The following is a 72,089-nucleotide window of genomic DNA, read 5'->3' as shown; positions in this document are numbered from 1 at the left end:
GAACTATTTAAATAAGCATTGAATTCCCAGCACCTCTTAAAAGTGTTTTTCTGGAATGGAGTCAGGCGCTGGGACAATGCAAATCCAGCATTATCATCATCGAGGCTGCCCAATGACAGAGGGTGGCTAGGATCACATACACAGAGAACACATGTTCTAGAACATTATAATTCTAGAACATGAAGCCCGATAATAGCATAATAATAATAATTAGAACATTAGAAATGTTCTAGAACATTAGAACTGGAAGCCTGATAATAGAAAAAAAGCCTGCATTTCAGAGATGAAACAAAGGAAGAGAGAATGAAGGTACATTCTTCTCAGACTTAAACATATTACTTTTCATTTATTATGTGAAAAAATTTGAGTTACGCTTACCGGTAACGTCTTTTCCAGTAGTCTTTCAGGACAGCCACTATGAGAGATAGACTCCTCCTCTTCCTCTGGAAACACTGCGCCAGCCCATAAATTCTTACTTCCCCTGCCGGACCTCAGTTTATATCGAGAATACCTCCGGCCAGCTGGGGAGACACAAGAACACATTAATAACATATTTATCAAATACCATTATCTTGCTGCGCTCTGGTCTTTTGTAAGACTCCCCCCAATTTTCGGGTGGGAACTAGGGCTGTCCTGAAAGACTACTGGAAAAGACGTTACCGGTAAGCGTAACTCTAATTTTCCCTAATCGTCTTTCAGGACAGCCACTATGAGAGGATAAGCGAGCACTTACCAGTTAGGGTGGGACTACAGCTTGCAAGACCTTTCGCCCAAAGGTCTGCTCACCTGCCGACACCAGATCCACTCTGTAGTGTTTTACAAAAGTGGAATAGCTGGACCATGTTGCTGCTCTGCAAATCTGCTCTGGCGTTGCTCCCGCTCTTTCTGCCTGGGAGGCTGCCATAGCTCTAGTGGAGTGTGCTTTAATACCCACTGGGATTTCTTTCCCTGCAACGAAATAAGCCTGCTCGATGGCTACTCTGAGCCACCTAGCAATAGTGCGCCGGGACGCCTTACAACCTTTCCTGGCCCCGGAAAACAAAACAAATAAGGAATCTGACCTTCTAAATGACTTGGTCAGTTCCAGATAGTGTAGGATACATCTCCTAACATCCAAATAATGGAATTTTAGTTCCTTCTCACCGGAGGGATTGGGACAAAAAGAGGGCAAAACAATTTCCTGGCTTCTATGAAAGCTGGATGCCACTTTCGGCAAAAAGGCTGGATCGGTCTTCAAAACTATCCGATCCGGAAAAATAACGCAAAAGGGAGCCCTGACTGATAAGGCCTCCATCTCACTGACCCTCCTAGCAGTTGTCACTGCTACCAGAAACACTGTCTTCAGAGTAAGCTCTCTCAGAAGACACTCCTTTAAAGGCTCAAAGGGGGGTCCAGTTAAGCTCTGCAAAACTAAAGATAAATCCCATCTGGGAAAGGACAGACCCTGGACCGGTCTCTGTCTGGACAGGGCTCTAAAGAACCTGACTACCCATGGGTTGGCAGCCAAATGATCCTCTAAATAAACACTGAGGGCTGATACCTGACCCCTAAGGGTACTAATGGATAAGCCCTTATCTGCCCCACATTGTAAAAATTCCAACACTGCGGAGGAGCTCCGTACTGGGAAAGAGTTCTCTGCGCACCACTTGTTGAAACGCAACCAGACCTTTTCATAGATCTGGCGAGTTTCCTTTTTCCTACTGTCCAGGAGGGTAGAAACTAGTCTCTGTGAAAATCCCTTAGATTTTAATAAACCCTCCTCAGTAGCCAGGCCGCTAACTTCCACTGGCGTACCTGTGGGCATAGGACTGGCCCCTGAGAGAGGAGATCCTCCCGAGGGGGCAAGAGCAGGGGAGGTTCTACCGCCAACTGCTTTAGCACTGAGAACCATGCTCTCTTTGGCCAATGTGGAGCCACCAGAATCAGAGATGTGCTTTCCATCTGAAACTTTCTCAGAACTGCTGGCAACAACACTGGAGGTGGGAAGGCATAGCAAGTTCTGAAATGCCAATTCTGGCTCAAAGCGTCCACCCCTAGAGCTCCCTCTCCCCTTTTTAGGGAGAAAAAACAGGGGGTTTTTGCATTGTTTTTGGACGCGAACAGGTCCACCTCTGGAGACCCCCATCTCTTTACTATGAGATTGAAGACCTCCTGGTTGAGAACCCAATCGCCCTCCCTCAGCCTCTTTCGGCTGAGAAAATCTGCTACTACGTTTTCCTCTCCCCTCAGGAAAACGGCTGAGAGCGAAAGGGTGTAGGTTTCGGCCCAGGACAGAATCTCTGTCGCTAAAGACAACAGGGCTCCGCTTCTGGTACCACCCTGTTTGTTCACATAGGCCACTACGGAAGAGTTGTCCGACCGCACCTGAATGTGGTGACCCCGGAGCTCTTCTTTGAAGAATCTGAGGGCTAGTCCCACTGCCCTTAGCTCTTTCCAATTGGACGATCGAGTCAACTCGCCGTCCTCCCAAGTGCCCTGGGCTAGAAGGGAACCCAAATGTGCCCCCCAACCTTTTCCACTTGCATCTGTGGTTACTACCCGAGAAACCGGGATGAGCCACAGACGACCTTGCGACAGATTTGTCACTTTCCTCCACCACCAGAGGGATCTCTTTACCTGGTGGGGAATATGTACTAGGGTGTCTAGGGCCTCCTGACTGTGGTCCCACACCCCTAGGATGAAGGTCTGTAGGGGACGAAAGTGTAACCCTGCCCACTGCACTGCTGGAAGGGTGGATGTAAGGAGACCCAGTACTGACATCAGAACCCTTATGGAAACCAGCTGGTTGCTCTGAAGAGAGGCCACCGCACTGTCCAGTTTTCGTACCTTTTCTCTTGGCAGAAAAACTCTCAACAGTGTTGAGTCCAACAGGAAACCTAGATAGGAGATCTGTTGTGAGGGGATCAGGCTGGACTTTTCCAAGTTCAGAAGCCACCCCAGGTCTGTAAGGACCCTTTTGGTTAGATCCAGATCCTTGACCAACTGTGTTGGGGATGCTGCAAACAGAAGCAGGTCGTCCAAGTAGGCAATTATACATACCCCCTGGAGCCGAAGAAAGGCCATGGCTTCTGCCAGGACTTTGGTAAAAATGCGGGGTGCAGAGGATAGCCCGAATGGCAGGGCCTGAAACTGAAAGTGTACTGTTTCTCCACCCAGATCTATGGCAAGGCGTAGAAACCTCTGCGAGGCCTCCGCTATAGGGATGTGTAAATACGCGTCCCTTAAGTCCAGAGATACCATGAAGCAGTTGTGGGGGAGAAGCGCTTTTACTGAAAAGATCGATTCCATGCGGAATCTTTTGTATGTCACAGAAGCGTTCAGGGGCTTTAAGTTCAGGATCAACCTGAACTTCCCTGAGGGTTTTTTCACTATGAAGATGTGAGAATAAAACCCCCTTCCCTCTTCTGCTTTTGGGACCCTGAGAATAACATCCTGATTCTCCAATTCCCTCAGAGCTTCTAGCAAGGCCTCGGCCTTTACCATGCACCTGGGAAGATGCGTGACAAGGAGCCTTTGAGGGGGTGGTCTTAGGAATTCCAAGAGGTACCCCCTTCTTATTACCCCTAAAATAAATTGATTGGGGGATATTGTCTCCCACTGTGGAAGAAAGGCCCCCAGTCTTCCTCCCACTGTAGCTGGAAAGTCACTGGGTTTTACGGGGCTGGATAGGAGGGCGAAAAATCGCCCCTCCTCTGCCCCTGCCTTTTTGGGGCCAGGTTTTCTTTTTCCCCTCTGGTTTAGAGGTTTCCCTACGCCCCTGCGGGCGAAACCCCTTTTTTGTTGGTACGGGGGTTTTCCGTTTGAGAGGAAAGGACTTTTTCCTGTCCGCTGTCCGGTCTAGAACCGTCTCTAGCCCTGGGCCAAACAGGAGGTCCCCCGTCAGGGGTATCCCACATAGCTTTATCTTGGAGGCATTATCCCCTGGCCATGTTTTTAACCAGAGGGCCCTTCTGGCCGAATTGGCTAGAGCCGCCGTTCTGCCCGACATGCGGACGGACTCAGCAGAGGCATCAGCTATGTAAGTGATCCCTCGCAGCATAGTAGGGAAGGATGACAGAATGGTTTCCTTATCTGTGCCTGCCTCAATATGTTGTTGGATCTGTGAGAGCCAGTGCTCTAAATTGCGAGCCACAACTGTAACTGCCATTTCAGGCTTTAAATTGCCGATAGCCGAGTCCCACGTCTTTTTAAGCAGGGAGTCAATCCTTTTGTCCATGACATCTGCCAAGGCCCCCATGTCTTCAAACGCCAAATCTGTGTGTCTGGAGACCTGGGAGAACGCGGCATCCAATTTGGGACTTTTATTCCAAAGGCATGCCGGGTCCTCTGAAAATGGGAACCTTCTTTTGAGGGATCTAGATAAAAAGGGTTTTCTCTCCGGATCCTGCCACTCTTTTTTAACTGTTTCCATTAAAACTTCGTGTACTGGAAACACCCTTCTTTTTGGCTCCCCTAAACCTGAATACATTTGGTCATGCAGGGTTAGGGGCTTTTTATCCGTCTGGATACCGAGGGTTGCATAAATTGCCTTTAAGAGGTCCTCTACCTCATCAAGGGATAACTTATATCTGGAGGCTTTCCTGGACCCGTCCTGGTCCTCCCCCTCGGAACCCTCCTGGGAATCGGAAGAGGAACTGTCTGGAAGTTCCCTACCTGTCCCTGAAGGGCCTGCAACCTCTGTCCCCCCTGTACTAACAGGTAGGACTGGAGCAGAACTCTGTGCTAGAGGTGGGGTTGTATCCTGGGGAGATGGACCCGTGGGAAGCTGAAATTTTTCAAAAAGGGACCTAAAAGAAGAGAAGGTGGACGAGAGCTCCTTGACTGAAGCTGCTAGTCCTGACTCCTGTTCAGATTCCCTTTCCCTAACGAGGGAGTCAATACAGCCTTTGCACAACACTTTGGTCCAAGATTCCCCTAAAATGTCCCTACAGGAGGCACACTTCTTTTTAGAGCTATGCGTAGACCTAGTTTTTTCCGTAGCTTTCTAAAAAAAAAAGGAAAAAAGAAAAAAACAGAAAAAGACAAAGTCAATCAAAAGCTCGGGATACAACCCTGGGAGTGCACTAGACCCTTTTTTTAAAACGAAGGGATCTGAGCCTCCCCTCCCCCCTGGCCACCCAGGGGGTCTGCCCCCCCCACCCATGATAGAACCATACATTGGGGTGGGGGGATCCTAGATAGAGAGAACCCCTCCCCAGGGCGCTCTTACCTTAGGAATGCTGGAGATAGAGTCTGTCGTTTGAGCCTCAGCTTCCGACATGACTGCAGGTGGCTGCTTGCTACAGAGTTCCACGTTGCCTGTGCACGTTCTGAACTCATCTCCAGCTTGTGCCCGGCCCTCCTATCAGCTCCACGACCCGGAACCGGAAGTCGATCGTATTTCGAGGTCAAGCCTTCGTTTCCGCCGGATACGACGTCGCCCGTCGTTCGGCCCGCTCGGTTCAAAGAAAAAAGGGGCGGACTGTACCCATGTACAGGGAAATCTTCCGAACGGCTTGCCAGCTGCGTCCCTGTAGACGCGATAGGAGTCCCCCACGACCTGAAGCCGCGCTCGACTCGGAAGGGGTGGCAGTACCTGGTGAGGTAAGTAAACCGTTCGACCCGTCCGACACGCGGACGTTGGTCTCGAACGGTTTGAACCCAGCTTTCTCCAAACGAAGCCCCTGCTTCTTTCAACCGGGTTCTTTTAACGAAAAAACGGCCAAAGCCTCCCCAGCTGATCGGCCTGGTTCCTTGCACAGTGTCTCCCCGCCGGAGGAAACACTAATAACTGAGGTCCGGCAGGGGAAGTAAGAATTTATGGGCTGGCGCAGTGTTTCCAGAGGAAGAGGAGGAGTCTATCTCTCATAGTGGCTGTCCTGAAAGACGATTAGGGAAATTTGAGTTTACCGTCACTTTAAATGCATTATACCTCTTCAGTTTAGAGGTAACTGTAAATGAAAGGCCTAAAATTATTGCATTCACTCCAACATATGCACCAATATAAATCAGGTGTGGTACTATTGTTCACATACACATGCGTAACAGGTTCACTTTATGGAGACATCAGGGGTCTATTAGACCCCAAACATCTCCCCTGCCCTCTGCTCCAGTTAAAAGTGCAGCCTTGTACTTGATCAGCTTTCTAGCTGGAATTTTGACAGCTTAGAACAGGAAGTGCTCAGAGCTTTTCCATGGGAGAGCTGAGGGAAGGCTGTTCCTTGATCTTCTCCTGTTTCCCACCTTAATTAGAGTGCAGTTTCAGCTAGAGATGAGTTTGGAGGATACCGGAGAACCAGCGAGCAGACCTAAACTTCGTGTGAACTTTAGAACCCTATTAAAGTCTGTTGGACGCGAACATTCAAAATCTAAAGTGCACATTTTAAAGGCTAATATGTAAGTTATTGTGCTAAAAAAAGTGTTTGGGGGCCTGGGTCCTGCCCCAGGGGACATGTATCAATGCTAATTTTTCTTTTAAAAACTGCCCTTTTTTCGGGAGCAGTGATTTTAATAATGATTAAAGTGAAACAATAAAAGTGTAATATTCCTTTAAATTTCGGACCTGGGGGGTGTCTATAGTATGCCTGTAAAGGGGCGTATCTTTCCTGTGCTTAGAACTGTCCCAGCACAAAGTGTGCTGGTGGGGAATGCCCTAGGCTACAGCTGATTGGCCCAGAAATGTGATGCTTTCCGGGCAGGCACCCTCAAACAGGTTGGGACTAGGATCTGAACACACGTAAGCTTATTCCCAGTGGCCATAAACTAGTTTTAACCACTTGAGATCCTAAACAAACTACACATGTCCAAAGAGTATACAAACATGGGCAAATTTGTTGGCACCCCTACAGCTCATTGAAACATGCTCCTGAAAAATAAACTAAAAGCAATTGTCTGATGTATATCTGCATGTCTTTTGTATGTCACGGAGTAAAGCAAAGAAAATGAGAAAATAGATCAATTATTACAAAGATATTTTAAAATGTCCCGGACAGATGTGTTTGCACCCTAAAGGTTCTATATAATTAGATTATGATATTTTTTTTTCTGCAATTATATCACATATATTCAATCTTGTAATCAGTCAGCCTATTTAAATAGGATTACTGCTGTTTGGTATCATTGTGTGCACCTCACTGATTATGCATTTTACTTGTACTACCTCATAGCTAAAATGCATTACAGACATCTTATACTGTAACACAGATATCTTAAATGTTTGACATTCTTGACAAAGGTTGATCACACAGAACAGCTTATAAAGAATGCAGTTTAATTGCTGTCCGCTGGTAAAACCCAGTTTTCATGAGAAGCCATAATATGTAGATATTGCAAACATCCATATTAGATGTACCAGGACAGTGACTCACTAGTTAGACATAACAGAACAAAGATAAAAGCCACCGAGCCTTAAAGGACAAGCTCACTTCTGTAAAAGGCTCACTAGTCCATTCTACCTGGCACTACTAAGCTTAAAGTAAAACTAAAGCACAGACATTGAATATTATCACCAGTGTTGGGATTTTCTAAACAGAGCAGCTATATATCAAAACCCTACTGGGTATTTTAACCATACACTTTATATTATACAGCGCTGATTTGTTTACCTCTCCGCATACAACACAAATAAATACCCCAAAAAAATGTTTGCATATATGCATCTATAATCACCACATATATAAAGTGTCAATGCATCAAAAAAAAGTCTTATTCTTTTAGCCCCCGTTCACACCTATGCGAATTAGATGTGCGTTTCCCCGCATCTAATTCGCATAGGAGGAGAATGTGACTGGCTCCCTATGGAGCCGGTTCACATATCTCCAGGGGGGTGGCTGCGGAGCGCACTGCAGAAAAAACGCACATGTCTTTGGCTCCGTTTCAGGGCCAAATTCAGGCATAGATTTGGCCCCGATTCGTCCCTGAAACGGGGAACAGAGACGCACAGCACTCCTGTGCGTTCCGCAGCGGGTTATAGTGTGAATCCAGGCTCAAAGTGTTACCTACTGTGCCATAAAGTGCTATGCACAAATCTTCAAATGTGCTGTTATGATCCACCACCACACCAGAGAACGCACCGACTTTATGGGGTTTATTTACAAAAGCTTGAGAGGGCAAAATTAATCCCAATTCTGTAGAGAAACCAATCAGCTTCCAGGTTTTAATGCTAAAGCTTAATTAAACAAGCAGATTGGTTTCTCTGCAGAATTGTGACTAATTTTGCCCTCTCTAGATTTAGTAAATAAACCCCAATATGACCACCCACTACAGGTAAGTCATACAACACCTGTTTTTAACAGAGAATCCACCATCCACAGCAAGCCTGGGACATCCACTTCTCTCATTAAAGTTTCAATACAATCACAGGTGATGAAGCAAATGGAAAACAAGGGAGCTCCACCATAGTGTAAAACTGAATGACTTTATTAAAAATATATTTAAAAACCTAGGTAATCCCTACACACATTTAAAAGTGCTATGCTTTGCACCAAGGGAATATCACATATTAACTAATCTCCTCCTTCATACATACAATGGCAAGTGTACACTTCCTGCTTCTTCCCGGGTGTACAATGGCATCGCTTCCAGGTATGCCCCGACTTGTTTCGTCATACTGACACTTTCAGGAGATGTGAGAAAACTGAAGGCAATATTTTTTTTAGGTTTGTATATAAAACAGCAGGGGATAAGAACCACTGCAGGTTTTTTTTTTTTTGCTGTGTCCCCATTAGGCAAATTCACTTTAACTTTCCTTGTTATCAATGTCACCAGTGGAGAAAGTGAGGGTAAGTTCTAAACTTTGAGCTACCACCGAAACAGAAAAGCAGGGTAAATCCAGGCCATAGATGGAACGAAATTATGCCAGTTCAACAGGATCTATGGGCAGGCTGGTTTTAAAGAAGTCAATTTCTTGATCGACTTCTGTACAACCAGCCAGTCTGCTTCTTTTTTTTTTTTTTTTCACTCAATCAGTGCCATTGGCTATAGCCGGGACTGATCATTGAACTCTCCCCGACATCAGAATATAATTACTCCAAAGATACCAGTTTTCATGTTTATCTTAAGACTACAACCACCAAAACATTTTCTTTGTTGATAGAATACAGCTTTCAGATATAGTTGTCCCTAAACAACTCCTCAACATTAAGATAATGAGAAGTTTAGGGGTGCGTGTTAAACTATGATGTGACACCTAAGCTTCTTTTTCATATGCCTTGGGACCTTTAAATACAATTGGTCTGCACATTTCAAGTCTAACATTGTTTGGCCTACTAATATGGCTGGGAACATTTGTGTTTTCTGTGGTATTTTTTTATATTAAGGGTTACTTCCACTTTAAGATTCTTGACAGACACCAATGGTGGTCACTGCCAGCTACTAATGCAAAAGATGCTTGCAACAAGTTGTTCATCCTCTTATCTGCCCAGATACTTCAAAACCTGAACATCCTCCACCAGAAAATTTGGATTCTTGTTCAAACAAGATACTGCACCATTTACAAAGAATGTACACCATCTCTTTGAAAACGTTTCCTCCATCAGATAAAGCTGCTTAAACCAGCACCAGTCTTGTCAGCAGCAGCCGTATGCCCTTCCCAGCCATGCTCCCACCTCCTCACTTTGTTAGACATGACAAGCCTGCTGCCCAATACTGAGACCTGTGCCCAAAAGAGCTCTCAATCAGCCTTGAGGAAAAAAAACGGAGAATACCTAGCTCAAGTGTACCAAGCCCCAGCTTTAACCCAGTTGCCAGCGTCCTTTTCCCCACAGGTATTACATCTCCCACAGGCTGAATCCATAAAACTCTGCCCTGTATAGTGAGCTCCCAGGCCGGCTTACCTGCAGCTGTTCAAACAGGCCCACATACAGTATATCACAAAAGTGATTACACCCCTCACATTTTTGTAAATATTTTATTAGATCTTTTCATGTGGCAACACTGAAGAAATGACACTTACTACAATGTACAGTAGTGTACAGCTTGTATAACTAAATTTACTGTCCCCTCAAAATAACTCAACACGCAGCCATTAACATCTAAGTCGCTGGCAGCAAAAGTACACCCCTAAGTGAAAATGTTCAAATTGGGCCCAAAAGTGTCAATATTTTGTGTGGCCACCATTATTTTCCAGCACTGCCTTAACCCTCTTGAGCATGGAGTTCACCAGAGCCCTCTTCCACTCCTCCGTGGCGACATCGCAGAGATGGTGGATTTTAGAGACCTTGCGCTCCGCCACCTTCGATTTGAGGATGCCCCACAGATGCTCAATAGGGTTTAGGTCTGGAGACATGCCTGGCCAGTCCATCACCTTTCCCCTCAGCTTCTTTAGCAAGGCAGTGGTTGTTTTGGAGGTGTCTTTGGCATTGTTATGTTGGAATACTGCCCTGCGGCCCAGTATACAAAAGGAGGGGATCATGCTCTGCTTCAGTATGTCACAGTACATGCTGGCATTCATGGTTCCCTCAATGAACTGTACCTCCCCATGTTCTGGCAGCACTCATGCAGCCCCAGACCATGACACTCCCACCACCATGCTTGACTGTAGGTAAGACACACTTGTCTTTGTACTCCAGCCACACACACTTGACACCATCTGAACCAAATAATTTTATCTTGGTCTCATCAGACCACAGGACATGGTTCCAGTAAGCCATGTCCTTAGTCTGCCCCCCCCCATTTCCCAAAGACAACCTCTGGATATGATGCGGAGCATGTGCACTCAACTTCTTTGGTCGACCATGGCAAGGTCAGTTTTTAGTGGGACCTGTCCTGTTAAACTGCTGTATGGTCTTGGTCACCGTACTGCAGCTCAGTTTCAGGGCCTTGGCAATCTTCTTATAGCCTAGGCCTTCTTTATGTAGAGCAACAATTCTTTTTTTCAGATCCTCAGAGAGTTCTTTGTCATGAGGTGCCATGTTGAACTTCCAGTGACCAGTATGAGAGAGTAAGAGCCAAATGTAACACACCTGCTTCACATTCACACCTAAGACCTTGTAACACTGAGTCACATGACACTGGGGAGGGAAGCTGGCTAATTGGGCCCAATTTGGACATCACATTTGTTGCCAGTGGTTTAGATATTAATGGCTGTGTGTTGAGTTATTTTGAGGGGACAGCAAATTTACACTGTTATACAAGCTGTACACTCACTACTTTACATTGTAGCAAAGTGTCATTTGTTTAGTGTTGCCACATGAAAAGATATAATAAAATATTTTCAAAAACATGAGCGGTGTACTCACGTTTGTGAGATACTGTTTGTCATCACACTGGTCCGCTTCCATTGTGGTGTTAAAAATCCAGCTTGGTGCATTCTGTCTCAGTTAAAAAAAAAAAAAAAAATGCACCTGCCAGGGATTGAATGTTTATTAGGATGTATTCCATCACACCCACCAATAGAGCTGTGAAGGAAGTTACATCATTTGCAGGGTCTTTCTATTTTTTTTTCCCCACCTGTAAGGCTTCATACAAACAGGTATGTAAATATGCACTGACAGCAAGTTCCTGCCTAAAAAGTGGTGCTTAGAGCTTTTCAACACCTACAGGCATACACACATATATGTCCGTACGAGTATTCAATCAGAATGATTAGAGGCTGAGGTTATTCTACACCTGCACCGCAACTGCCTGGTAAGTCACTCATTCTGACCCAGGGTGGAGATCTAAAACATCAGCAATGTGTAGGCAGTGGCCGAAGCACAGGCTATTCATGTTAAAGTGGTGCTAAAGGATAATTTTCCTAAAATAAAGAACATGTTATACTTACCTGCTCAGTGCAGTGGCATTATCTCCTTTTCTGGTGTCCCCCACTGACGCTGTCTACTCCTCCTCTTCTCTAAGTGCCCCCTTAGCAGGCTGTGTGCATCGTTGTCCATAGTGGGGGACCTCTGTGCTCTTTTGGATGGCAGCAGCATCTATTATTACTTTGGAGATCTGGTTGGGGCAGATGTGTCATACTTAGGGAGGGGTGATTTTTTCCTTGGTCATCTACTTATTTTCTTTTCATTTTTGGGGTTGTAGTGTTTTCCTCACAAACATTAGTATGAACCCTGTATTGTGTGGTGCCTTATATACCTTTGGCAATTTATTTCACAATACCTTTTACTCTGCATTCCTATAGACTACAGTATACTGTATGGTCCATATGTATGACCACCCTGTGATCACAAAGTATTGCTCATTTAAGAAATCAGTTAATTTAGTTTTAGAGGTCTTATGTTCTCACTTTCTATAGCCTACAATGTTAACTTGGCTGCCCAGGTTAAATCCTTATGAGCAGTCTAGAATTTTATTTTCAGTTTTCAACTGCTATGTCTGCACCAATGGGGCTCTTGGTACCTTTGTCTTTTTTCTTTCGCTCAATTTTTACTTTAGCATTGTGAAGGTTTACCCCCCTTTTTTGTTGATACTTGATTCATTAGATTTCCCCCATTTTGCTTAAAGCCTCTTTTGTGTGCATGATATGCACACATATTTCATATGCTGTTGGGTACTTGTCTCTGCTGACCCCCTCCACAGATCCTGGGACAGGCATCCCCCATGGCAGTTCAATTCTCCTTTATGGCATTTAGAAATGGTTGTGGATTACCATATGACTGTTTTTTGCAGCATTTTATGCAGTCAATTACTCTCCTGATGAAGTGAACAGAAATTGATGAAACACGCTGAGAAAGTTTGAATATGAACATGCCAATGATGTAGTTCAGACATTTATAGTCTGCTAACACTACAAGACTATATCTTACCATGAATATGCATACCATTTTTAGATGTATTTGTATTTTTACAAATGTTGATATTATTTAGCATTTTCCTTCCACTTCACAATTATGTGCCCGTTTGTGTTGGTCTATCACAGAAAATCCCAATAAAATACATTTACATTTTTGGTTATAACAGGACAAAATATGAAAAATTTCAAGGGGTGTGAATACTTTTTCAAGGCACTGTATCTCCCAAGAATTCTGGTGGGCAGCAACAGAGATAGGAACTACAAGAAGCAGAACTTACCACTGGGGTCTCTAAGAAAAAGAACTTGGGCCTTAGGGGGTTCACTCGGCCCAACAGACCAGTCCTTCTAGGGTGGCAGGGGTTATAAACAATTTGCGTCAATAAGTGCATTACTTGCAGTCGTTTTGTGCTCCAAAAGAAAACAGACAATGATGGGACCCATAGCAACTGCACTGAAAAAGGTTGATTGCAAACATTTTATTAGAGGAGGTAGAATTTCGTTCCAAACACAAAGATATAAAAAGTAACATAAAAGGTTTCCCTCCAGTTAAAAAACAGCCAGAGTAATTGTTTTATTTATTTAATAATCAAAAATACATTAAAAAGCTGCTAACACTGAGGCCAGAAAATCTAACTACAAAATGTACATTAAATAAATGTGCACATTAAACCAATGTTATTGGGAGCCCGAAGTCAATGAGAAGAGGCAATCACATCAAATCTGCAGTAATTAGGGCAGACTTCTAGAGCAGATGTACAATCATTTTCTAAATTATAACTTTCATTCCTATAAAAAAAAAAAAAAAAAAAAAAAAAAAAAAAAAAAGGGAGGCTCTCTTGTACCAAAAGCTTTAACATTTGATAAATATTGCATACCAGACTATTACTCAATATTTAAAAATGTAGTAGTGGTACAACCTGTATGAGCTTCCTGTCAGATACTAATTTAAGCAGCAAAGGCATTGATTCTTGGTTCATAAAAGTACTATTTTAGACTTCTATATCTATTCCCTCTACTTTACAGTTCGGGTCTTACTTAAAGTGAACTGATATTCCTTATTTATTTTTGAAAAGTCATGCCAAAGAGCAGACGCCACAGGATACCTGCCGTTAAGCGTTAATAACCATAAAGTCTCCCTTTGTGCCCTTCTTTTATTGTGGGCCCCATTTAAAATGGAGAGCAGGTACTACTGCTTGAAAGCACACACTGTGCTTCTAAATCAGATGCAGGCACTGTTTGGGTATTCTGGCAGCTGGCAGGGGAGATTTGTGCATCCAGCGCTGTTTAGCATGAATAAATTAATCTGCTCAAATCAAACTATGAGTGCAAGGCCAGCTTAAGCCCCATCATTTCACAGTTCAAAAATAAAAATAATAAAATAAACAGCCATTGAAGCAGTCTCATTGACAGTGAATAGCTGTTGACGGGGGTTGGCCATGCTGGGGAATCGGATACCCCATAATCAAAGTGAAATCAAAACAGAACGACAAATGTTTTCTAGCTAATAAAAGGTAAAGTAGCCAAATTGTAGTGTCTGCTGCAAAACAGGACATTTGCTTTGAAGGTTGACAATGAAGTACAGAAATACATGCTGGACACACAAATTTTGTATCACATTTAATGAGTCATATCATCATTTACCAAGAACGATGCATTGTGAGGACTTACACAAACAACCGTTTCATTTTATGTGTAATCTGTTGGATCCTCTACATAGTAGTTAGTAAGGGCCGGTTCACACTGCGGGCGATGCGAGGCGACACGACTTGCCTCGCCGCAATCCGACAAGTCGCCCCCGTTCTGTACAATGGAACCGTTCTGAGAGGAGCGACTCAGAAAAAAGGTTCCTGTACTACTTCTGGGCGACCTCGGGGCGACTTGCATTGACTTCTATACAGAAGTCATTTGCAAATCGCCGCTGAGGTTGCGGCAGGTCGCGGCGAGGCAAGTCGGTGTCGCCTCGCATTGCCCGCAGTGTGAACCGGCCCTAAAGCTATCTATAGACGGGTAAAATTGTGTTTAATAAAATTAAAATTTCAGAATGTGTGTTCATTCAATTTTCTAATAGTTAATGGGATGAAAGCAACAATCATTTTTGACCGTAGTGATAAAAAAATTAAGATAATAATAAAAATAAATAAAAAACTCATCTCAAGTGAATGAAATTCTAACAGCATAGTTTTAATTTGGGAAATTCCATTCATTCTAAAATCATGTTATGTTAAAGCAAAATATGAATTTGAATGACATTTGCCAAGAGACTGAACAGAATTTTCACACGAATAGTCATATGAAAATCTACCAGTATATAGCCAGCTTAAAACAAAAAAAAAAACGTACAAGAAAAAAGAAAAAAAGTGTCAGGTTTTTTTTTTTTGAGAGTGTAAATCTGCCATATCTTCTGTCAAACACTCCTCCCTGCCTGTCAGCCATCATGGAAGCTCAGAGTACATCGACAGCATCGCTCAGTGTCATGATGACGTGACTCCACTGCGTATGCACCAAAATAACATCATCGTGGCCAAGGCATAAAAGCAAACAGAGCAAATCCAGGAGGAAGGAGGAAGACCAAGAGAAGCTGGAGGACCAGCTGGAGCACTGACGGCACAGTGCTGCAGGACTGTGACAGGTAAGTCTGCCATAATGTGCTAAAATGCTATGCATACCTTATAGCATAAAGAGGGGTTTAATTTAGCTTTAAAGGCCAAGTTCACCTTTGAGGAAATAATAAAAGGCACATATTTTTGCAGCAAAAGGTGTGTGCATTTATTATTTTTTTTCCTCCCCAAGGAGCCTGCAAAGCATTGCACCTGCAAGCACAGCAATGTCAGGCTCCTGTAGTCAAGTACTACAGCTTTCTCCCTATACTTCTGTATGGGCTGTCAGTTTGAAAGCTGCAGGGCTTGAGAATGAACTACAAGGGTGCTGCTCTTCAGTGCCCTTACAGGCCACTTCAACTCATCTGTCAAGGTGACAGACGGGACTTTTAGTTCATTCATAGATCCCTTTGAATGAATGATGCGGCTGTGTGGTCAAAAGACCCTACACAGCGGCACAGATTTTGAAATGTGACAACGGGAGCGGGTAAGGAATCCCACTGTCACAGGGAGGGGTTGAAACTTGAAGCACCCTAAATATGGCTGTAACATGCACCAAAGATGAAACAATTTTTTAAGGTAGGTTAATGTGACTAATCAAATCTGAAGCAAAAGTCTGAATATATGACCAGTAATATTCTGACAGCACAGAGTAGTAGGTCTCCATATTCCCAAACTATTGGTTAAAAGGTGTATTATCACCATGGCAAATATAAAATGCCAGCAGAAACATCTACCACTAACCGTTTCCTTTTTGGGTTGACACAGGCCAACTGAATCACATATTGTTCCAATTATTCTCTCTGGGAACTCTGACAAAACCAACTACTAGAGTTCCCAACACTGCCACATGCCCGCAGCCTTTACAAAGCCAAGTGATGGTGTCATGCTCTCTTTTCTAGGTTCCCCATAATGCAGACTAACCTCGAGTCCAGATACAGGATGGTAACTGACCTCAAAGAATGGCAGTAACACAAACACAGTGGCGAGGAGATTATAACAATAGAGCTGAGATATATATGAACAAAGACAGCCACTGGCTCATGTTAATGACATTCATTTAAGGCTACATGCACATATTTGCCTGTGCCGTGTAAACACTTTGCGTATTTTTGGTGTCCAAGATCTCCTGGAGCTGCATACAGATGCCCCTCCCTCCAGACATGAATGGATGAAGGCGGCTAATAGTGAAAGGAAGGCTTGCACACAAGATGTAATGTCCTAAACGCAGATGGTGTGCGTTCGGGACATTATGCTTGTGCGCTACTTTACATGAATAGCTGCACATAGGTACAACTACCTTCACCCATTGTGTCTATGGATGGCTATAGGCAGCTCCAGGACATGCCGAGCACTAGACATACGCAGCTTCTTTACACTGCATGGGCAACTGCGCTCAAACTGAAATATTAGCTTTAGATGAACTTGGAATGACAATGTGTACTGTACTCCCTTTTGTGTTGGTGTGAAGTGTTGGAGCAGCTTACATTAGCCATAACGCAACAGTGAAAAGGAGATACATCAGTGCTGAGGCAGCTCTACTAAGTGAGCCAGTAGCCATTATGGGATTGCTGACATGAAAAAAACCATCATAGGATAGGTCCTTCATGTATTTGTGCTTGCAGCATTTAAAGCTTAACTCCAGATTTAGTTTTGAGAGTGGGAAATAGATAAAAGTTGAATCATGGACTTTATTTCTGTACACGATACCGGCACAAGAAATGGGGGTAGGGTCAACACCAGGACAGGAGGGCATAGACAGCAATGAAAAATATTGCAAGATTTCTTACCTTTTCCCACTCTACTAAAATGTGTTTATGTTTGTGGGCCCACTGGAGAGATTTCCTATCACTTTCCTGTCCTGAGAAAAGTGACACATAATAGAAATAAAAATCTGGCTCTATCTAAAGCCAAAAAAAGTTTTTTGCTGGAGTTGGGCTTTAAAGCAAAATTTGGAAGACTTTCACTAAATGGGGCCGTAGATCTCAAATGCTGGACCTCTAAAATCTAAACGATAGGAGACTAAGTCCAGCTGTTGCATACATGGAAATGTACTATAGCTTCGGGGAGGCAAAGTAAAAGGACAATTTTAATGCCATTTCTTTTTTTTAAATGATTTTAAATATATATATATATTTTTTTTTAAATACTTTCTCTAGTTTTGAGGATTATAGATACAACTCTGGAGTACATGAAATGACAGAACAGCAATTCATTCACAAAATAATAGGTCAACTATTTGATAACATTTTATTTATGCATTAGAATCGGTCTGCCTGTCAGATAATGAAGAATCACACATACATTAAAAAGTTTGAGGCTTTTGAGTTTGGCTAACTTTAACCAACTCCAAAAGATCAATACGCCAAAACCAACACCCCTAGTATTTCACAAAAGGATAACAGAATTTACTATGTTCTGTACCAATTAAACTCAAATGGTGAAGTAAAAAATAAAAATAAAACACGTACAAAAACAGCAAGTCACAATGCATAGAAAAGCTACCATATTGTGTGTCTTGGGCACACCGTTAATTACAATGTCAGTCAATATGTAAAAAATAAAATAAAAATAAAAGTTTGGCCAAAAATCCCATCTATATCTGGTTATGCCCACAGTAGACTAACCACATTTGAGCACTTGCAAAACGTAAAAGATACAGAACAGAATTAACCATTTTATGTTCTAAACAGACTATCATTTCAATGCAGCCAATTGTGATTCACGTGGCCCTGTTCATAAAGAATTCAAATTCATAAGTGTTAATACCTAAATGCAGCAATCCACAGCAACCAGTCAGAAACCACCCCAATACTAAACTGGAAAGTAAATTCTCATTGGCAGCAATGGGGTACTGCACTTCAGTATTGGTGCATTAAAAATAGGAATTTAACTGAAAAAGGCCCACAATGGCCTAGTTTGGTAAAGAAAAAGGACCAAGTGCACACTAAAAGGTGCCGGAAGACCTCAGTGAGGCTCAGACATGCTTGCACTCATTCTCACAACAGGATCAGGTGCTGCTGTTGTCTATAGATGTGGATTGTTTTTCAATCTGGCAAAAATGACCAGATAGGGCAACCGCCTTCCTATATTAATAGGCAGCGCAAATAATTTTGATAAATGTGTTTAGCATAGTCAACTAAGTGCAATACAGATTCTGACTGGTTGTTGTGGTCTACCTTTTTAAAAGGTATTTCCAGGAAATCTGCAAAATCCTGACAGACGTTTCTGTGTAATAACCAGTAAATTCCTCCCCATCCAACAGGTCCTGGGTCAACCAAACAAATCTGCAATGACAGATTTCACTAGGCAACAACTTATATCAAATTCACTTGGTCAGCGATTTCCAGTTTCCACTTCCAGAAAGCTAAAAAAGGATTTTTTTTAAAGCATAAAATAAAAATGTACCTTGACCCTCCCGAACGAATCTATACTCCCACCCAAGCTGTTTGATAAACACAGTAGTTCAGACCTGGGTGAATCTGCAGTTTACATGGTGGAAATTTCTACCCAATGCTGTCCTTACTTTGTGCTGTGAGCCCCTGCAAACTTGTATGAAACCCTCTCCCAAGAATAGATATGCCTCTATACAACCCTATGAGGTCTCACAGCACATATACAGCCAATATCATTAATATTAAAGAGGAAGTAAACCCTGATGGGTTTACTTCCTCTTTCATTCCCTGCAAAGGCAAAGCATAATGGACTACTATGCATCGCATAGTAGCCCATTATGTGTCACTTACCCGACACAGGAGCCAGCGATGTCACTGCTGTCCCCTGTAGTCTGGCGCATCCATCTTTTCGGTGGGGTCTCGCAGCTCCGCCACTGTCATTCGGCAGAGCCGCGATGACGTCACTCCCGCGCATGAGCACAGGAGCCGACACGCGCGGCAGCTCCGTTGTTGGAAATGCCGCGCTCAGTGCACCTGCGCGCCTCTATCTACGGCGCATGCGCCGTAGACAGCGGTGCCTGTCTTCTGGCAAATATCTCCTAAACCGTATAGGTTTAAGAGATATTTCTTGGACCTACAGGTAAGCCTTAATCTAGGCTTACCTGTAGGTCAAAGTGGTTTGTAAGGGTTTACAACCACTTTAATGAATTTTGCACGTTTGATTTCTATAAATCAAAAAAGCAATGTGCTTGCAATGTCTCTAAATTGTCAATAAAATTCCACCTAAAATTTGTGTGCATACAAATCCAACCACTGTGTTTACAAGAGCATTTTTGGCCAGAGAGGCTGTAACCAAGTAGGTCACAGCTTCTACAGTAAGAAGCTAGGGTAGGAGAGGGTTTGGTGTGAATTAGTCCAGGAGGGTGGGTTAGAGCAGATTTTAAAAAAAATAAATAAAAAAAATGTATTCCTATGGTCACTCAATTAAAATGGCTTCTTCACTGGCACACCTTTTTCCATAGGGACTAACCATAGTATAGCTTAATACATAAAGCTGCAAGTTATTCACTACTGAGAGACTGCAAATATTAAGGGGAACTGGCCTTGGCGCTGACAGATGTGATGAAAACGTTGCTAGGAGACTAATTTTACTCTGCATGGAGAATAAATGTTGTAGGCACGAGCACGATGAACAATTTGGTATCCTCTTCTTTAATCCTCGGTATCACATAAAATCACTGTGTAAGCAGCAAAGAGAGGGACATACAATTCTTTCACTTGTCTTCCATGTGCAGCCTGGATATCAACAACTCCTGCAGAGAGAATCCAGCTTTCTGAAACACTGTTTCCATTATAAAACAAAATCTCTTCAAAACGGTTAACCATTTGGAAATTTTTTCTTTCCAAATATGACGTCTGTGTTATCTAAAAGTAATTGCCTGAGTAGTCAATTCATTTTTTTTTTACAACCGTTTCCTTTGATGATGTCCATAAAGCATACACTTTATATTAGAAACAAAGTTCAATGGCAAAAAAAAGAAAAAAGAAAAGGGGATAGGATATCATCAAAAATTGTCCAACGAAGGATGCCTTAGTTAAAGCAAAAGTTTATCATGGCTGACAGAGGTCTTTGGATATGGTACCTGAAGCAGTGATAGGCTGTGGTAAACATGCAGACAAAATGGAAAATGGGCAAACAGAAAGCCATCCAAGTCCACTGTCTGAATAGAGTGCAAGGAGCAATAGGTGTTGCATTGTTTTGTTGATCGTCATCTTTCTCGTCTTCAGCAACCAGAAAATAAATACAGAAGATCTTTAAGTACAGTAGTGAGTGGTGTAATCCAAAGTACCGAGAACAGTTGGCCGGTTAGGTGCTTCCAATGGGCATTATGCTTTTTGTTCATCTCATAAGTGAATCAAGAAAGCAGCAGCACACACACTAGCTCACTGCTCTTTACAGCTCAAATTAATCATAGCGCCCATTTATCATTGTGTTTAACAAAGGTCCAACCTGCAAACACAACAGAAATGGAAGAATAAAAGTCTGGAATTCTAAACAAAATCAATAAAAAACAATCACAATATGTATAAATTTGTTCATATTCAGTTGAGTGGGGCGTGGGTTGGTCCCCAATAAAGGTTTTTACTACTGTGTAGGGGTCTTTGGTGATGATGAAAAATATATTGATAAGATAGGCGTCCAACAAAAATGGTAAAAGGTGTGAGGAATAGGACATATTGGAATAGACTGTGGAAACTGTATACATAGTCTCAAGGAAAAAAAGAAATCGAGTGGGAGACACAAATTAAACCTTTAAAAATAATAATAATTAAAAGCATATCTAAACCCAAAACCAAAAATGTAGGTCTTTGTTTGCACCTTGTGATTTTGCCAGGAACACATTTCTGGTCTTAGGGCAACTATGGAAAATAACTGTTGTCCCCCTAGGATAGGACTACAGGAACCCCCTCTTCATCTCCATAACATAAGAGGGTTCTGTAGTCCACAGAGATAGCTGGGGATATTCTGTAGTTCACAGAAAGGAACTGAGAAAGCAGATGAAATTATTTGAGATTTTGGCTCAGTACACAGGAAGTTTTAAGACTGGACCTCTGATAGAACAAACCGGCATTTTTCTGTGCTTACCGATAACATATTTAGCCTGAAAAGGGAAAAAACTGCAGCCACCACATGTAAGGACGTGTAAGCTGCAAAATATGAAATTTTGCTTCTGGGTTTACATAAGCTTTAAGGTTGTGAATAAAATTCTACTACAGGGCAGTATTTTCAATATAAATCTGAGATCGAGCACAGGGGGGCTGCATGACCTTGACCAATTCCCGATTGATGGACATCCTTAACTTTTATCTGTTTTACTGCAGCTACAGTATCTTGATTGCTTTTACAGGCAGCAGGAGAAAACATCCCCCCACCTGAGCCTCTACAGGCTCTTTTGTTTGATCAGGGAAGCCCGGTATCCAATCCGGTGGTGCTGTTGGGTTAACAGAGCCGGTCGTGGAGCGAGTGGCAGAAGGCCAGCATGAACCCCACATCCTTTATACTTTAATTCAGTTTCATGGATGTGTGTAAAATGTCCAGTGTCCATTAAGCATTATAGTCCTCAGTTTAAATGAGCAGTAGGACAGCATTAACATGTAAGGCGACAAAAAGAAATGTCAGAAAAAGACCACACATACCTCTTGTGGGCTTCCAAGAGCTTCTCCGAGCATCTTTTCAATATTTCGCATTATTGCCACTTTTTGATGAGCTTTGAGTGGGTATTCTATTCTTTTTGGGGTTGGGGCACCCTTACAGGATAGAATGGCACAAAAATAAGCAAAAAATGCAATACTTATTACACATTCTACATTACATTCCAATAATATCTTAAATAGTGAAGATAGTATAGCAAAAATAATGTAATTAAAATTAAACGATAAGTTCACCTTTCATAACATGTTGCACCCATATTCAGGGTATAATGTAACATGTTACATATGCAGCAGCTCCCGCACACCCCCGCGCCCCCCTCCCCTCACGGATTCCTCATTTTGACAGCAAGCGGAGGATCTTCTCCCCCAGTTCGCTGTAAAAAAAAAAGCTGTGAAGCTGAGCTGTTTGAAGCTCTGTCCACATCATTTACTCAGAGTTCTGTGAATGTGAAACCTACAACTAACTTTGCAGCTCTCAGCTTGTAGTTCTCAATGAACTACCAGGGTGTTGAGCACTCTAAGTAGTTCATTGCGTCACTGCCTTTGCATACAAATTATGGCCAGACAGCTTACACAGACAGTCTGCAAGAGCCCTGCATAGCACCCACGATCTGCGGATTGCATGTGCAATGCTGTGCAGGCTCATAAAAAATAAATGCACATTTTTTTTACCTGCAAAGAGATTGGCATTATTTTTTTAAAAGGTGAACTTATCCTTTAAACTTGAATTCCAGGTATGTATTTTATTGCATAGTTACATTGGTACAGCTTGGATCAATCAGTATGCATATGCCTCACCGGTGGGAGCACTGTAGGAGGTGGCAATCACTGTAGTAGTTGTAACTACAACAGTGATTTCCACTGTCTTCCGAGTCCCATGCAGAACCACTGCCCTGTGCATGGTAACCACATGGTCTAGTTGATCGCTCGCTTGCTTAGGCACCATTCAAAGTATGCCTTGCATTTTTCTGAATCGATGCAAAGAAAAGCTGCACAATTCTGGATAAAATGAGAATTATGATTTTGTTGCTTGAAGTATGCGTTTGCTTTTTAAAGACCACTGCATAAATACAGTGTGACCTAAAATATTGCAATGCTTGCCATTGTATTCTGTAGGGTTTCTGCTAAAATTATATATGATGTATATACACACACACATACAATGTTTGGGGTTTCTAAGTAAATGTCTTGCAAAAAATACAGATTTTTAACTTGTAAGCAACAAGTGTCAGAAAAAGGCTTAGTCTTTAAGTGGCTAAACTGTGCTCATTTGCAATTCATCCCTTTGATCTAAAGGAACCAAATGATACAATTTTTCTTTTTATCTCAGCACTGAGCATTGTTGTGATAAACTTTGCAGGCTGCCTTTTTTGACAGCTCTGAGCAGAGAATAGCTCTACTTGTTACATGAATCGTGAAAATGCCAGATTAAGATTGTGAGGGGGGGTTGAATCAAGATTGCAATTTTTTTAATGATTAATCATGCAGCTCTAATGCAAAGTATTCTGACTCGACAAGGAGGAATTTGTGAAATCACCACCCTGCCTCTCCGTCTTCTCCAATCAGGTCTCACAAGTATGAAATAAGCATGCATACTTAGTTACTTAATTATGGAAGAAAATCCATACCTGTAATTCAGCTTAAAAGGCCACGTTTACATTCTAAAATCCAGCTACCCCATGTACAAATATAGCTTTATTGTAGTTCTTTTGTAAAAAAAAAATAAAGCCGCTTTCCAATTATTCTACACACACTTAACCTCACCATCTTCATGGCTGTTTAAAAACACTGCTTGATTACTTCTGCCTTACTTTCTGGACAGACTCTAGGTCATGACAGGAAGGCGTTGACCAGCTGATCTCATTAGCACACACCCTGCATTATCTACCCTCAGCTGGTCAACTCCTTCCTGTGTCATGATCTAAAGTCTGTCCAGGAAGTAAGGCAGAATTAATCAAGCAGTGTTTTTAAATAGCCATGAAGTCAGTGAGGTATGAGTGTGTAGAAAAAAATGAAAAGCCATTTTATTTTTGCCAAATGAGTACATTAATGCTATACTGGTACATAAGGGAGCTGGATTTCAGAAAAAAAGGTGAACTTAACCTTTAAGGTTTAGTTACATTCAAGAACTATAACACGTTTCATTTATTGAATGTTTGTAGTAAATACACACAACTATTATAGGGTCTATAATAAATTTATCAAAACTATGCATTCTTATCGTACTATTCAAATAAATCAATTTTATAATTTAGTTTTATGTAAAACTAAGAAAAAAAAAAACAAAAGCAAACTTACCTTATACCAAAAGTTAACTGTAATGGTTATCCCTCCATCAAGTAATGATTCAATATGGTGCCACCTGTAATATACATTAAGTGTTAATAAAAATGATACGTTCTATTTTCTATAAAATTAGAACTATGACAAACCATAAAACTAATCACTGTAAGAAATAGACAATGAAAATACATGGTGTGACCCCAAGGAAGCCCAGCTAGCGGCATTATTACTTTCCTTGCTGGAACAATTTTTTCAGTTTCTGCACACTGTGGCAGCACGCAGGTAAAGTCACCTGGTTGTATTCAGGATGGGAAATATGTGTGCCCTAGATTCAGGCTTTATGCAGACTTGTACAACTAGAGGGGAAGAGTTAATGAGCCCAGCTGTAGTAAGTGGGCTCATTAAGACCTCTACAAAAAAAACCAGCATGCATAGGGAGATGCTCCATCCTGGAACCAGTTTTGTGTGTATAGACTGGGGAGTCTGAGATCTGTTCTGTGCGGTGAGTTAACGCCTGTGTGGCAAACCCCTACAATAGAGACAGGGACTGGGGCAGCACAAGGCTGCACCCAGTTGTTAGACAGGGAGTCTACGTGTGTAGTTAGAGGTCAAGCTGACCAGGATTTATTTTCTTGTTTTATTTTGTTTGGCTGTTATATGTATCACTGCATGTAGCCTAAATAAACCGGATCTTTTGTTTTTTTGCACCTATACCACTGTCTGCTGTGCCTGACTTTGTGTTGTGAACCCATCCAGGGAGTCACACACACCCGCTACCGAGCTAACCCCCTCACAACACATACTACATTTTTTCACAAAAAAGTGAGCTTAAAGTGATTCTAAAGTTTAGCGTTTTTTTGTAATTAAAATAACATATTACCGTATACTTACCTGCTCCGCGCAGTGGTTTTTCACAGAGCAGCCCCAATCCTTCTCTTCGAGTCCCTGGCCCCATCCCTCCTGTTGAGTGGCCCCACAGCAAGCAGCTTTCTATGAGAGTACCCGACCTGCAATTGTGTTAACATTCAGACACGGAGCCGCGCCTAGGCCCCGCTCCCTCTCACGCCTCACTGGTTGAGTTTGATTGACAGAAGCAGAAGCCAATTGTGCCGTTGCTGTGCCTCAGCCAATCAGGAGAGAGTGTCCCGGATGACATGAGTCATTCCTTGGACATGACTGGATTGAGGGGGCTGCTGCACACAGAAGGCTTTTTTCTTAAATGCAAAGAATGCATTAAGATAAAAAAAAAATCCGACTTTACAATCACTTTAAAGTTCCAAACATTACCTATTTTATGAAAGCTGAGGACCTATATATATTATATACATAATAAAAAAAAAAAATTAAAACAGTAGTTCAGCATTTTTTATGGTTCATGAAATTAGCACAAATGTTTAACAAATCTTTAGCTTCAGCAAAAAACACAATTTATTCTAGTGCTCAAAAACACAATATATACATTTTCTGTAACATAAAAGAGGGAGTCAAGTAAACAGATACCAAATAAGCAAAGACGCCACACTGCATTCGCCTTCAACACGTTGACAAAATTAGATACCCATAATTGTCTATTGGCAACATTTTAAAAGCCTTCAAAGGGTCATCAACTTAAGCCAGTCATGCATGGATTGGACACATTTTGATCCATGTATGGGCAGGCTGTTCGGTCGCAAGTCAATCTCTCAATTGATTTGTGTTCAACCAGCCTGTTTGAAATGTTTCTCTCGATCAGTGTAGCCGGGGGGGGGGGGGTTCCGATCAATGTATTGTCAGAATACAATAGCGTGGTGGGAGGGATCCCTTGTCCACCTCAAATGTGTGTGTTTAACTTGCTGGTTAAACAAAAGAAAAAAAAATGGACTTATGTATTGGCAGCCTTAGAGATAACCATAAAATGACCCTAGAATTACTCCTCTCATTCAAGCAATACACGTGTTGCACAATTTTAGTTTATGTACACGTGTGCACCATTCGCAAGTTTTTCTGTGGGTATGTGCAAATGCAAGGAAGCTTTAAAAAATTTTCTTTTTTATTAAATTTTATTTTTTCATTTACCTATTTTGCTATCTGTCATGGTTATGTAATAGTTTGTCTGCTTACCTGTTCCCATGTGTTCATCTAGAGAGCAGCCGACCCTCACCTGTCTGCTTTTGTAATCCATCCTCTGGCATGGCTCCACCCTAGCTCCTATCAGAGAGCTCTATATTAACCTGTGCACTGCAGGCCAGCCCTGCTGATCAACCTTTGTGTGTTAGCTTCCTGTTACCTGCCGTGTGCTCTTCTGTTGTTCCGTTACCGACTTTGGCGTGTCCTTGACTATACCAGTTTGCCTGTGATCCTGACCTTTTGGCGTGTCCCTGACTATTCTTGTCTGCTTGTGGCCCCGACCTTGGCTTTGTCCCTCACCATCCCTATCCTCCTGTTGCCTACTGTGGGTGTGAGCTGGGGGACCATGGGGGTCGCAACCTGGAGCCAGTTGCAGCCAAGTCAATCCTCACCACTAGAGGCGCTGGTGAACACCTGCTGGCTCTTAGACTCTGCGCCCCAGGGAATCTTACGCTCTAACCCCAGCGGGATCTGTCCCCCGTCTGCAGCAGTCAGCCGTAGGGTCCACAACCTTGCGGTGCACTCCTGATCCCTACGGTGTGCATCTGTCACCTCGCCTCAAGGTGACCTGACACTATCACAGGTGAGCGGATAAGACTCCTAGCACTTTCTGAGCAACAGGTACTCCTAATATAGTCACCAGAGATTGTTTAGAACCCCAATGCCTCCCTTGCAACTATGCTGAGCTTCCAGGTTCCTACTTCACAGCAGAGAGGAAAGGATGAACATTCCTCTATCTCTCTCTGCTTAACATCCTTCTTTATTTATTTTTTTGTTTTTAGTCCTGGTAGCTAGGAGAAGGAAGTGAGGGGATGATTGGGGCACATAACGCTCTGTATAAATTATACAAATTCAGCCGCCAGAACTCTTCTACAATATAGACAACAACCTGCTCGAGGAGTAAACTCACGGCTGCAGTTGTGACTGAGTTTGTTTTCACAACGTTACTACCATTGACAGTCTTTACCTTGATGGCATTAAAAGGGATAATGGTTCACAAAGTTTTTCCCACAGCTGACTCTGAAGCAAGTTCTTTTCACTACAGGCTCAACAAAAAGGTCTTGGGGCACTACAGAGGGTCTAAACTAACCTAATAACTAATTTCCAACATATTCTTTGTTCTATAGATTTTTACAATTTTGCCAGTTCAGATAAAATACATGATCAGAATATCCTTTTTTTTTTTCACCGGATTCCATTCCCTACCACTGGGCTGCAGTGTAAAAAAAATCCTGCAAGTTGCATATGGGATGCAATGCTTTATAACTTACTATTCAAGTCGATTTTAAAGGCCAAGTGTGCCTTTGTAATAAAATGCACTATGCAGTCAAGGGGCCCCATGTGCTTTTTAAAAAACCCCATGTAGCTGTAAAATTTGGAGTTTAACCACTTTAGCCCCGGAATGATTTGCCCCCTTCCTGACTAGGCCATTTTTGCGATACAGCACTGCGTCACTTTAACTGCCAATTGGGTGGTCGTGTGGCAAACAAAATTGACGTCCTTTTGTCCCCACAAATATAGCTTTGTTTTGGTGCCATTTGATCACCTCTGCGGTTTATATTTTTTGCGCTATAAAGCAAAAAAAAAAAAAAAGTGACAATTTTGCAAAACACACAATTTTTCTCTTCTATTTACCGACCGACAGAGCTCCTCTCTGTAACAAAATGGGACGTCCCCAAGCAGTGCCAAACGAGGGGTGGGAAAAAAACAGCATAAAACTTCATCCACCATGGCAAGTGGGAACTAGTGAAACTATACCCACACAAAAAAACAGCAGTGCGTGAAAAAACCACCACGCCCAACAGGGTACCCTCCACAGGAGTGATCCCCAAGACGGCAGCAAAGTAATGCAAACAGTGCATTAACGTAACAGTACTGCGTTTTTATCGAAAACCAGGAAAAAACATGAATTGCATAGTCAATTGCAACTACACGGCCACCTGCAAAACTTTGCGGCCAAAACGGGCATCAGCCGATGCACCGACATCTACCTTGTAGAACTTGGTAAACGTATGGACAGAGGACAAGGTCGCCGCTTTACACACCTGAGCGACAGACGCTTGGTGTCGGAAGGCCCAAGACGTTCCTATTGCCCTTGTGGAGTGGGCCGTGACCAGAAAGGGAGGCACCTGCCCCTTCAAGGTGTAGGCTTGTACTACAATCTGTCTGATCCACCTGGATATGGTGGCCGACGAGACAGCCATGCCTTTCTTTTTTTACCAGCCACCGAAACAGTGAGTCTGACTTCCGAAAAGGAGCCGTGGCAGACAAATACACCTTCAGAGCCCTAACCACATCTACAGTGTGAAGGGCCCTTTCGGTAGAAAAGACTGTTGCGGACGTAACACCACCTTGTCCCTGTGGATAACCAGATAGGGCGGCTTGCAGGACAAGGCCCCCCGTTCCAAAACCCTCCTGACCGATATGATGCCCACTAGGAATACCACTTTCTGGGAAAAGAGTCAACAAGGGAATCTCCCGATATTTTCAAACAGCGGTCCTTGAAGCGCCGACAACACCAGGTTCAAATTGCAGGGGGGTAACGGTGGACGCACCGGAGGTACTACGTGTCGTACCCCCTGGACAAAAAAGGTACCCACTAAGGAGTGTGATGCCAGGGATCGTTGAAAAGACAGCCAAGGCTGAAATTTGTACTTTGATGGTGCTTAATGCCAATCTCTGGTCAACTCCTTGCTGAAGAAACAGCAGGATCCTGGATATGGCAAAGGAGCGCGGATGCCATCCTTTCTCCTCACACATGGAGATGTAGGCCTTCCAGGTACAATGGTATATCTTCAGAGAAGAAGATTTCCATGCCCTCAACATAGTTGGAATCGCCGAGTCCGACAGACCTCAGTTCCTCAACATCTAGCTCTCAATAGCCATGCCGTTAAAGCCAGCGATGGTAAAGCAGGATGGAGAACTGGACCTTGAGATAGGAGGTCCTCTCGCAACGGCAGACGCCAGGGAGCGTCTGCCACCAGAAGCAGTCGTGGCAACAGTTTTAGTGGAGGAAAGGCGTAGATCAGCTGGTACTGACCCCACGGAGCCACCAGCGCGTCTGACGCATCTGCCCATGGATCTCTTGACCTGGACACGAATGTTGGCACCTTCCGAATGAGACGGGAGGCCAGTAGATCCACATCTGGTGTGCCCCACTTCAGGCACAGCAGCCTGAACATCTCCGGATGCAATGCCTATTCTCCTGGGTCCAGCATCTGTCGACTCAGATAGTCTGTCTGCCAGTTCTCCACTCCCGGGATGTAAATGGCCGAGAGGGCCGGTACGTGTCGCTCTGCCCACTGAAGTATGTAAGCGACCTCCCGTGCAGCGGCTGAGCTTTTTGTCCCCCCTTGGTGATTTACGTACGCCACAGCCATGGCGTTGTCTGACTGTATCCTGACCAGATGCCCTTGAAGTCTCATCGACCATGTGTGGAGACACAGCCTGATCACTCTCAGTTCAAGCAGATTGATCGGCAACTCTGATTCTTCCGTCAACCAGAGGCCCTGATCCGACTGAACCCCCATCACTCCACCCCTGCCAAATAGACCGGTGTCCTTTATGATTACCGTCCATTTCAGAGGAAGGAACGATTTTCCGGACTGAATCACCGGGGACCTCAACCACCAGATCAGCGAGTCCCTGACTGACTGGCTCACCTGGATCTGTCGATCTAAGGACAACTGAGATTTGTCCCATTTTGACAAGATCTCCTTCTGCAGAACTCTGGTGTGGAATTGGGTGTAAGGTACTGCCTCGAAGGAGGCTACCATGAGTCCCAGTACTCGCATGCAAGACCAGAGCGGTGACCACTTGCGGTTCATCAGTAGTTTGACCGCGGATCTGAGAGTCTGCAAATTGTCTGAAGGGGGAAAAACCTCTCACTTCCCTGGAGTCCAACAGCAAACTTAGGTACTCCAGAAGCTGGGTTGGCACGAGCACCGACCTTTTTAGGTTCAACAGCCACCCAAATACTTGCAGGCTCTGCATGGTGATTGCCACATCCTCCTCCAACTCCCAAAGGCGACCCCCCACCCGTGACATGGGTGGGGGCAAACCTTCATACGGTAGCACTTTTGTTCCCAGGCTTATTAGGCTTGCGGTTCCAGGGACGTTTCTGACCGTCCGTGGGCATCCTGTCGGCTGGGGACGTTTGGTCAAAGCTCCTGTCGGACGAAAAAGCCACTTGTGAGCGGAAAGAGGGCCCTTGCCTACGGCGTGGCTCCTTAGCTTTCCTAGCCTATGGGAGCAGTGTACTCTTACCACCTGTGGCATTTTTAATAATGTCATCTAGTGAGGCTCCAAAGAGTCGGTCGCCAAAGAAAGGAAGATCCGTTAGGGCTTTCTTGGATGCCTGGTCAGCCGACCAGCATTTTAGCCAAATTAGGCGCCTCATCACCACAGCTGACACTGAAGCCCTGGATAGCAGGTGGGGGAGTATCCTGCGGCCGCGTCACAGACGTACTTAAGGCCTTGCACTAAATTGGCCTGCTAGTTCCACGCAGACAGGGGAAGCCTGTTGCTCTCCCAATTCGCAGTGCAAAAGTTTTGCCCACTCAGTCAGTGTCTGCGATACAAGTGTGGATGCCAGTACAGGTCGCACGGCTTGGACGAGATTGGATTGGACGGGTGATCTGTCTATCAAGTGCCCAGACAAGGGGGAGGGGCCGTATGTGACGGCGCATGACGGGGAACACACAGCTATTGAAATTAAAGCTGTGATGTTCCCGGCGCTCTATTGAACCAGATGGCGGAGGCGGCTCTCCTCTCTCTTCGCTGCACAGGGGGCATTACTGGCTGGCTGCACAGGGGGCATTACTGGCTGCACTGGGGACAACACACTTATCTCTTTTATCATGTCGCCAGTCTCTGCCCACCTCCTGTACCATGTCGCCAGTCTCTGCCCACCTCCTGTACCATGTCGCCAGTCTCTGCCCACCTCCTGTACCATGTCGCCAGTCTCTGCCCACCTCCTGTACCATGTCGCCAGTCTCTGCCCACCTCCTGTACCATGTCGCCAGTCTCTGCCCACCTCCTGTACCATGTCGCCAGTCTCTGCCCACCTCCTGTACCATGTCGCCAGTCTCTGCCCACCTCCTGTACCATGTCGCCAGTCTCTGCCCACCTCCTGTACCATGTCGCCAGTCTCTGCCCACCTCCTGTACCATGTCGCCAGTCTCTGCCCACCTCCTGTACCATGTCGCCAGTCTCTGCCCACCTCCTGTACCATGTCGCCAGTCTCTGCCCACCTCCTGTACCATGTCGCCAGTCTCTGCCCACCTCCTGTACCATGTCGCCAGTCTCTGCCCACCTCCTGTACCATGTCGCCAGTCTCTGCCCACCTCCTGTACCATGTCGCCAGTCTCTGCCCACCTCCTGTACCATGTCGCCAGTCTCTGCCCACCTCCTGTACCATGTCGCCAGTCTCTGCCCACCTCCTGTACCATGTCGCCAGTCTCTGCCCACCTCCTGTACCATGTCGCCAGTCTCTGCCCACCTCCTGTACCATGTCGCCAGTCTCTGCCCACCTCCTGTACCATGTCGCCAGTCTCTGCCCACCTCCTGTACCATGTCGCCAGTCTCTGCCCACCTCCTGTACCATGTCGCCAGTCTCTGCCCACCTCCTGTACCATGTCGCCAGTCTCTGCCCACCTCCTGTACCATGTCGCCAGTCTCTGCCCACCTCCTGTACCATGTCGCCAGTCTCTGCCCACCTCCTGTACCATGTCGCCAGTCTCTGCCCACCTCCTGTACCATGTCGCCAGTCTCTGCCCACCTCCTGTACCATGTCGCCAGTCTCTGCCCACGTCCTGTATAAAAATATTTTTTAAAAACAGTCATTTTCGGTATTGGTCAGTTTCGGTATCGGTTTTCGGCACTAAAAAAGCCATTCGGTGCACCCCTAATTTATACCGCGATCAGAGCTAAAAACAACCATTGATTAGTGTATAAATTACAGGGAAGGGGTCAACACTGGGGGGGGGGGGGGGGGGTGAAGGGGCTAACTGTGTTCCCCGGCTGTGTACAACTGTGGCGGCTGCATAGCTAGCGGTTAAAGTGCCATACCTTCGGATCATCGCAGCTTACACTGTTAACTGAAAAACTACTTTTGAGTGTGATCTAGGATGCCTCGTACGTTGGGCGTACTCTGTCATCACTGCAATGAGTGCTTTCCCTTTTTAAAGCGGAAGTAAACCCATCCATTTAACCGTTTCAAAATATGGTTACATTTCCAGCACGTCAGTAATGTAACACTCCCATTGGTTATGCTTTCAACCAAACTGTCAAACCATCCAATGGCTGATGTCGTAGCTGATCAGTATCATGGGAGTTGTAGATTAGATGCCAACATGGCAGCTTCCTTAGCTGAAAACGATAGGAGGGTTTACTTCCACTTTAAAGACCCATGCACACACAGTGCTCCCCCTGTTGCTGCAGAAGCTGAGCTTACAGGTATGGCACTTAAACTCTCTCTCAGTATAAATCTTTATGCAAGGCTTGACATGACTGTAAAAACAGCAAAATTCCTAAAAGGTTAAATTAAAAGGGGTTGTAAAGGTATAACGATTTTTGCTCTGCTCTGTGTAATGGAATTGCATAGAGCAGCCCCGTACCTCCTCTTCTGGGGTCCCCCGCCGACACTCTCAGCTCTTGGGGACACGCTTCTGAGCCACGTTGTGAGTCTATAGAGACAAATTGTGGCTCGACCCTGTCCCCTCCCCCAGGATTAGAATGACAGCAGCAGCAGCCAATGGCACTAGAGCAGTCTCCGTGCATGTGAGAGAGAGTAAAAGAAGACAAGAAATGCTGCAAACGGGCACGTCCCCCCGCCAGAACACTACGGTTAGCGATCTTAGCCATCAGCTTCTGTTGGACCAACTGCCGTACACATGGGCCAAATGTCAGACCATTTCTATCGAACTGGCCGCTGCCACCCAACAATCGGCCAGTGTGTAATAGGTTTAAGTATTTAAGGGGGCTGAGGAACTGATCATGGAATTTTTTTTTACCTAATGCATAGAATGCTTTAAAGGTAGAAAACCTCATGCCTTTAGAACCATTTTAACTTATCAAAACGGTCATTAAACTGGGATTCCAGTTAAAAACATGACAAATAAGGAGTACAAATGAAATGTAAGGCAAAAATTTTAAATACGTTAAAAACAAAAAGTTAAATAAATGCACATAAAAAAAATGACCTTAAAGTTAACTAAACCGTCTTTTTTCTGGAGGAGAAAGTCCATACTATGTGTAGTACTTTTCTTCCATGTTCCTTTCTTTCTGTAGTTGGAGGTCCCAAAGCTGCAGTCCTCAGCTCTCTGTTTGCAGATCTGCTTCAATGTGCTAAGAAGTGACAACTCACACAGCATCGGCAAACCACTCCTGCACTTTGCCTATTGTTCTGCTGTCCTTGGAGCACAGACGTCAAACTAGTGCCCCTCCAGCTGCAGCGGAACTACAAGTCCCATGAGGTATTGCAAGGCTGCCAATTACAAGCATGACTCCCACAGGCATGATGGAATTTGTAGTTCCACAACAGCTGGAGGGCAGCCAGTTTGATCCCCCCTCCGGCTTAGAGCTTGCTGAGTATCCACGAAATTCAGGGAGTGGCACTGATAGATGCTGGGCCTGGCGGCTGTAACAAGGGCATCAGGTATATGTTTGGGGACAAGTGGTAGTAAAAGTACTAAGATTTTTTTACCTTACCGTTGTGAATGCATGCAGGTAAAAAATGTAAAAGGGACAGAGCCTTTAGAACTAGATAATGTCCTACTTCAATATGACAGCGATGGCAAAAACCTCACTACCAACACAAAAGCATGCAATTATACTGTAAGTGCCTTACCAGTACATGGGTATATAAAGAACATCACCGGGTCCCACCACAGTCTCATAACCAACCACATTCCTGAAGTTAGGAAACCGCTCTAGATCGGGATTCTCAAAATCCACCTAGATCATGAGGAAAATAGAACTCTAAGCTTGAAGTGTATGACTTTAATAAATACTTTACTAGCAAAGAAGTCAGGTCTCTGTAAAGGAAGCTGGTGTAAAAAAAAACAACAAACAAAAACAAACATCTACTTATACACCTATATCACATATATGCCATTTAACTCCTTAAAGTGGATCTTCACTGCATCTGAGTACCACAAACCAAAACCACTAATTTCTAATATTCAACACCCCCATCCATCCATGTCTCCATGCTTCCTTTTGTTGAGAAATCACTTTGCATTTCTACCCACAGCCATCTTGAATAAGGACAAATCATTCATGTAGCATTTAATTCCTGGAAGCCATCAGCCCCAGGTCAGGCATGCAGGCAGTAGAGTGTGCATAGCCAAGAACCCCTCCTCCCCTCCTGGGATGTATAACATCTGCCTAGGCAAGAAAGCAGGAAGTAACTGAAGAAATGTAAATCTATATACTAATGCTAACAGCATGAGGATTAAAACAATCAATACTGATTGGGAGAGTGACGCTCCACTTTAATGCTGATGGGCAGTAGATCTACAGCCTAATCTGCAGGATGTTCCAACAAAAGGCCATAAAACCACTACCCAACTATCACCCTTTCCTATGCACCTCTATGTGGACACAGACAGTGATGTAATAAATTAAAATGATTGGAAAGACGTATTTTTTATTTATTTTTTTAAATAAAGATGTTATACTTACCTGCTCTGTGTAATGGTTTTGTACACAGAAGCACTAATCGATCCTCCTCTTCCCGGCTCTCCCGCCAGCACTCCCGTCTCCTCCCCCCTTGCTTGCTATGGGGGCACTTGTGTGCGCTTGCTCCATAAGACACACAGAGTGGGGCTCGGCCCACCCCTGCTCTCTCGTCACTGATTGTGATTACAAATAGCTCCCAATGCTGTATCTGAGTCAATGAGGAGCTAGGGAGCCGAGATAGACTTGGCTCTCAAGCACATTGCTGGATTGAGATCAGGTCCAAGTATTTCTGAGGGGCTTGCGGGGGAGCTGCATGCAAAAGGTTTTTTATCTTACCTTCTGCATTAACAACTACTTATAAAAGTAATCTTACTCAATTATAGTCAAGGTTCGTTTATCCTTCAGGGCTTAAATGACGTTTAGGGCGGGGAAGAACTTCCTGGCTTTCAGAACTATCCATGTCACTAGTTTAAACAAAACACACAATGTCCTTCGCCCTTCCTAGTGTATATCCCAGTATTTATTGTATCTTGTTCCTGTAGCAAGAAACTACTTTTATCACTCCCCGCAACATCATCACAATCCTTGCACAATTCTTGCAACTGCTGGGAGCTCAATTCCTAGTAACGTAGGCATAACCCCAGAATTGCATGTCCCCACATCGGGGGGGAATTGGTGGGTGGTGGGGGGTGCTCTTGGGAGTGAAGGTAGCATTATTTGCAGGAGGAAAAAAAAAAGTGTGCATATAAATTGGGACAGTGAAGGGTGAGGGTATAAACTAAGTTCTGTAGTCCAGCAGGCAGTTATGATAACAATGGTTGGGATTGATGCAGCAAAGGCAATGTATTATCAGTTCTACAAGCACAATGGATTTATAGCAGATCAAAGGTTTTTTTTCTCTTTACTTCAGTGTTATAAAGGGATTAAAAAAAAAAAGAAAAAAGGGAGGTTTAAGATCTATTCCACTTTAACCAAAAAGAGGAAATCACGTTTGTCTGAAGTTGAGGAAGGAAGAGGAAAAAAAAAAAAAAAACCACAACAAAGTACACATTATTATCATCACTAACCACTAGGAAAATTAAAGGTTTTAGATTATCCTTCCCCACTGACATTAACAACAAATTAAGTTTGTATTTTAGCAAGCCTGCCAAAGTGTGGCTCTCACCTGGCTCTGTCTGTCACAGGGGTGGTGAACTGGATAAGGATAAAGGCATTCAAATTGTTCGGGTGGAAAGAGGATACATCGCTTATAGCCCTTAATCTGGGCAAAGAAGTTCTGCTGCTCGTCATAGTGCGCCGGAGTCACATTTCCTAAACACAAACAGCAACATGACCTTAGGCACGTACACAGGAGATCAACACGTGTCAATGTCTTACTGAAATATGTACTACACAAACAGAAATACACTTGTAAATACGCACTCTTACAACTAAATTGTAATGTGTATAGACAGCAGAGCAGTTTCCCTTCCAGAATAGCGGCCTTAGCATTATAAAAGGTTAACCTTCCATTCCCTAGTGGAAAAACATGTTTACACAGACTGGTTTATGGCATGATTTTACCTAAAGCTCTTAGATGACATTCCACACATGGCTACAGACAAAGGATGTGTATACATTATCAGTACACGGCTGGGTACCTTACCTTCCATGCCGATCAGCAGCAGGTTTGAAGTCAGCTGTCCCCAGCCGTGCTTTGCTTGTTGCCTATTAATCCAATTCCAATTAAAACCTAAGAAATCCACCACAATTTTTCGCCCTACAGTATCATTCAGAGTTTGCTGCAGATATAACCTGTACAGAGAAAACGTATTACAATGTATTTCTGTTAACTAGAAAAAGCTAGAAGTTCCGCTTCATATTAACAACGACTGAATAACATTACAGAAACACAAAGTAAATCATTTAATACACCGTTTGCTGCTGCCTGAAACTATATTGTACTGTCCCAGCCGATGTAGTGGTTTATCCACACAAACATGGCGACATAGCCAGGTGGGATGAACAGCCATGGGCATGCAACAATCTCATCCCTATAGGCTCCGAAAACACCATTAATTAACCAATGCTTCACAATGACTATAAACCATTTTCTATAATTACCCCCCACATCAAGAGCAATCCAATCTTTACGATTGCCATCACACCCAGGATGAGTGCCCGATTATTCCTCCTCTTTCCATGCGTCTTACCTGACCTGTATTTTTAGTAGTGAATGCCACAAGAAATTGCTGACCTCTGGAAATACTGACCCATTTTAATGCATTGGGTACTAGTGTGTTAATATCGGATGATGAATAACGTCCAGCAAAGGATGAGGTGAGGTTCTGCAGCCAGATTTGTGTGGCTACTGAAGAACAGTGTAGACAGTTGACTAGCTAGGATTATTGTTTGATTTAAAGGATGCACTGGGGGGCCAAGATGAAAACACTGACACAGCAAGGACCCTTTCACACAAGGCTTGTCCGTTTTGATGGACTTTACTTTCTCAGCAGGGATCGATCCTTTGAGCCCCACTCAGCAGGTGGATGACAGGTCTGTCTCTGCTCACTGTGCAGACACGGACCTGTCAGAGCCCTGCTGTGCTCTAAGGGGAGATCTGATGAAAGCGGGTCTACCTGTCCATTTTCATCCAATCCGCAAATAGGGTTTCCATCTGTCTAGATTTGGCAGACTGGATCGGATAGCGGTGGATGTCAGCGGACATGTCACAGCTGACATCAGTCGCTCCATAGAGATAAATGGAGCATCCATTCAGGTCCGTCTGAAAAACAGACAGGCAGACCTGATCAGACAGCATGTATGAATGGGGCATTAGGATTCATTCAGTGCTCTGTAGTGCATGAGACTGTTCTGAAGTGCACTGCACTCAATTAGACAACCTGTTCAAAATGAATGGGCTGCAAAGCACCTCAGACACATGAAAAATCAGGTGCTGACTGCATTTTAAACCACACAGGACACTGTGCTTCTGATTGGTGTTGGGTGCCATTTACAATGAACGGCACCAGAGCACATATAACGTATGCTACCAGACATCACCAACACAGTTGGTGTAGATGGGCTTTTAAAGTAGCCTCTCTAAACCAGAGTTCCACCTGAGATCATCAGGGATTCCACAGCATCCTGGTTGATAAAGATTGTCAGATCTCCCACTTCTCCGCTGAACTGTACATTGGCACAGCAGCAGCTCTGCAAGGACAGTGAAGTGGGAGGCCTGAGCTCTCCACCTCCCCTTACAGGGCAGTACCCGCTTCAAGTGCAGGTACAGTACTGAAGTTTTTAAAGTGTGTGTGTGTATGTGTGTCTTTTAGAGCTTGTTCATAATAGCAGCAAAGACTGCTTTTCTGAGGCATTTGACAGGCAGTGAAGAGGCGATATGTTGCTTACTCACCACCTGTTTTAACCCCCTAAAATGCAGCACCACGGTGCTGCAACCACGTGCAATGCAGTTGCAGGGAGGTTGCAGCACAGCCACATTCACCTGAGGGTGTACTAATTGCAGCAGCATGTGTACATCCCTGGCTGTTGTCATTGCAGCTAAAGAGGGAACAGTTGAGGATAGTAAAAATGCGGCTTCTTCACATCTGTGCAACAGCATGATGGACAGCACATTCACTTGAATGGTCTTCCCTACTTGTAGAAACACAGGAAGCACCAAATCACGCCGCACCAAAAATGCACTGCATTTGCCAATGTGTTTGGGTACCATTAGGAATGAATGACACCCCTGCGCACCTGCTAAAGAGCATCGCGTTTGTCTGCATGTCAGAAATGCAAGTGATTTTGCATGTGTTCCCCGGTGAACAGCAATGTGTACCAAGTCTTAGACTGGGGTGCCTTGTGACTAAAATACTTTCCAAGGGCGTCCTGCCAAAAAAAGTTGAGAAACCTTACTTTTAAGTACAGCTATTTTGCCTGTGTGTTTTCCAGGAAAGCTTTAAAAATGTTGTTGTGTTAATTTCCTACATCATGCAATCTACTGCATTTTTTGTAACCAGTCTGACACAGAAAATACCCAATATTATGGTACACGATGTTTAAAAGTTTTCAAGGCAACATTTTTCTTGAAAATGGATAGAACTTACTATCACAGGAAAGGAGTCATGTAGTTGGTACATGAGGAATAATGATTTTGATAGTCTCTACTTAAAATGCACTAGTCAAACAAATATAAGATATAAGGCTTGCCATTGTAGATCTCCTGAAATGCTAGTTTTCTAGCCATGGCCAAATTAAATGCTTCCGAGTTACTGACCTATAACAAGCATGCAGCAAATGAACATCAGAGATTATTCATACTTGTTCCAGGGCGCTAAAGCACTATACAAAGACATGCCCGAGTGCGTCACAAGACATATCACAGCCAATAGAACCAGTAGTGAGCACTCGTGAGGACTTCACAATGGGTGAAGCGTTTATTGTGATCTGACATTTTGGTGGGACTCAACTGTCGGATCACAATAAAACGCTCTGGATGTCAGTTTCACCTATTGTGGAATCCTAACATTCTACTGCAACAAATGGACCTTAGTCCTGACAGATATGAGTGAGACTACACAGAAGGCCCTGCCAACTAAATCTTTATGGCAGAAAATAAATGCTAAAAGGTGCGACAATTATTCTCCAGTAAAAATGTATTCACTCTGGGTGGAGCTTGTAGGCAATACAAGGGTTAGGTTTCATTTTTATTAAGGTTTTTTTTTTTTGCTTGGTTTCTGGATAGAGGATGAAAAGATTTCATTTTAGTCGAAGTATACACTTGCAAGATTTATGCTTTTATTTTTCCAAAAGATTGCTGCCACTCCCAAAAACATCAGGTTGCTTTTACTTGGGACATCAGCTTTCTGGCATCTGAGATGTGTAAACCCAAAGACTTAGTTCACACTTGCATTAAAAGCAGGCATTTGAGAGGCGTTAAAAACACCCCTCAAACGCCTTTGTAAATGATACAATGGACAGCACACACTGCTGTTCACACTATGAAAACATGAAGCCTCATGTCGAGCCAGGAGGCGTTTGAAGACTTTCAACACCTCCCATTCAAGTCTATGGCAATGCTTCACAAACGATCTGGCAGGCAGTTGCGGGGCATTAAGTTTACTTTATTAACTGTAATGGAATAGGTGTCTGTGAAGCGGTTTTAATATGCCCTAACACTCAAACACATTAAAACTGCCCATAGGGCATTTCGGGAGCATTTTTAACTCATGATTAACACTTGTAAAACGCCAGTCTAACGCACATACTAAAGCTCATGAACGCGTGTTTAACACCCATACTAACACTATAGGAGCATTTGTTAAGCATTAGAGACTTAGTGTGAACAAGCCCTAACACAAGAATATGATCATTGCAAACATCTAGCAGGAAAGCCATCTAGGATCTTGTCATTAAACACTTCCCAAGTCCTTCAGCTACAGGTTAGGGATCGACCGATATCATTTTTTCTGTGCCGATAGGATACTGATATTTTGGCCACCTCTTGTGCCAATAGCCAATATTTTTTATACAAAAAAAAATGTACACTGTCATTTTACATTTTTTTTTTTTTTTTTAAATCACGGTTATCAGGGATGTTTACATTCCTTGTAATAGGCATTGACAGGTACTCTTTATGGCGAAGTCAGGGGTCTGTAAGACCCCCAAACTCCTCCACTTCAAAGTACTGAAAATGTCAAGACTGGCGTTTTTGAATACTTTATTTTTTAAAACTAGCGCCTTTAAGATGCAAGTGATGTCATGACATTGTATCCGGATTATTAGCTCCAAGACCCGAAGCAGTGGCTTTGTTCGGGTCTTCGGGCAGCCGGCGGATGCACTGGCTGGTTGCTCGGGCCTCCTGCTGCTTGTAATAACAGCTGAGCGGCTTCTGAACCACATCGGTTGTTATTACAATAAAGCCGACTGTCGGCTCTAAAGAACAGTACAGACGTGATGCATGCAGCTGCAGGAATCACCCCGGTAAAACCCCTTGAAGCTATTTTGGTAATAATCGGTCAGTTTTTTGACCAACACTTCTAAAAAAGTGAATATTGGCCGCACCGATAATCGGTCAAACCCTACTACAGGTCTCTTTCCAGTTGAAGAAAACTTAATTATGAAGATCTGATATTTACACTTGGCTTCTGTGGCAAGCTAGACATTGCTGTTATGTGACAATAAAATGAGGTTATCTTACCTCTCATCACCGCCTCTCTGTTCTATGTCTCTGAGCTTCTCTACAAACTCTGGAAACTTCATTTCTTGTCTAACAGACTTAGGCTTGAAGGTCTTAAAGTTCACCATTTTCTTCTCATCGTAATAGAGAAATTTGTGGCCGTTGGCACTGTACACAGAAAAGTCCCCATTGCCAATGTTGTCCTTCAGATAGTCTAAATCCCACTTCAGAGCTGGATGAACCAGATTCGTTTCCGTCAGAACCACCGGTTCCTATTTCAGAACAAGAAAATCAAGGTGTTGAGTTAAGCAACTCTGATGTGTTAACGTGTAAACCTAAAATGCCATAAGAAAAATATGCTGTAACAGTCACAAGGAAAACACCACATGTGAGCTAACAGGAGTGGAAAAAAAGGATGTGAAAGCGTTTAGAAAGTACATTTATTTTTCAATTCAAATAATAAACATGTTATACTTACCTGCCCTGTGCAATGGTACTACACAGAACGTCCCTAAACAGTGTCTTCTGGGGTCCCCCGCCAAGCTGTCCTTGCCTCCTCTTGATTCTGAGCCAGGTTGTGTGCATCAATTGACACACAGAGCGCCGCTCAGGCCTGCCCATGCTCCCTTTCTAAAAGGTAAAGCATAGTAGCAGCAGTAATCTTTCAGGTTTTCGCTATTTAAATATCAGACTCTGCCCTGGTTCACATTGATGCTACTTTAAAATCCTGCTACTTCACTTGAAGTAGCACAATTTCTAAGTAGCAGGTCTGTGAGATTTCAGGTGCCTCTTTTAAAGACATCTGTGCAGCTTCATTTGTCCATTGAAGTCACAATGGAAATCAGAAAAAGTATTGTAGGAGCTACTTTTGCAAATCAGTGAGGCGCCGCACAGTCAGCGTTACATTGGTTGGAACAATGCCATTGACAGCAATAGGCTGTGACTTGTCATGTGATTTAAACTTTAAACAAACAAATCGCTCCAATGTGAAGAGAGTTTTCAGCGTTGTACCGAAAAAAAAAAAGGCGTCGATAACAGCTGGCGAAATCGCCCATGATTTTACCGTGCTTATATTGTGTTTTTCATAGGTAATGTAACTTAAAAAAATGTAACACTGATGCAATTGTAATGTGTTCTTCCTCTGTTTTCAATAGGGAGGTGCATTTTTTGCGTTTTTTTTTTTTTTTTTTTAAACTGACAAAACATGCACCAAAAATGCAGCAAGCGGGATTTTTTAACACTGCTTCAAAAAAGGTGCCGATAAATGAATTCATATTCATTTAAATTCATGATATTAATTAAAACAGAATGTTCATATCAGTGCACCACCAGCAGCAAGTGAACATGTTGTCCCTGAAGTTGATGGGTTAAAAGCAGAAAAAATGGGCAAGCGTAAAGATTTGAGACACTCTGACAGGGGCCAAATTGTAATGGCAGGACAACTGGATCATTTGAACTCCAAAACTGCAGCTCCAGTAAGATGTTCCCAGTCTGCAGTGGGCAGGACTCATCAATAGTGGTCCTTGGAAGGAAAACTGGTGAACCAGAAACAGGGTCATGGGTGTCAAAGGCTCAGTGATACACAAGGGGAGTGAAGGCTGACCAGTGTTGTCTGACCCAACAGAAGAGCTACTGTAGCTCAAATTGCTGAAAAAAAAATTGAAGGTTCTGATAGAAAGGGGTCAGAACACACAGTGCATTGCAGTTTGTTGCATATAAGGCTGCATATGGTGCCCATGCTGACCCGTGTCCACAGCCAAAAGGGCCTACAATGGGCATGGGAGCATCAGAACTGGACCACGGGATGGTGGCCCGGTCTTCTAAATTCAAGAATTGATTTAGAAACTCAACAGGTGTTGACTTGGCCTCCAAATTCTGGAGATCTAAATCCAGCATTTGTGGGAAGTGCAGAAAAAACAAGTTTGATACATGGGGGCTCCACCTTGCAACTTAGAAGTAAAAGCAAAGTAGAACTAAAGGCAACATTTTTTTTCTCTAGTTTTGGATAGAATGGAGAGGAATTAGAACACCTGTCAGTTTTTATTGCTGTCTGAGATTCACGCTCTTGATTTGTCCTGTTTATCATTGAAAGTGAAAGAAAATCCCAAATTTGGGGATTCTGACATCAGAACAGTAATAGAGGGAAATCTTCCACCGAGGACACTAGTTTTAGTGATACCCCAGGATTCTTTCACTGTGGGGGGGGGGGGGGGGGGAGGGGGGTTCCTATTGCTTCCTGTTTTGGCTATAGGGCAGGAAGTGCAGGGAAATCTTCCCAATGTGAAATACAAGACAAAAAAACTGGCAGGGGGTTATAACCCTCCATACTCTACCTGGCACCTGAAAATGCTCCATACTGCCCCTACCCTCCTGTAATGTATCCTAAGCTCCGCTTGCCCATTTGCATGCCCTGGATCAGCATAGCGGGTTCCGCCAGGAAGAGGGGAGGGAGGTGAGCTGGCACACGTCCGCTCTCCTCCCCTTCTTGTTTCTGACCCCATCAAGGCCAGGAAAGACTAATGCAGTGTGATGTACATTGCATTACATTTAATGAAGCACAGAGGAGATGTGAAGGGTCTTTTAGACTCTGGATGTCCCATTAAAGAGAACCTGTCACCATAAAAATCATCACATAGAGGACTTTTTGTCCCCTATGTAATGGGAAAAAAAAAAAAAAAAAAAGTTAAAGCAGAGTTCCAGTTCCAGTACAAATACAGCTGCTGACTTTTCATAAGGACACTTATCTGTCCAGTGAGCCCACGATGTTGGCACCCCTAGCTCTGGGTGCAGTCGTCGGCATCTTCACTAAGTGCAACAGGAAGTAAAGCCTTGCGGCTTCACAGCCCGTTTCCTACTGCGCGACTCACGTTTTGCTTTCTGAATGGTCCAGCTGTTTTCTGGGACCTGTGTGTCTCACAGAAGGCAGCGTAGGGAAGGAGGAGGAACCAGAAGTTTCATAGATTACCGCACAAAGATGCAGCGATTTTACACAGAAGTGGGTGCCGATACCTGGTTTTGCCAGGTGTCCGCTCCCCCCGAAAAGGTGCTAAATGTGGCAGCGGAGGACGAAAACAAGGGGAGCTTCTACCTTTGGATGGAGCTCCGATTTAAAAGAAATGTTTTTTTTTGTAAAACAATTTAAGTTGCAGCCAAAGAAAATATAGGAGGTTCCCACCTCCACATTTATGCATGTACAAACGTAAACGCACGGAGCAGGGCCCCTATGCCTGAAAAAGTCCATTGCAATACACATACTGCCAAGCAAATTTATTAAGCCTTGAACTATATTGTGCATCCTGCATAACCCTCTTCACATACTCTTGTGTTACCCCCCAGGTGCTCCTTCATCCCCTCCCGCTGGGGGAAAAAAATCTGATAGCCTTCAACTTGTGTTCCCTTTTTTGAAGCACAGGCTTGCTTTAACATATAGGTAGAAGATGGAAATGTGCTAACGCGGCATGTGAGGTAAAAACGTGGCCAGAGAACACAGCCTGCTAATCGATCTCAGGAAAGAAAACAGCACGACTGGTAACCTGGAAGGCTTGGAAAACAAATGATACACAAGTAGTGGTTCATTAACTAGGACTCAAGTCTGCCATTCAAGCTTGCTGTACCGGACATGTTATCTCTTTGCTCAGGTTCACATTAGTACTAGAAGAGTCATCGCAGGATTGGCTTGTTACACATTTACAAGTGACAAGCCTACGGTATCTGTGAAATTGATCTAAGCGGAGATTAATAATGGGGATACACATTCCTGAGCAATGTTTGGGTTTGTGAACTTTAAGTGCAGAAGGCAGTGTGTTATTTCCAAGCCTTCAAGCAGTGTAAATATTGCTCTAATCATGTCATCTACAATGCAGAGTCTAACTTTATTGTAGCTGCTCAATTCACCATTCCAAAGCACATGATTTGCCAAAACTTTGCTGCCAAGTGGAAGTCCCACGAAACCACTAAAATAAATAAAAGCTCTTTTTTGAAATATAACAGGGACAACAATTCGACCAGAGAAGAGGAGGATCTGGGCTGCTCTGTACAAAACTAACTGCTCAGAGCAGTTAGCAGCCTCGCCAGTGCCCGTCACTGCAGCCTCGCCAGTGCCCAATGTGTACTCGGCTCAGCTCGCAGTCACACCAGTCCCGCCTCTTGGCCCACCTCCTATGATGAGCATAACACCAGTCCCACGCTGGGATACGTGACATCGATGCTAGGAGCCGCCCAGGAGGCGGGACTGGGCGTGAGCGCGAGCCAAGCAGAGTACACAGGAGATCCGGCTCCGTGAAATCCGGCGACGCTTGCCCCCTCCTAGGCAACCTATATCGTCGTATAACACACGCCCATGATTTGGCCCCTATTTTCAGGGGGGAAAAAATGTGCGTTATACACCAATATGGCATATATCTTGATTGCCACAGGCAAAAATGATTTCCTGTATCGCATCGTGGGCATAACACTTTGTCACTGATGGTATCCTACAGATTGACCAGCGTATTGTGGAGCGGGTGGGAGGAGTTGTCCAAGATTGAATGTAACTTGCACACATTCTCCTCTCCAACACTGTTGTAAAAGACTCCAATTTCAAACCAACAACATCACTGGCCTTGAGAATCAGTTAGTTGAGTCTGTTAGTGTCGGACATTGTAAACCTGCTTCCCCAGCATGCCACTGCATACAAGAGACCACTGGCCACCACAGGCTCATAAAACATCTTCAGCATAAAAAAACCTCAGTCTCCTGAAAAAATAGAGGTAGCTCTGGAACTTTGTATAGCGCATCTCAGTGTTCTTCTCCAGTCCAGCTTATTATCTTTGAGCACCCCAGATACTTGTAACCCTTTACTACCTCCACATCCACTCCTCAGATGGATATTGGGGTCACTGGTGGCTTCTTTCTGAAATCCACAACCAGCTCCTTAGTCTGTCACATTTAGATCTAGATGATTAACCTCACACCATGTGAGAAAGCTCTCCACCAGTCCTATACTCATCTTCCCCATCTCTAATACATCCCACTACCGCATGACAAGAGAGCAGGGTGGATTTCATTTAAATCATCATTTTTAACCACTTAAGGTCCGGGCCATAGCCGAATGACAGCTACAGCACAGACCTCAATTTCTGGGAGGCCGTCATATGACGTCCTCCCCTGTGAACGCACCCTGCAGGGAGCGCGCTGTGATCACCGAGTCACTGAGGTACCGGTGTTCTGGCATATTCAGTCCGGCCATCATATAGCGTCCGCCCCGTACTGCGCATGCACAGTACAGGGCAGAAGAAGCTTCGTAAAATTTCCAAAGCTGAACGGCGCCTGCGCCGTGAGTGGAGGTGGAACCCCTACCATTCAAGCGGACATAGGGTTGTGAAAATTAGACGGCCGCTCGCCTGGACTCAGTGCGCAGGCGCCGTTCATCATCGGCATGCGCAGTACACAGCGGACGCTATCTGATGGGGGACCTTATATGATAAGACACCGGCCCCTTACCATGTGATCAGCTGTCAGCCAATGACAGCTGATCACATGATGTAAACAAAAGCTAGTGATTTCGTGTTTTTTTTTTCTCCTCACGCTGACAGAGGGAGAAGGAAAAAAAAGTCCATCACCAGCTTATGTTAAAGGGACATCAGTCCCGAAGAGGAAGGAGGCACAACTGCCTCCTCTGTGCCATTCAGTAGCCCTTGCTAGTGCCACCTGTCATTGTCACTTGCCACTGCCACCTATCAATGCCCACCAGTGGTGCCAATGAGTGTCACCTAGCAGTGCTGCCTATCAGTGTGAGCAATCAGTGCCCATCACTGTCGCCTCATCAGCGTACATCAATGGAGGAGAAAAATTACCTGTTTGCAAAATTTTATAACAAAAAATAAATATATACATATATCTCTTTTTTTTTTTTTTCGGTCTTTACATTTTTTTAACAAAAAATTAAAACCGCAGAGGTGATCAAATACCACCAAAAGAAAGCTCTATTTGTGGGGAAAAAAATGATAAAAATTAATTTGGGTACAGTGTTGCATGACCGCGCAACTGTCATTCAAAGTGCGACAGCGCTGAAAGCTGAAAATTGGTCTGGACAGGAGGGGGGTTTAAGTGCCCAGTAAGCAAGTGGTTAAAGAGCAACTGTCATCTCTGTCCTGCAGCAGCCCCCCCCCCCCCCAACCCACAGACAATCCCATTCACTTTAATGGGATGGCTGGTGTGGCGGCAGTGACACAAGGCGAGAGACGGGGCAGCAGCAGGTGAGTGGATGCGCACTAAAACGCGCTCATGATGGATCTGAAATGACAGGTGCTTCTTAAATGTAAACACTTATTCTTGCTGGTAGTTAGAACCTTTAACAATTGCAAACAAAATAAAGGTTTCTTATTTAGAATAATAAGCTGTCAGCAAACAAAAAAAATTAAATAAAAATCTGATTAAAAAAACAAAAAAAAAAAATAAAAACCATTGATTTTTATCCACCCTCGAGAGACTGTCGTAGCTGAACTCAGTGGTAAAGACAGTAAAAAGAAAGGGAGAGAACGGTCCCCTGTGGAACCCCAATATTGCTGATCTATCTGGCACACAGTCTTGCAAATCCATGACACAAGAGAAACGTCAACCTGTATTGCTGCTAGTTTCTTGCCCAAAAGATCTGGCCTGATAGTATTAAAAGCACTGTAGAAGTAAAAAAAAAAAAAAATTTAAAAAAAAAAATAAACACACACGACCCTCACAGAGCTTGCTGACTTATCCAGGTGTGCATACATGTTATTTAGCATGTAAATTATAGTATCCTCAAACCCCAGTCTTGGCTGGTATGCAAACTGCAACGGGTCTAAGCATTTACTAACCATGGGTTGTAACTAGGGTTGCACTGATACCGATACCAGTATCGGTGCCAATACTGGGTATTTGCCAGAGTACTTGTACTGGGGCAAATGCTCCCTATTCCTAATCCGATACCTTTGCTTTAAGAGGCGGCCGCGTTCGCTCCCGGTAGTCAGTGGGTGGAGCGGAGACCGAGTCCTAGCAGCAGTGGAGAGCGAGTCCTGGCAGCAGCGGAAGGTAAGCTGGCAGGGGTGTGGGTCGCAGCCACATGTGCTGCAATCGGTATCAGCGAGTACTTGAAAAAAGTATTTGTACTTGGTCTTAAAAAAAGTGGTATCGGTGCAACCCTAGCCCTAACTGATATAAAACAAGTCTCTCCAAGGTCTTCATGATGTGGGAGGCCAAAGCCACGGATCTATAATCCTTGGAGTCTTGGGCACAGGGACAAGACAGGACTTCTTCCACAACACAGGAACCTTTCGTAGACTTAGATTCAAGTTAAAAGACCCGCTGAAGAACATTCCCCAGCTGGTCTGCACATGCCCCAAGCACCCTGGGACTAACACCATCAGGGCCTGCTGATTTTACTGCCTTAGGTCTCCTCAACTGTCTACTCACATGATCAACTGTAAGACATTGATGCACTTTCCCGTAAAGGAGAGGTAGAGCTGTTCTTATAAAAAGAACCACCAGTAAAAGTATCAAATAGGGGTGAATCAGAACACAGATTAAAGGAGGAAGAACATGTAGTATGAGGAGAGGAGGGTACAGTCCGCAACTCTACTCTCCTACAGCTTTGTGATCACTCTGAAAGACTTAAAGCTAAGGCCTCCGAATCAAACCTATTCAAAAAATGGATCCGTTCATTTGCCCTCTCCACATCACCCCTAAGTCCCTTCACCAACCTGCTTAAGACCTGTAATGGTTCTCATGCCACTCCAGACCTTTTTCTCTTTGTTTTGTCCACTTCAGCTTTCTTCTATATATTTTTCCTTAGCCTCTCTAATCTTTATCCTCAGGTCCTTCTGAATAATTTGTAACTCCTCCCTATTACCCACTCTAAAAGCCATCTTCTTGGAGTTGAGAATATCCTCCATATACCTAGTTATCCACGGTTTATTATTTCACAAGAAATTCGACAATGCGGCTGCTGGAACTGCTGGCTATACACTGGTTGAATTTCAATTTTCATTTCAAATTCTTCATTTTAAGATAATTCCATATTCTGTTAGCGGGATCAAATCAAATTGAATTTTTAACCATCGTGATGAGAAAATGAGAAGTTGCAGGATTGAAAATTTTACTCGATCCAACTGTCTAACAGCCTATGTGTTTTTTGTTCAGGAAATTCCATCATTCCAAAACCGAATGGTAAAAGCAATACTTTTTACAGTTCATTCCGCACTCACGTGATCTGCTTTCAGCGGACAGCAGTACTTTCAAAAACGACATTCGTCCAGTCATTGAATGTACAAATCATTTCCTATGAACAATCATACAAATGTTCTCTTGAATATCTACCAATGCATAGACAGCAAAGAGTGAAGCGTGTGGGAGGATGGATTTCTGCTGGTTAGCTGCAGAACGTGTCAGCATCACATTTTGTAGATTTGTAGGCTACAGCCACACACATTCACAGATCTCGTATCTGTAAAAAATGTAGATCTGGTTCCTTGTGAAGCGGTGATGCAAATCTTGACATACAGGGAAATTTCCCTCCAAGATTCTAAGACGAGTATTCCAAGTTTTCTTCCTCCCCTTCACTGTTCTTCCTCATTCCTTTGCTCCCCTTATGGTTTACAGATCTCATTCTCCTCGACACTAGTGAGTTATTCGATGTATACACTACTGCTATAAGTGGAATCTCTTCATTTGACTGCAGCAGCATTCATTTCATCCATAGAGTGTCTCAACAAAGACCACTGGTATGAATGCATGTGTCAGAACCATCAGTGTGCTAAAGGCAACTAAAACAGAACAGGAAGAACCTGAAACGTGCCCAGCGTTTAATATACTGAAAATGATTACAGACAACTGAATTTGCCAGTGATCAATGACTAGTGCAGGCTGGTGTCGTTCTGCAATGATGAGATTGCATTCAGCCCATAGTGATGTAGAATTAGGAACGTGTCTATGACCTTAGTCAGGTAATGCAGTACAGCTCATTTTAAGTACCAGTGCAGGGATCTCTGTATAATAAGCTTTTGCTGTGTTGCCTACTGATGAGTAAGGGCATATTGATGAAGCATGGAATTTATGTGAGAGAGCTGATCTTTTGTTAAAAGTGCTCTACAGGGTAAAACCCTGGCATTAGTTTAAGGTTTAATATTGCTTTAAGATATTTTTTTTTTTTCTTAAGAAAACAAACATGTTATACTTACCTGCTCTGTGCAATGGTTTTGCACAGAGCAGCCCTGATCCCCTTCTTCTAGGTTCCCCCGCCAGCACTCCAGGTTCCTCCTCTTGAGCAGGTGCCCCCCCCCCTCCCCCCGTGGGTGCTCGTTCCTGAGCCCCGCTGCTGTGTCCATTGACACAGACAGTGCGACTCCGCCCCACCACCATCACAGCATTTGACTGACAGCAGCGGGAGCCGCAATCAATCTGCCCAATGAGGAGCGAGACAGCAGCGCAAGCCACTGAACATCACTGGATTGGATCGGGCTCAGGTAAGGGGGGAAGCTGCAGCACAAAAGGTTTTTCACTTTAAAGGATAGAATGCGCTAAAAGGTGAAAAATCTTCAAGTATTATTTTTTTTTACATTAAAATAACAAACATGATATACTTACCTGCTCTGTGAAATGGTTTTGCACAGATCTGCTCTTTGTGTATTTTGCGAACTTTCTGTCACACCATATTTGTGCAAAAGTCTTAATTATTAAAAGTATCGTTTTTAAATAAAATAAAAAATAATTTATTATAGAATCTACATATTGGAACCATGTACCATTGGTATAATGATAACCAAAGAAAAAAAAAAAGTTTTGCTACCAGAACTATATAAAGAATAAATTAAAAGAGGGAGAGAGAATAAGGGGAAAAAGTAGAAGAGAGAAAGAAGATAAAAGTAGTCTTAAGAGAAAAAATAGATAGGGAAGAAAGAAATGAGAGGTAGTAGGGGTTCCCGGGGTAGTACATGGTAATAAACACATACCATGAATGCAGAGAATGGAAGTATAAATCGAGATTACCAAGGTCTTGGTAGGGAAGCATTAACATTGGAAGGCAAAAAGTGAGTCACGCAGGATTCCACATATTTCAACGCACACAGATATCCACACATATTAAAGTTGAAATATTTATCTTGAGTTATAGCCTCTGTTTTGGCATGGATCATTGCTTGATTGCTTCTATTTTTAGTTTCAGCAATTATTAAAGACGGGGATTTCCAAGCTTTGGCAACTGTTTTGCGGCTGTAGTGATCTGTAATAGGAGTTTGAGTTGGCGGTAGGAGAGAGCGGCCGGTTTTAAGTTTAAAAGTGCTATTGTAGGATCAGAATTGATATGCTTTAAACACTGTTTGAAATCCCTCAGAAATACATCTTTCCAGAAATGTTTTGCTACCGGGCAATCCCACCTAGTGTGGAGATGTGATCCTAGATCACCACAGCCACAAAAACAAGATGGAGAATAATTTAAAGGATATTCCGCAATTCTGACAGGGACCAAATACCACCACGTGAGTACTTGGTCATTTGTCTAAGGCAGCTATATTTTGTGAAGATAAAGTTAGTTGTGATCCAAATCTTATCCCAATCAGCTGCATCCAATGAAAACCCAAGATCCACCTCCCACTAAGCCCTTGTACACACGGTCGGAGAATCTGTCGGAATGCGTCCTATCGGACCGTGTCGTCAGATAATCCGACTGTGTGTGGTATGCATCGGACTGATTCTGTCCGAATCTCCGTCTGACCCAATTTTCCAACATGTTGGAAATATTTCCCGACCAACTGGGCCGGACGGACCTAATCCGATCATGTGTAGAGCATTTTCATCGGACCAAGTGTCACGCATGCTCAGATCAAATTCCTACATCAAAGCTATTGGCTACTAGCCTGAATGTAGTCCCATCGTAACGAAATTACGTCATCACGTTCTGAAAGATCGGATTTTTCGCCAACTTGGCCCGACCGTGTGTATGCAACAGTTTCGGACACAATCCGTCGGACTAAATCCGACGGGCAAAATGCGACGGATTTGGTTGGCAAAATCTCCGACCGTGTGTACAGGGGCTTAGCCATATATGATGGTGGGTCTGAGTTGGGTTTCGAAGCATCCCAAACTGGTACCACCGACACAAGCTCAAAGCCCGTTGACATAGGCTCTAATATATGTGCCATTTTTTGGAAAATCTATTCTGCCCCAATGTTTCCATTCTGTATTGCTGGAGGTAGTGTACAGAATTGGACATGACAGTATATTATATTTTCCAAAAACACCAGCCAATCCTTGGTCTTTCCATGAGATCACTCCACCATTTTTTCAATCGGTTCAATGAGGTGACCCTTATCCAATGATCCCCCACCCCCATTCCTTTTTATTCTCTCAACCTTTGTATACCCTGTTGGTTTGCTTTGGTTTATTGTTCTTACAATGACCGAAATAATTGTCTTCAATAGTAACTGGCTCTGTGAAAGGGCACAATATTGGGTGCGGTTTATTAATCTTCTCCTTTAGAGAACTAGAAGAGACAGTCAAAATGTGGGCTATGATGAGACCTCATGCACACAGGACATTATAACAAACAGTAGCGTTAGCTGCAGGTAGCTGTAGAATGAGTTTTGCGGCATTTTTGCAGTAGCGTTTTTTTAAGCAAAACTATACTCCCACAAAAACGTATATGGCTCAAAAACACTGATAAACGATGAATAACCACATTTTTCAGCTTTTATCAGAGTTAGAGCATTTTTACAGCTGAAAAACTCCTCTAAAAACTCACTAGGGGGGACGTCCTCTCACACCCCTGATAAAAGTGATCTTGCAGCGAATCCGCAGCAGAGACCACTTTTATCTGAAAGTGGACCACCCGCAGTAGAGGATATTGGTGTAATGGCAGCTATCTGCTGCCATAACCCCGCTATTCCTCTTCAAACAGCTGACGTATAACGACGGCGGGCGGTCCTTGAGTGGTTAAAGAAATTAACTAGCAAGGCCTAACTGAATGGTAAAGAAAACTTAAAAATACAAAAGTCACTGTAAAAATATAAACTAACACTACTTTAAAAGTGGACAATGCCAGTAGGGCAGTGGTTACTATCAGTAGATCAGTGGACAGTGCCAGTAGTTTATTAGGCCAGAGATTCCCTTTCTCTGCAGCCTCAGCAGCACTGGACAGTGACTCAATGGAAAGTGCTCTGTGCCGAGTGGCTTCCTGTTCACTGACAAACGGAAGCATAGCAAAAACAACTTACTATGCTTCAGTTATAAATGAATAGAGTGAGTTATCTGTATCGATCTCTCAATGTGTTTTTTCAGAAAAGGAAGGGCCAGTAAATAACATTTATCAGCCCCTTTTCCACTCTCCATCCTAAACTCCCCCCCTATAGCAGCAGGAGAGAAGAGGAAGGAAGCCAGCAGCGATGCAGAGAGGGTACACAAGGTGCTGGGCAGCCGAAAGAGGGGAACAGGAGGCGCGGCATTTACTGGTTCCGATCGTCTATTTTCCTCCAACAGCCGCTGAATGTCAGCGGGAGAGCGAGGAGAGGCGGCCTCCAGCAGGTCCTTCAGTTCCAGGGTCAGCAAGGAAGGATCAACTGTCACCTAGACACTTTAATGGAAACAACTTTAATAAACCATTCATTCATTAGTTCCTCTTTACTCGGTTGTAAGAAAAAGGGGCGGGCTTACCAATGTAAATACTACACAGTATACATTTGCGATTGGTCATGACCTCGGAGTTGTCCAGGGTTGGATAAGCTCTGTACACTGTGCTTATATACCGAGCCATCTGAGAAGAGGTTTGTTCAATTCCTTTATTGTGCGCAGTGGCCACCCAAGGGCGATTAATGCAGTAATGTTCTTAACCACTACAATACAGGGCACTTTCGCCCACTTCCTTCCCAGCCCAATTTTTAGCTTTCATCGCTCTAGCGCTTTCAGTGACAATTGCGCGGTCATGCTACACTGTACCCAAATGACATTTTTATCATTTTGTTCGCACAAATAGAGCTTTATTTTGGTGTCATTTATTCACGACTCCATTTTTTATTTTTTGCGATATAAGCGCAAAAAAAGCGGAAATTTGGAAAAAAAACAATATTTTCTTTTTTCCATTTTAAAAGAAATCCAATAATATCAAATTGTGTCATAAATTTAAGCCAAAATGTATTCTGCTACATGTTTTTGGTAAAAAAAATTCCGTTAAGTGTATAATAATTGGTTTGTGTGATCACGGACATATGTACGCAAATGATCATGTACATATGTGTGCAGGTGATCACGTACATATGTGTGCAGATAATCATTTGGACATGTGATTTTAGTGGGACATGTTTTTATTATTAGGGATATGTGTTTTTATTATTTGGGGACATGTGCGTTTTGGGGACATATGTGGGGACATTGTGTTTATACTGTGTGGTGTGTTGTGTGTTTACACTAGACTGATGATCAGTGAGTAAAAAGCTGTAAAAAACAGCTCATACTCACTGATCATCAGCCGGCTGCAGCGATCTCCTCTCCTCAGCGATGACTTCTGTGTGAGGAGAGGAGGAGCCGATCGCCTAGCAACCGGCTGTTTGTTTACATCACATGACGGCCGTGATTGGACACGGCCGTCACGTGATCAGGAGGGCCAATCACAGAGCCCTCCTGCCGATCTGAGATGCGCCGTGTCCGCGCGATCCCGCTCTTTCTGAAGGACGTTCCTGAACGTCCTATCAGAAGTAGATGGCTCCCACCCGGCCGTATATGTGCATTGGCCGGGTGGGAAGTGGTTTTAAACAGCACTAAAGAAAATAGGATTTTTGTACCCACCGTAAAATCCTTTTCTCTGAAGTTCATTGATGGACACAGCACCTTTAAATCTTGGACTGTCTACGGTCAAGATTTAAAGGAGCTGTGTCCGTCAATGAACGAAAGAGAAATAAGTGTACACCACCTCGCCACTCAAAAATGTAAGGCACAAGGTAAGTGGTTATAGTATATATACCAAAAACAATGCTTTAGTTCTGGAGGTTATGGGGGAGGATTAGGTTTTACTGCTGTTGAACTCACTGCCCTGAGGACAGCCTTCTCACCAATCAGGAAAAGTGTCAAAATAAAAAGTAACATTTAAATAAGAAAAAGAAATAAGAAAAAATTTCAAACGTCCGGACGAGATCGCACGCAGAAGTTCAGACATTTCTCCAGTATGCAGAGGTCAGCTAGATGTGGAATACACTTCATTCATTACAGGTAAGTTTGCTGAATCAAAGCCAAAAAAATAAATAAAAAATAACCAAACTACAGCTATAGATGTGTACAGTCTGGACAGAGGTTCTCTTTAGGAAAGAAAAGTGCTGAAAATTCTACATCATAGTTCACAAATAACACATTGGAATGTTTCGTTTAAAGTATAACCAAAGGCTATACATTTTTTTTATAGTTTTGGATGAAGTTGAGATTTAGAACACCTATCAGATTCTTATTAGTGTCTGTGACCCCGTCAGGGAGATTCACCCCATTTGTCCGGTTTACAATTATCATGCACACTGGACATTTTGGGGCGTTTTTACAGCTGCTGTTTTTGGCTGGTGCATTTTTTTGGGTGTAAAACAAATGAATAAAAACACCAAAACTAGTGGGTTCTGAGAGGAGTTTTTCAGCTGGAAAAAATGCTCTAATGTCAAAAAACACCTAAAAACGCAGATAAACGCCCAAAAATGCAGCTCACCAACCTTTTTGATCCCATTGAAAAAAAAAAAAACACTTAAAAAAACGCGCTCTCGCCCCCGCTATCCTGCTTAAAAGGAGCAGACATACAGCTACTATGGCTCACAGAATCGTGCCAACCTGCCACAGTATAATGACGGAGGCTGGTCGGCAAGTGGTTAAAGACTAAACCTTTTTCTGAGACTCGTTGCTTACAAGTTAAAACCAGTATTTTTTTTTACTAGAAAGTTATGTGGAACCCCCAAACATTACATTTATATTTTTAGCAGAGACCCTAGAGAATAAAATGGCAGTTGTTGCCATGTGACACTGTATTTGCACAGCGGCCTTTTAAAAGCAAAAATATACTTCAATGAATTTAAATAAAAAAATAAAAAACTAAACAGTAAAGTTAGTCCAAATTCTTTTTGTAATGTGAAAAAGTTGATGTTACGCCAGCAAGAATCGAGAGAGAATCATGATCTTTATTGCAAGCAAAAAAAAAAGTGATTCTCATTTTAGCCAGAATCGTGCAGCTCTGCTGTGAAGGAGTTCATTTCCAAAATGCCCTTTTGGTATCTGAATCCACCATAAATCAATCTACAAGGAAACCAAACATCTATATCAGGGATAGGCAATTAACGGACCTCCAGCTGTTGCAGAACTACAAGTCCCATGAGGCATAGCAAGACGGACAGCTACAAGCATGACACCCAGAGGCAGAGGCATGATGGGACGTGTAGTTTTGCAACAGCTGGAGGTGTGCTAATTGCAGATCCCTGATCTATATGGACAGAGGGACATTCTAAAGAACTGCCCCAATAAACTAAACACAAGTCTATAAAAAGCATTGGCTATAATCTGATGACTTCCACACACCATGCAACTTCCCTGCTACACCAAATAAGCAGCATTAAAGTGGTCCCCTCATTTGTCTCCTTCCCCCCTCCGATGCCACATTTGGCACCTCTCAGGGGGAGACACATACCTGTCTTCAACAGGTATCCTGCCCCTGCTTCCAGGAGTCCAGGTCACGGCATATTATGTCAGTGGCTTCCCCTGCCGCCGAGCCAGTAGGAGAGCCCAGCAGTGCCTCACGCATGCGCAGTAGGGACCCAGCATGAAGCCTTAATGCTGCACTGCCGGGCTCTCTTACAAGCAATGGCGGTGGCAGCACCCAACAGCTGATGGAAACATCAGCTGTGGTACCGACATCGCTGGACTGCAGGGCAGGTAAGTGTCCTATTATTAAAAGTCAGCAGCTGCAGTATGTGTAGCTGCTGGCTTTTCATTTTTGCAGGGCTGTGAGGACCTCTATACCAGCCCACCTATTCTACTCTACCCATCTTGTAGACAACGTGCCCTGCTCTAATCACCGGGTCGGTGACCTACCTGCCACGCTACGACCACCTGGTGTCGCATCTGCAGCGCTCCAACTTAATGCTCACCTGTCATGCTCCGACCGACCATGTCTCTCACCTGCTGCACTACAAGTGTCTGCCAGCCCACCTATTCTACTCTACCCACCTTGTCGCTGACCAGACCAGCTCTAACCACCAGGTCGGTGACCTACCTGCTGCACTACAACCACCTGATGACCCATCTGCAGCGCTCCGACCACCCAGCTTTCTCACCTGCTGCGCTCCAAGTGTCTGGCAGCCCAATTATTCCACTCTACCCATTGTTAACAGCCCACCTGTCTCACTCTGCCCCTTAGATGGACCCCCCCTACCCAGCTGGTAACTCTCCCCTGACCTCTGCCCCCCAGGATAGCACCTCCTCCCCCTCCCCCATTGACTACGTGACCTCTCCATGGCACTAGGCACAGCAGGTGATCAGGGGGTCCCACACACAATACGAGGGGGTCGGACACTTCCTCACCTCGTTATCGATCATCTCTTCCGCTCTAGGGTCAGAGTGCTGCAGCCGCGGGATCTGTCGGCTCTGAAACTGATAAGAACGTAACTGAGACTCATTCCACCCGGGACTTCGGGGCTCGGCCTCCCCGCCACCGACTCTCCTCGTCTCAGCCACCACCTCAGCAGCCGACACCCCGGCCTCCGCCATCCCCCCGGCGGCGCACAGACCTGGCCCCAGGACAACAAATACCGATCTGTGGCCCCGGCCCGAGGAGGAACAACGATACCAGCGCTCACTGGCCAGAGCGGCGACCTACTACACAGCGCCCTCTGGCGGCACCTAGCGAGAACTGGACAGCTGACACTCTCCATTGTCTGTGCAGTTTGCCTATTGCTATTCTCTAGTACTGATTTGTATTCCTTATTAGCATATTGGGGGATCAATAGAAAAAGGGAGAACAATGAAAACATATGCATTCGGAGGAATGAGGGCCCTTTACTAGGGATGAGCCGAACACCCCCGTTCGGTTCGCACCAGAACTTCGAACATCCGAACACAGTTAAAGTCTAAGGGACACGAACATGAATAATCAAAAGTGCTAATTTTAAAGGCTAATATGCAAGTTATTGTTATAAAAAGTGTTTGGGGACCTGGGTCCTGCCCCAGGGGACATGTATCAATACAAATAAAAGTTTTCAAAACTGCAGTTTTTCGGGAGCAGTGATTTTTAATAAATACTTAAAGTGAAACAATAAAAGTGTAATATTCCTTTAAATTTCATACCTGGGGGGTGTCTATAGTATCAAAGCACCTTGTCCCCATGTTGATGGGGAGAAGGGCCTCATCCCCTCAACCCTTGTCTGGGGGATGTGGGGGTCTGCGGGCGAGGGGCTTATCGGAATCTGGAAGCCCCCTTTAACAAGGGGACCCTTAGATCACGCCCCCCCCTGTGTGCAATGGTAATGGGGTACAAAAGTACCCCTACCATTTCACAAACAAAGTGTCAAAAATGGTAAAAATTACAAGAGCCAGTTTTTGACAATTCCTTTGTTTAAAGTCTTCTTCTTTCCATCTTCTTCGGGTCTTCTTCCTTCCCTCTTCCTTCAGTTTCTTCCTCCATCTTCTTCTTCTTCTGATGCTCTGCTTCTTGCTTCGGTGTTCTCGTCCGGCATCTTCCTCCGTGGCGTCTTCTTCCCCACTTTGTTCTTGGGCCGCTCCGCATCCTTGGGAGGCTCCTGCTGTGTGATGCTTCTCTTCTTCTGACAGTTCTTCTATAACGGAGGGCGGGATCACACAGTGACTCCACCCCCTCTGACGTCACCGGGAAAGCCATAGGGAAATCCCCGTCAAAGCCATAGGGAAATCCCTGTTAAGTCACCGTGCGTCAGAGGGGGGCGGGGTCATCGGGTTGGCCCTCAGTTATATAAGAACTGTCAGAAGAAGAGAAGCGTCACACAGCGGGAGCCTCCCATGGATGCGGAGCGGCCCAAGAAGGAAGCTGGGAAGAAGATGCCACGGATGAAGATGCTGGACGAGAACACCGGAGCAAGACGCAGAGGATCGGAGGAAGAAGCAGAGGAAGAAGAAGATGGAGGAAGAAACCGAAGGAAGGAAGAAGACCCAAAGAAGATGGAAAGAAGAAGACTTTAAATAAAGGAATTTTTAAAAACTGTCTCTTGTCATTTTTAGACACTTTTTTGTGAAATGGTAGGGGTACTTTTGTACCCCATTACCGTTTCACACAGCGGGGGAGGACAGGATCTGGGGGTCCCCTTGTTAAAGGGGGATTCCAGATTCTGATCAGCCACCCACCCGCAGACCCCCACAACCACCGGGCAAGGGTTGTGGGGATGAGGCCCTTCGTCCCATCAACATGGGGACAAGGTGCTTTGAGGGGCTACCTCTAAGCACCCTCCCATTGTTGAGGGCATGTGGCCTGGTACGGTTCAGGAGGGGGGGCGTGCTCTCATCCCCCCCTCTTCTCCTGCTGCCTGCCAGGTTGCGTGCTCAGATAAGGGTCTGGTATAGATTTTTTGGGGTGACCCCAGGCCATTTTTTTAAAAACATTTTGGTGCAGGGTTCCCCTTAAAATTCAGACCAGATCTGAAGGGTCTGGTATGGATTTTGAGGGGGACCCCCACACCATTGTTTTAACAATCTTGGTGTGGGGTTCCCCTTAATATCCATACCAGACCTGAAGGGCCTGGTATAGAATTTAGGGGGACCCCCCACACATTTTTTTTCTTAATTTTTGGTTGGGGGTTCCCCTGTGGAATGTGAAATGAGTTGGCCACCTCCCTGAAATGAGTTTTTGCAGGTTGGGATGTCTGCCCAGTAAACAGACATTACCACAGCTTACGTCCTCATCTCAGCACGACTCCTCCTGCCATGCAGTTCACTGGTTCTTTTATTCACACACAAACCCCACAAACTGGAAGCCCTGCCTCCAACATCCAATCGCCTCCTACACCGGATGTGACCTCACAGGATATGACCAAATAAGGATATGACAACACAGGATGTAACAACACAGGATGTGAATGTCAACACAGGAGAAATTAATTTATACAACAACCAATGAACACAGTTTCTGCTGATGGGAGCCTATCTGCAGGTGTATGCCCATGGCTCCACAAATATGTTGCTCAAGCATATGTGGGTGACACGAGCGCAAATCCGCTAAACCGATAATGTGTTTACAGAGCAAACACACCCCCCCAGATGAACGTCTGAGCATCACACGGGCCATTTCGCTGGCAGACATATCCTCACTCTGCAAACACCTCTCTCCAACAACAGGAAGTTTTCCACTACCTAACAGATCTCAACCAGCGCTAGTCTGCCCCAGTCAGCTCTTTAGAGCGGGTTGCGGGAGAACTAACACTGGGAGACTCTATGACAATACATATTAAAATATATCTTAAAATAATTTCCACACCACCGATACATCTAATTATACTATATCACATACGATTGCTATATTTACTTCTGCGCTTTATTCACATACAGCAATTTGCTATTATATATTCACCAGTCAAAGATGATTTGTTATTCATTTCAATATGGATTTTATGAATTTGAAGCTTTTATATATGTATTGCAGTGTTGCACAATACTTATCTGTTTATTTTTTGCACGTTATACCTTATACAGTATTTCACAAAAGTGAGTACACCCCTCACATGTTTGTAAACATGTTATTATATCTTTTCATGTAACAACACTGAAGGAATGACACTTTCCTATAATGTAAAGTAGTGAGTGTACAGCTTGTATAACAGTGTAAATTTGCTGTCCCCTCAAAATAACTCAACACACAGCCATTAATGTCTAAACCGCTGACGACAAAAGTGAGTACACCCCTACGTGAAAATGTCCAAACTGGGCCCAATTAGCCACTTTCCCTCCCCGATGTCATGTGACTCGTTAGTGTTACAAGGTCTCAGGTGAATGGGGAGCAGGTGTGTTAAATTTGGTGTTATCGCTCTCACTCTCTCATACTGGTCACTGGAAGTTCAGCATGGCACATCATGGCAAAAAATTCTCTGAGGATCTGAAAAAAAGAATTGTTGCTCTTCATAAAGATGGCCTAGACTATAAGAAGATTGCCAGGACCCTGAAACTGAGCTGCAGCACAGTGGCCAAGACCATACAGCGGTTTAACAGGACAAGTTCCACTCAGAACAGGCCTCGCCATGGTCAACCAAAGAAGTTGAGTGCATGTGCTCAGCATCATATCCAGAGGTTGTCTTTGGGAAATAGACATATGAGTGCTGCCAGCATTTCTGCAGAGTTTGAAGGAGTGGGGGGGGTCAGCCTGTCAGTGCTCAGACCATACGCCTTACACTGTATCAAATTGGCCCGGATGCCTGTTGTCCCAGAAGGAATCCTCTTAAAGATGATGCACAAGAAAGCTCACAAAAACAGCCTTTGGAATACAAAATACACACTTTTTGTGAGCTGCTATGATTCCTATATACCACTAAGTGCAAACAGCTGCCAGCACTCAACCACACTCCCATACAAATGTATGTATCTTTAAAACAGTCTTTATATCAGTGCAGCGCTGTAAGTAATAAAAATAAAATAACATTTGTGAAGAGTTTTAAATTCTTATTGGTGTTCTGTGACTTGTAATCATCCTGTGTGATTTCCACTAGTCAATTTGTGCTCTTACCTGAATTTGTTGACCCTACAGATAAGTACGGTCAAATCACACTTTTAGTCATATACGGTATATCCTCCTATTATGATTGGTGAATCCAGTTTTTTATATACTTGTGCTTTAAACAGCTTCTCCATGCTCTTCACAGTTGCTCAATCTTACATGTAAAAAGATGAAAACCACATAGTGTCTTATCCTTAAAGTAAACTTTTTTTCACTTTCATATATTCTACTCACATAAAAACAAAAAAAATGCATTGTGCCTTTAAAATTATACTACATGTGTCTCCTTTATCAGATGTACTCTCACCTGGTCCCTTATAGGGATCAATCATAAAGATAATGTTCCCAGGGAGAAATCTTCACTCAATTTTAGTGGCCTTACGCTCTTTGCCAGAAAGTTGGTTCAATACAGTTTTGCTCTCACTCTCACCTCCGCTCATTTCATATGCAGAAAAAGAAAATGTGCATTATCCTCGATTTATAGATTATACTTCTACCGACTACTACTCACATTCAACATGAATCATGTGCATTAGTGTTACTTAATCTGAGGTGTGCAGCTAAGGGTTAGGACCCCCTAGTGGTCCCCTCACCTCTATAGGGAAATCAACAGCCACCAATAATCCAGCAGGAATAATTCTCTTCTTCAGATGTTTTCCAGTCCTCTTTCCCACTTACGCAATGAAGTCAGAAAAGTTCAATAGTGCTTTATCTCTTATGAATACACTTCTTACCGGAAGTTCATGACCCCCCACTACAGAGGGTCACAGAAAGCTTATAAATATGTAATTGTCCCCCACTCCAAAGGAATCCTTATTGTTCTCCTTGCACCACCGCTTTCATGCATAAATGGCTGGATGCATTATCACAGAACATCTCCCGTGTATTTGAAAAGAGCTCAAAGGTATGCACCAATCATAAAAGAGAGATAAAGCTCCAATAGTGTAAAACCCTTTATTATTAAAATCCAAAATATAGAAATGCACTTACAGTGTAAACGAAAATCATCAGCCTTAAGTCTCTGGCCGGCCGGACGCACACGGACAAATCCGTCCTTCCTGGACACGTATTCCTGAACACGAGGTGATGTTAACGCGTCACTCATCCCTACGCGTTTCGCAAAACAAAATTGCGTGATCCAGGGGCACAAGCGGCATGCTACATCACCTCCATTTATAATGCCACTACCCCTCCAAGCCTCACTCTGGGCACTCGGCTATTCCTGCTTAAACCAAGCCTCATTCTCAATAGTAAACAAGTTCTCTAGTCTTTCAATTTGTCAGACCCTCCCAGACTCACTCATCCGTCCAATCCGAGCAATGGGCCAATAAAAACTTCCGCTGTAGCCAAGCCTCATTTTCATCTAGTGTGAAGATTACCTAGTCTTCCGGTGCGATCCAATAGGGCATAACACGTTCCCCTCTACTTCCGGGCCGCCACATCCGGCCCACGATAGCTTCCGCTTCAGACACAACATTTAGGGGAACCAATAGCATGCATATATGTATTGCACGATGCCCTCACTGTGCACACGACACTAACAATGTTTTCAGTACATGTTTTGCATTCTTTCAAGTCCTGATTAGAATTAGCCTGCCTATGTAACGCCCCTTGTTACCATAAACGTACAATTGTAATATTAATGTGATACCTACGTAATCATGTATATAAAAATCTTCAAATGCGTCATAATAAAGGAGAACGGTTATTTGGAAAGAAGCTGAGCGTATCTTTTGTGTCTGTTCCCTACTGCAGTAGTTATTAATTTGGAACCACTAATCAATATGAGGATAGGAGTTGCCTATCATCAAAATATCCATTTCACAGCGTACCCTGCTATACTTCTGGCCCACCACATCCAGCCCATGGTAACTTCCGTTCCAGCCAGGCCTCACTCCCATCAGCGAATACACTTCCCCACATCCCAATATGCCCAATCACGGCAGGGATTTTCTTAGCCACACCCCATACGAAGCAGCCAATGGTAAATGGTAGGTTGCGCTCGTGCTTCCGGCATATTCCCCACAACCAAGCCTCGCTTTCGCTTGTACACACACTGTGCACAAACAATATGTATCACAAGAGGAATTGGTCTCAATAACCCACCCCCTCTAAAATTAAAACAATAAAAATAATTGAATGCATACGAAACAAGCACAAAATAAAACCCCTTATGAAGGGGAGAAGCCAAAAACAACAGTAAACTAAAACCCTATATATATAACTCTGCATAGTGCCCATTACATAAGTGGGATCACTGCAATACTGCTACATTCCTCAATGCCCACTAGTTAGGTCATGTCCAAAGACATATGCCCCTTTCTATTTAATGGCCACTGGTTATATCATGTCAAAGACAAGGGAAACCTGTCTTTCAAAATAAGGGGACTAATCACCTCCATTCACCCACTCTCCTAATATTCCCTATATGTTCATTGAGCCTTATCCTCAGTGCCCTTTTGGTCCTCCCAACATATTGAAGGCCGCAAGGGCACTGTATAAGATATACCACTCCCTCAGATGAACAGGTAATAAATGATTCAACATTGTAAGATCTTGATGTACTAGTAGATACAAATTTACAGATTTTCTTGTCCTTATAACTATTTAGGGTACAGACTTGGCAATTCTAACATTTATAATATCCCTTAAGGTTCTGAAAAAAACATCTATTAGTACTTGGGGGGTCGTGTACACTCGGTGCAACGCGACTACCCAAAGAAGATGCTCCCTTGAATGCTACCTGTGGTCTGTCCGGCAGAATAGCACCAAGAACCAGATTGATCGTTAGTAAATGCCAATGCTTCTGTATTAGGTGCTTAATACTACGATGCTGCACCGAAAAGGTGGTAATATATGGAATCCTATTTTGTACCTTTGTGCCCTCCAATTTTTTGTCACCTAACAGTATCATCCTATCCTTTTCATGGGCTATTTGAAGTGCCTTTGACAAAAAATCACTACTGTACCCCTTCTCCAAAAATCTATTTGAGAGGATAGTTGCCTGTTCCTCAAAGGTGTCTATTTCAGTGCAGTTCCGTCTCAAACGTGTGAACTGTCCTTGGGGTACAGCCCTCAACCAGGGCTCATAGTGGCAGCTGTCTAAAGGAATATATGAGTTACGATCAGTTGCTTTCTTTTTTCTTTTTTTCTATACCCTACATATGCCAGCTCATTCTTTGTCTATCACCACCTTCTTTTCTTTCTGTTATGTCCAACTACGTGTTTCGTCACTGATCATGTGACTTCCTCAGGGGAATCTCTCTACTCTTATGAGATGCCCCTGAAGAAGTCACGTGATCAGTGATGAAAGATGTAGTTGGACATGAATAGAAGGTGGAGATAGAGAGCAGCAGGGTTAATTAGTTTTTTTTGCAGAATACAGAAAATGAATTTCATAGTGACTGAGTGAGTATAAACATCATGTAATACAGCATTTATTGTATTTTTTTATAGTGTGGGTTTAGTGATACTTTAAGAGACTCATGCTTATCACTGCGGGGGGGGGGGGGGGGGATTGATCTTCATCCAACATATCAACATGACACTACTTAGTTGTAGAACTTTTACTTAAAGTAGTTTTAAAGTCAGAAGGTCTTTTATCTTAATGCATTCTATGCATTAAGATAAAAAATAAACTTTTGTGTGCAGCAGCACCCCCCCCCCCCCCGATACTTACCTGAGTCCCATTTCTCTCCAGCGATGTCCAGGAGTGTCTCAGCCATCCAGGATTCTCCTCCTGATTGGCTGAGACACAGCAGCGGCTTTATTGGCTCCCGCTGCTGTCAAAATCAGTTAGCCAATTGGGAGAGAGAGGGGGGCTTTGTGTCTGATGGACACAGGGAGCTGTGACTCGGCTCGGGTACCCCCATAGCAAGCCGCTTGCTGTGGGGGCACTTGACAGGAGGGAGGGGCTAGAAAAGCCAAAGAGGGACCCGAGAAGAGGCGAGTCTGGGCTGCCCTGTGCAAAACCACTGCAGAGCAGGTAAGTATTACATGTTTGTAATTTTTAGAGAAACAAATGAGACTTTACAATGACTTTAATGTATTGTCTACTGACCCAACAAAACACAGTTTGGATCTTTCACAATTACAGCCCATATAGATGGTAGTAATGGCCCCAAATTAAGTAATATCTTAATGGATGGAAATTATATCTTGATATCTTTATGAATGGAAATTATGATATGGTGGTATCTTTATGGATGTGGATCAGAGGGCCAGTTTACTGTCCTTCAGATTTTAGGGGGGCCAGACTGTGGCCAGTGGAAGTAAACAATACCCCAGCTTTATTGGGAGCAAACAATGCTCCAAGCGTTGTGGTCATTGGGAGTAGAAAAATCACATATTGCCTGTGGTTAGTATGAGGAGGAATAGTTCCCCATCATTGATGTCAGTAGGCGGAATAGTGCCCCATCATTGGTAATAGTGTAAGGAATTATTCCCCATTGTCTGTGTCAGTGGAAAGAACAGGTTCCCATTGTTGGTGTCAGTGGGAGGAATAGTGCCCCATCATTAGTAATAGTAGAGGGAATAGTGCCCCATTGTTGGTGTCAGTGAAAAGAATAGTGCCCCATTGTGGATGTCAGTGGGAGGAATAGTGACCTATCATCAGTGGCGGCCCGTCCATAGGGGGCGCCTGGGCGCCGCCCCCCCCCCCCCAGTCACCAAAGAAAAAAAAAGAAAAAAAAAAAAGATTTTTTTTTTTTTAAAACTGGCCCTTTAAAAATAAAAATAAAAAATTGAAAAAAGGTCCTTAAGTGCACTGTGTCCGGGCGCCAGGCGCAGTGCACTATGGGAAACACCACGTCAATGCAATCATGAGATTGCAGACGTGGAGCTTCATTTGCGGGATTTTAACCCGCCTTGTGGCGCAAATGAAAGTGCCAATTAGCTTCCGCCCATAGAATCACTACGGGCGGGAGCATTGTTGTTTAATATAGAGGTTACTTCCGGGTTTTACGAAAACCGGAAGTGACCTCACAGCTTCATTCTTTGCATGGCCCGAGCGGCGCTGGAAGCAAGGTAAGTGCCTTGCAGCCCTGGGGCTTTTTGTTAGTACTGTTAGAAGCCAGATTAGATCCCCCCCCCCCCCCCCTTTTCACTACACATTCCAAAAAATTGAATGCAAGTGTGATTATAATCCTCCTGCATTTACTCCACTGAATTTTGCTCACAAATCGGCTGATATCATCAGAACTCTGTATGTCACTCTGCTCTTCACCCCCCTTCAGGTAGACTGCTCCGGATACATTAACTCATGGCATGGCAGCTGCCAGCTACTTTGTGGGACTCTGTCATAAGATGGGGAAGCTTCACAGCAACAGGTTGTTTTAAAATGTGGAAAACTCAAAATGGACATTCAGGCTGAGAAGAAGTGTGTTCTGTGTATGTGTGTGTATTGTATGTACTGGGTGTTCTGTGTGTGTGTGTGTATTGTATGTACTGTGTGTGTTCTGTGTATGTACTGTGTGTATATTATGTACTGTGTGTGTATTATATGTACTGTGTGTTCTGTGTGTGTGTGTGTGTGTGTGTGTGTGTGTGTGTGTGTGTGTGTATTTTATGTACTGTGTGTGTATTATATGTACTGTGTGTTCTGTGTGTGTGTGTGTATTTTATGTACTGTGTGTGTATTATATGTACTGTGTGTTCTGTGTGTGTGTGTGTGTGTATTGTATGTACTGTGTGTGTGTTGTATGTACTGGGTGTTCTGTGTGTGTGTGTATGTTGTATGTACTGGGGGTTCTGTGTGTGTATTGTATGTACTGTGTGTGTTCTGTGTATGTACTGTGTGTATATTATGTACTGTGTGTGTATTATATGTACTATGTACTGTGTGTTCTGTATATGTACTGTGTGTTCTGTGTGTGTGTTGTATGTACTGTGTGTGTGTTGTATGTACTGTGTGTTCTGTGTGTGTTCTGTGTATGTATTGTGTGTACTGTGCGTCCTGTGTGTGTTCTGTGTATGTATTGTATGTACTGTGTGTTGTGTGTGTGATGTACTATGTGTGTTCTGTGTATGTACTGTGTGTGTATTGTATGTATTGTATGTACTGTATGTACTGTGTGTTCTGTGTGTGTGTATCGTATGTATTGTATGTACTGTGTATGTACTGTGTATTGTGTGTACTGTGCGTCCTGTGTGTGTTCTGTGTATGTATTGTATGTACTGTGTGTGTATTGTATGTTCTGTATGTACTGTGTGTTCTGTGTATGTACTGTGTGTGTACTGTATGTACTGTATGTTCTGTATGTACTGTGTGTTCTGTGTGTGTGTATTGTATGTATTGTATGTACTGTGTGTTTCGTGTATGTATTGTGTGTACTGTGCGTCCTGTGTGTGTTCTGTGTATGTATTGTATGTACTGTGTGTGTATTGTATGTTCTGTATGTACTGTGTGTTCTGTGTATGCACTGTGCGTTCTGTGAATATACCGTGTGTATTGTATGTGTTGTGTATGTACTGTGTGTATTGTATCTGTTGTGTATGTACTGTGTGTTCTCTGTATGCATTGTGTGCTCTGTATGTACTGTGCGCTCTGTGTATGTATTCGGGTATTAGGAGCCATGACTGTAGAGGATGGGTAGATAGGGACCTGGAGGGGTTTGCGCCCGCCCAACATTTTTTATCACCAGCCGCCACTGCCTATCATTGGTAGTAGTGGAAGGAATAGTGCCCCATCGTTGGTGACAGTGGAAGAAATAAGGTCCCATTGTTAGTGTCAGTTGAAGGAGTAGTGACCCATCATTGGTGTCAGTAGGAGGAATAGTGCCCCATCATTGGCGTCAGTGGGAGGAATGACACCTTATTGTTGGTGTCAGTGGAAGGAATAATGCATCAAATCACTAGCAATGGGCCACATCTGGTCCACATCTGGTCCACAGGCCACAGTTTTGAGACCACTGCTTTACAGCAAAGGAAACTACCATAAAAGCCGCTGTTTGATCTGTATTTGCCATGGTGTTGCACAATTATGACTCCAGCCATTTGGTGGCTTGAAAATTTGGTTAAGAAAATAAAATGTTGTGACAGTTATCATTCATGGCATGCCTTGCATGTAACCGTTTTATGAAAACTGTAAATTGATGAGTTTATTTCCACTTAAAGAAGAAAGCATTACTTTCTTCTTCCCACCCAGGGGCTCACAAAAGTGTATAGTTGCTTTAAATCCATTTTAATAGTTTGTACTAAGCCCAACTGAATCTGATATGTAAAGCACACTTAATTGGTTACAGACAGTATACCTAAACACACACAACTGGTCAAACATACACATGGGCGGACTGGGCCGGGGGGGGCAGGGTGGCAATCGCCCACCAGGCCCCTCTGATGACTGGTAAAAAGTCAGCACGGAGGGCTGGATTAGCAAAGAACCAGGCACTATGTACAGCTGCCGGGTGCCACTACAAAGTGCTGTGCTTGCAGAGCTGCAGCGGAGAGGTAGGAATATGCAGAGTGCGCTCCTGCACTTGGCTGACAAGTGTACTGTAGCGCACTATCCCCTTGGGAGCTGCAATGTTGTTCATTACCTTTTTGTCAAAGAACCCCATTCTTCTTGTCCCATGCAACATCAAGACACAAACAGCTTTGAAAGTTTTATAAAGCTTTATTCTGGGATAAATCAGAGAGCAATTAGAATGAATATATGAGATGCCCCAGTTCTGGTTATATTGATATTTCATAATTTAGCCTCTTCTGGTGATCCCCTACTGATTTCAGCTTTAGTTTCAGACCTTAAACACTTTCATTATGGGCCGACCAGCATCACTCTGAATAATGCGTTGGACTTAGACTTCAAAGTCACAGGCCACACTGCCTATTTCCATGACTCTTGCTGTCAAATCCCTGTCAGTCCTGTAAAGTGTATAACACTGTAGTCCTTGGACACACAGCATGCTATGGAATAGCACTACTGGGTTGCACTCCCTTTGCTCACTCCCAATCAACAGTCCATGTTACTCACAGAAAGCTGATTTACAGTTTCCTCCGTCAGCCTAGCTCTTACTTCCTCCTCCTTTGGTGTCGGATACATCCCCCCCGGTCTGCTTTAAGTTCTACATTGTGGCTGCTCCTCCAGGGACCAGACGTTGGTCTCCCTGGACTCCTCCTTCGGCTATCTGGCACCAGGGTCTCTGAACCCCCAGGCCTTCAAGCTCCTGGCCAGAGGCTCCAGAGTCTCTGAACCCCCGGCCCTCCTCCTCCTCCTCCTTCTCTCTCTCTCTTCTTTTCTCTCTCCCCTGAGCATGTGACACCCCCTTTTTATATGAGAGACACCCATCAACCAAAGAAATGAACTATTGGTCAATTCTCTAACAAGGGTTTCCTGCCACTCAGGCCTCAGTCCTTTCTCTCTTTCCAGTCCAACCCACTGTCCAGCAGAGGAGGCATCCCTGAGCCCAAGTGTAGGCGGTCACACCCCATTCTACTCTAACACTCTCATCTCCAAATAAACAACCAGGCCCAGGAAAAATAACAAGGCCCTGGCCAATTTTACCTACACATAGTCTATCCTATCAACAAAAATCATACTAGCACCTACCTAAACGTAGGGGGCGCTACACTACCATCAGTCACTTCCCTGTTAGGGATCTCTACCTGACAGGAGCTTCCTAGGTCCCGTCCGTCATGACGTCATTCAGAGGCCAGGAGGCGAGAAGGAAGAGGAAGAGTGCCGCTGCTGCGACCTGCTGGGAGCGTCCACAACTGTGGGTGAATGAGCAGAGGCTGATGACATTGCTGCACTGCTTTGTCTGATCTTACTGAAGTGGTTAATTTTTTTTGGGGGGGGGTTGGGGGTTAACTATTCTAAAATGCTTTATGGAATATGCAGCATGGGGCAGGGATAATGTATTGCCATTAACCCCTTTGTGGTGTATTAGTGGCAGTGGTGGCAGTGTTTATTAACCCCTTCATGCTGCAGCATAAAGGGCTTAATTAACACTGACACTGGTGTCACTGCCAGTAATGCAGCATAAAGGAGTTAATTAACTGCCACTGGTCACTAATGCATTAGTGACCATGTGAAAATGCTGATTGCGATACACGTTACATATTACCGTACTCTAATGAGAGCAACACAAGACCTCCTCCGTAACACTAAACTGATACCTATAGGGAGCTTTTGAAGCGTCACCTATAGAAAATATAGGGTACTGAAGTGTGTTGCCATCTCACACAAAATTAAGTTTTGACATGTTGGATCTATTTACTCGGTGCAACCTCATCTTTTATATATTACCAAAAATGTGGGTAGTTTATCGCTTTTGTTTGCCCTAGAATTCACTTTAGTGTGTTTTTTTTACAGAAATATTGCATTTCTAGACCTCTGTGGTAAAAATGTGTAACATAAAAAATTAGAACTATCACTATTTTATTCTATAGGATGTCTTCTTTCAGAAAATATATAATCTTTCGGGGTTTTGTGTAATCTTCAGGCTAAAATTTTTTTTTTAAACATGTGTGCAAAAAATGCAAAAATAGCTCTGGCAATGAAAAGGTAAATTTACATGGATGATGAAAGTGGCAGGTGGGATTTGAGAGTAGGCAAGGAAGAGGGAGAGTGGTGCAGGGTCACTGGGCCTCTGGGTCTCTGGGTTGTACTTGTCCCTGGGCCAAAAGTTGCCAGTCAGCCCCTGCCAGGGGCCCTGGAGGACCACATTGTCCTCCCACCACCTTTGTGATCATGTAAAACCTTAGACTGTTCTCCCCAACCCATCACTTTACCACCCTATGGGCCACTTGACTGGACTTGCCCCCTAGGCCTAAGGCTGCCAACCCTCCCCTGAACATACAGTATACAGAAATGACTCAGTGCATGCTAAGAATGTAATAACTAATATCTTAAACAGAAGAATGTATATGGTTAGATGTGAAAGAGTCCCATTAGAGTACATTCCGCAGTCACTAGTGAGAAAAATAATATAACCACAAATGAGACATTACAAGGAATCCTTAAAGTAGAGTTTCACCCAAAAATGGAACTTCCGCTTTTTGGATTCCCCCCCCCCCCCGATGTCACATTTGGCACCTTTCGGGGGGAGGGGGAGCAAATACCTGTCTAATACAGGTATTTTGCTCCCACTTCCGGGCATAGAAATTTGAGCCACCCGTGGGTATCTACGCCACTTCCAGCACCTTCTCTGCCCCCCCCCCCACTGTCTTCTGGGAGACACACAGGTCCCAGAAGACAGCAAGGACCAGTGGGAACGCGCAGCGCAAGTCACGCATGCGCAGTAGGGATTCACTTCCTAATTCC

General features: G+C 43.9%; 1 protein-coding gene across 1 annotated transcript; it reads right to left on the bottom strand.

Moving 5' to 3' along the window:
• Window positions 1–17,539: 17,539 nt before the first annotated feature.
• HIF1AN (hypoxia inducible factor 1 subunit alpha inhibitor) lies at window positions 17,540–57,961 on the bottom strand. Its single transcript, XM_077454449.1, has 8 exons — window positions 57,682–57,961; window positions 41,164–41,414; window positions 36,628–36,776; window positions 36,148–36,293; window positions 34,150–34,256; window positions 24,210–24,273; window positions 21,897–22,007; window positions 17,540–20,709 (listed from the first exon to the last, which is right to left on the bottom strand). Exons 1-8 carry the CDS (start codon window positions 57,865–57,867, stop codon window positions 20,665–20,667), a joined length of 1,059 nt encoding a protein of 352 aa, XP_077310575.1. The 5' UTR covers window positions 57,868–57,961; the 3' UTR covers window positions 17,540–20,664.
• Window positions 57,962–72,089: the final 14,128 nt, after the last annotated feature.

The sequence above is a fragment of the Lithobates pipiens genome, unplaced genomic scaffold, assembly GCF_037356315.1.
Source record: "Lithobates pipiens isolate NorthernLeopardFrog02 unplaced genomic scaffold, aLitPip1_a1.2 Scaffold_25, whole genome shotgun sequence".
In the NCBI taxonomy this organism is placed as follows: domain Eukaryota; kingdom Metazoa; phylum Chordata; class Amphibia; order Anura; family Ranidae; genus Lithobates; species Lithobates pipiens.
Note: the sequence above shows the minus strand (reverse complement) of the source record. Positions and strands in the feature narration are given on the sequence as shown.

Bases quoted from the DNA above. Each gene is read 5' to 3' on its own strand.
- HIF1AN (XM_077454449.1), bottom strand. From the start codon at position 57,867: ATGGCGGAGGCCGGGGTGTCGGCTGCTGAGGTGGTGGCTGAGACGAGG. The intron at 34,257-36,147 runs GTGAGAGCCACA...CTCATGATCTAG, and splicing joins CCTGTGACAGACAGAGCCAG to GTGGATTTTGAGAATCCCGA. The intron at 22,008-24,209 runs GTAAGTTTGCTT...CTATCCTGTAAG, and splicing joins CAGTTAACTTTTGGTATAAG to GGTGCCCCAACCCCAAAAAG.